Source organism: Pituophis catenifer, unplaced genomic scaffold (genome assembly GCF_029215685.1).
Source record: "Pituophis catenifer annectens isolate HBS135680 unplaced genomic scaffold, rPitCat1.0.hap2 SCAF_2, whole genome shotgun sequence".
Taxonomy (NCBI): Eukaryota; Metazoa; Chordata; class Lepidosauria; order Squamata; family Colubridae; genus Pituophis; species Pituophis catenifer.
This window is the reverse complement of record NW_027256882.1, coordinates 175,041,104-175,113,192: the sequence shown is the minus strand read 5'-3', so window position 1 is coordinate 175,113,192 and position 72,089 is coordinate 175,041,104. Positions and strand designations below refer to the sequence as shown.

The 72,089-nt window shown below is 40.3% G+C and overlaps 1 protein-coding gene and 1 long non-coding RNA gene across 2 annotated transcripts; both read right to left on the bottom strand.

The window, feature by feature from the left end:
• Positions 1-40,193: 40,193 nt before the first annotated feature.
• LOC139310898 (uncharacterized) lies at positions 40,194-42,983 on the bottom strand. The gene is made up of 3 exons (XR_011599903.1): positions 42,935-42,983; positions 41,388-41,516; positions 40,194-40,826 (listed from the first exon to the last, which is right to left on the bottom strand). It is a non-coding gene; the product is annotated as an uncharacterized lncRNA (long non-coding RNA).
• A 5,911-nt stretch (positions 42,984-48,894) lies between these two features.
• UBL4A (ubiquitin like 4A) lies at positions 48,895-57,628 on the bottom strand. The gene is made up of 4 exons (XM_070935146.1): positions 57,466-57,628; positions 54,292-54,397; positions 52,088-52,293; positions 48,895-50,477 (listed from the first exon to the last, which is right to left on the bottom strand). Exons 1-4 carry the CDS (start codon positions 57,511-57,513, stop codon positions 50,367-50,369), a joined length of 471 nt encoding a protein of 156 aa, XP_070791247.1. The 5' UTR covers positions 57,514-57,628; the 3' UTR covers positions 48,895-50,366.
• Between the last annotated feature and the right edge of the window lie 14,461 nt (positions 57,629-72,089).

Genomic DNA, 72,089 nt, shown 5'->3' with positions numbered 1-72,089 from the left:
GGCCTGCGGGGTGCTTAAATGTGGCCCACGAGGCTGGCCTGGAAATAGTAAAGGATTGGCCCACAATGCCTCTGGCAGCCGAAACAGGGTGCGGGCCGTGCATGGACAGCCCCCTGCAGCACTCTGCTGGCCAAAACATCCTCCCTTCTCCTCCCTCCCTGGCCGACCCACGGAGGAGAACTACAGTGATCCAGCCCTCAAAGAAATCTAGTTTGACACCCCTGGTGAAGAGTTATAGATACTTCAGCAGGCCATGGAGAAGCCACCAAGAGATACATGTAGCTGGGTAAGCCATTCCTCTGGTTGAAGTCAAGGAAGAAATTTTTCAGGGCTATTCCAAGTTTCACACATCATGTCAAAATCCATAATCTGTGTGAGCTGGCCACAGCCTATAATTCTGGGGAGAAGGGAGTTTGAGTTCTAAAATGCCTTCCAATTTCTTTTACAGCAGATAGAAATGAAACTTAAGTTCAACTCTTAACTCTAAAATTACAAGATTAACATCCATTTTATCATCTCTGAAAATTGCTAGTCATCAAATCCATATGTCATAATTTCATTTTTTATACTTTCTGCAAAAAGTCCAAAAGAGGATTCCAATTGGTTCTAAATTTAGTCATTGTCTTTTCTCTAATCAAAGCAGTCGGTTTCACCATTCCAGCCAACTCCCATCAGCTTTAACAGCTACTTTTTCATTGCAGGTATCAAATCTTTCCAACATTGGGCATATATAGGCCTTTCTGCCATTATAATAATAGGAAGGTACCATGCAATTTTTCCAAGTTTTTGTCCATCCTAACAAAAATGGGTCTGAATTGCATATTGGCCTCAATGTTTTCTTAAAGTTAATATACTGTATATATTTTAGTCCAGTAGTTTTTAGCTTTTTTACAAGTTCACCAAAGATGAACTTGTCCCTCCTTGCTGTTTATACTTCCAGCTTATCTTTGAGGTCCCTTTATACATTTTTAATATTTCCTATTACATTTCCAGTGATAAATACCATTTATACATCATTTTATGAAATTCTCTTTTAGATTGTACATACAATAAATTTCAATTCCTTTGTCCACATTTTTCCCATTACTGCAATTGTATCTTACTTCCAAAATTTTTAGTCCATTTTATCATGCAGTTTTTAACTTGTTCATCTTCAATGGAACTTTTGTTTCAAAAAAAGTTTATACATTTTATCAATGTTTATCATTACTCTATAATTCCATTTCAAATGTTTTATCAATTTCAAAGCCATATTCTTTTATCAATTTTAAATCTTTCTGAGAGTTGCATATATGAAATCACTGAAATTTATATTTTTCTGATGCCAAATCTCTTGATTTTATTTTAAATACATCTTGAAAGTATTCTAGCAGTATACCATACCTTCACCATTTCTTTCTACTGTAGTTGCCATTTCTTTTCTATAAAACGCTTCTTTAGAGGCAGAAATAGTTTTGTTTAATCTCAAGTGGCACTTTTTGTTTAAACTAATAGAAATTATAGACTTTGGTAAGAACTGTGCGATAAAATCATGGATAAAATTGATATATACATCACAGAAAGCAAATGGAGACTTAAGAACACCCTGTGAGATTCAAAAAGAAATGAGATAAGGTTGCCCATTATTTCCACTTTTGTTTACACTGGTCTTGGAAGTGTTGAATACAGACATAAAGGAAGATGAGGGAATAATGGGTAAAGATTAAGAGACACATAAATTGAGAACATTTGCAGATAATGTTGTGTTAATGTTGGAAGATCTGTTGAAAGGAACAGAAGTGTTCAAGAGAAAAGAATTTTGTATGTTAGCTGACTTTAAGATTAATAAAATACAAAGATGTTAACACAAAAGAAAACATGGGATCAAGTAGAATTGATTAATAGAATGGGCTCAAGACTGAGAAAAAAGTAAAATATTTGGATGTTACCTTGACTAACATGAACTATATGTTGCTTAAGAATAAGAGTTAAGATAGGGAATGAAGTTTTTAAAAGGTATTTTAAGATTGGAAAAATTATAGTTGCCATTATAGGGAAGAATCTTTATGATAAAAATGAATGTTTTACCCAGAATGTTATTTTTTTTCAAACAAGGCCTATTTTGACTACAGATTTACAATTTGAACAACAGCAGAAAGAGATACCTAAATTTATTTGTCAAGGTAAAAAAAAAAAAAAAGAAGTAGGTATAAGTTCCTGCATTTCTCTAAAAGACAGAGAAGGGCTAGCCGTACTGGATTTTAAAACGTACCTTATAACTTGTTGCTTAATTTGGTTGAAAGAATGGGTTATGCTAAGAGACAGAAGATTATGGGACTTAGAAGGGCACAATTTGACACACCTGTTTATGATATAATAAGATTAAGTTTGAATGTAGATTTCAGAAATCATTTTATGAGATGTGCCATTCTGAGAATTTGGAATAAATATAAACCTAGAATATATCCAAAAGTATCTGCAAGTCTTAAGATTCTGTTCCTTAAAATCTGCACAAGAAAGGTGCCACCGCCTTATCTGTGTATAAATGTGTGTTCCCCCATTTTTTAATCTGTAAGGTAATTATATAAAACACAGGTAGTCCTCAAATTATGACCACAATTGACCCCAAAATTTATGTTGCTAAGTGAAACATTAGTTAAGTGAGTTTTGCCCCACCATACAACCTTTCTTGGCACAGTAGTTCAGTGAATTATTGTGATTGTTAATAACGGTGTTATTAAGTGAATCTGGCTTCCCCATTGACTGCTTGTCACAAGATCATCACAAAACCCCATGACCCCAGAACACTGCAGCCTTCATATATATGAACCAGTTGCCAAGTATCTGAATTCTGATCATGCAAATGTAAGTGTGAAAACACTTTTTTCAGTGCCGTTGTAACTTTGAACGGTCACTAAATGAACTGTTGTAAGTCAAGGACTTTCTGTACTTCGTTCAAAACGAGAAGTGTTTTAGTTTTGATTTGCAAAGGCTGCAAAGGGAAGAGATGGTTGATTGTTGAGATAAAACCCTGTGGTTATGTTTGTGGGAGGGAACAACTCTATTCTATAAACATGTATGTTTATCCTTTCTTTACCCCTATCTCTTCTAACAACTAGCAACTCCCCTGCTAATTCCATCCTTCCGGATTCTCTTCCCTTCCTGTCTGCCAATCTCAGGATCAACATTAAGTATGCAGATTTCTGAAACCCCCAGCTCTGTTGGACTTCCCTATAAGGGAACCTGACTGGGAAGGCTGAAGGAAGGGATAACCAACACCTAGAGCAGTGGTGGCTAACCTTTTTGCCATCGTGTGCCAAAAGCGTGGGGAGCATGTGGGGGTCACGCACGTGCGTGCCCACACCCATAATTCTATGCGCCCCGCCCCATGCATGTGTGCGCAACCCTCCCGCGCTTCCCCTGCTTTTGGCACGCAATGGCACGGTGGGCCCAGTAGGCCCGTTTTTTTGCCCTCCCCAGGCTCCAGAGCCGTTCTAGGAGCCTGGGGAGGGCAAAAACGGCCTTCCCCACCCCCCGGAGGCCCTCCGGAGGCCCAGAAGGCCCGAAAATCAGCTGGCCGGTGCGCACATGTGCGCCAGAGCTGAGCTCGCATGCCCACCAATATGCCTCCATGTGCCACCTGTGGCACACGTGCCATAGGTTCACCATCATGGACCTAGAGCATTGGGTACAGATGGTGATACTCCCCTTAACCCTGGAAATGATTTGTTATTAGGAAACAGACTTTGTTAAGATTGCTGGATTGTCTTCCACTCGCAGTGCTATGAAAAGGACTGCAAAGGAACATTGTGAAAAGGAACAGCGGTAGCTATCTACCTGCCCTGTTTAAAAAAAAAAAGAAGGAGGTCCATGGATGTGTGCCATTTCTTACCCTGGGGCTTTAAAGGAGAAGACGGGGAGCCGTAAACACCACACTGCACCACCCATCCTCAGCTAATTCAATCTGGCTCCATCAGCTTTGACAGCGCAGCCCACAAAGGGCCACTCAGGGAAATGAAATGTTCAGTCCCATTAAACTTGCTCTGCTGACAGGCTGCAGCTGAATCCAGCTACTGCATGGCTCATGCCCTCCCCACTTCAGACCTCTCCCCGGTTATGCCTCTCCGGTTATGCATGCATGCAGCTCCTCCTCGGCTCCTGCTTGCTGCTTCCTTCAAGGCCTCTTTCTCTTCCCCCTTTGCTTCCTGCCACCCAATCATCCGTAAAATAATCCTTGGAGCCGAGAGAATTTAAATCTTCTATGTTCTTTCTCATCTCCAGCCCATCAGTGACAACCCTTCCCCCTTTCTGCTTCTCCCTGGCATTTTCCCCCCTTCACAAGATTATCCCTTATTAAGGGGAAGCAGCAGTTGTGCCTTTAATCCTGCAGGAGCTGTCTGAATCCAGCCTCTTTGAAGTTATTTTCTGTGTAGCCAGTGAAACCTTTTGCCTTGTGGCAAAGGGAAGACCCCCATTAGCTAAAGATAGGGCTGAGCTCCAGAGACTTGTTTCTGGTGCCACCAAGGGAAAGGCAACATTGCGCAAGGGTGAGTCAAGTCCTCTTCCTTTTTATGCAGGAACTTCTGTTTTGAAAGGGAGCCGAGATGTTAAATAACTGCAGTCCCGTTTGGAATTGCATTTGGGGTGAAGAAATGAGGTCAGATCAGAGGTGGATTTCAGCAGGTTCTGACCAGTTCTGGAGAACTGGTAGCGGAAATTTTGAGCAGTTCGGAAAACCGGTAGTAAAAATTCTGACTGGCCCCGCCCCCATCTCTTCTCTGCCTCCCAAGTCCCAGCTGATCGGGAGGAAATGGGGATTTTGCAGTATCCTTCCCCTGCCATGCCCACCAAGTCACACCCACAGAACCGGTAATAAAAAAATTTGAAACCTACCACTGGGCCAGACTATAAAGGGTTAAGACATAACACTTTGGAATTATGATTGTTATAAAACTCCTGGATTCTCATCTGTAAAATGAGCATGTCTGATTTCTTCTCACTACAGTAGAAGAATCCAACATGGCTCCACATGGGCACAAGATTGCTCAGTCTCTTCTTGGCCTATTTGAAGGTATACTAACCATAGCTATTTACTTTTTAAAAAGTCAATGGCATCATTAATCCCATCAGAGATGCCTCTAGATCACAGGTGTCAAACTCAAGGCCTGTGGGCCGGATTTGGCCCTTGGGGTGCTTAGATCTGGCTCGTGGAGCCATTCCTGGAAACAGCAAAGGACAGGCCCGCGGTGCCTCTGCTAGTGAAAACAGAGCTCAAGGGTGTCGCGCGTGGCACCCTCTAGCTCTGTTTTTGGCCATGATGGCCTCCTGCAGCTCCGTTTTCGCTGGCAGAGGGCTGCAGGAGGCCATCGCAACATGAGTGACATTGAGGTGGCCACACCCCCAGCCACACACCCCAAGGTAAAACACAACCCTGATGCAGCCCTCATGAAATCGAGTTTGACACCCCTGCTCTAGATAAATGTAATTTCAAATACACTCAGCAGCATTTACAGGTGGTCCTCAACTTACGATCACAGTGGAGCCCATAATTTCTGCTGCTAAGTGAGACATTGTTTAAGGGAGTTTTGCCCCCATTTTATGACTTTTCTTGCCACAGTTGTTAAGTGAATCTGGCTTCCTCAATGACTTTGAAGGTCGCAAAAGGGGATCACATGACCCTGGACCACTGCAATCATCATAAATATGAGTCAATGGCCAAACATCTGAATTTTGATCACATGGGGATGCTGCAATGGACGTAAGTGTGAAAAACGGACGCAAGTGTGAAAAATGGCCGAAAGTCACTTTTTTCAGTGCCATTGTAACTTTGAACAGTCACTAAACAAAATGTTGTAAATCGAGGACTATATGTACTGGTTTGGTTCTCCAAGAGGTCCACCAACCAGAGGAAGCCCTATTGGTCTATAAAAATGATGACATTCAAGGATAGGTAAGCATGAAAGAAGGGAAGCCATGCACTTATGTTGGGAATCTGTGCCCATGTGTTTACATTCCTGTACAGCTGGGATCCATCTTCCCAGCAAAGCCGCTCCCAACTTACCTTCTAAAGTTCAAGATTTCATTCAAGTCTTTGCCAGGAAAATGGTCCCAGAAATCTGAGACTATCTCTAGTGTTGACACGTCAAGAGTTGTAAGATTATATGGGAAATGTCACCTTCACATCAGGCTTATAATGATTTGCCCTGGGCATCCCTGCATGTTTTCACTTAAGATTTACAGGGATTCATCTATAATCTGACAACAAAGAGCATAGAGCTATGCAAGGAACGGTTCAGTAACACAGATTTTCCATCTGACAGGGCAGCCTCCTCTCTCGCTCCCCCAAGTGTTTCCTATCAACATTCAGGTCTCCCCACACTTTAAGCAATAGCTTATGTGGAGAGGAAGACCTGGGAATCCCATTGCTGACTTCATCCATTAACCTTGTGTCAGCTGTTTACCCGAGGAGGGGATGAATAATTAATTATCAACGGAAGCAGACAGTGACGGGTTAGGAGCTGAGGGAGGGTGCAGTGCTGGCTCCATCTGCTAGGGTCGCACAAGGATTGGGGAGACAGAAGGAGCTGAACATAGACCTCAAAGAGCCAAGCATTATTCAATGATTACTAAGCAGGCTCCATTTTCATTGGTCTGCATCTCAAGTATTTTTCCCCCCTGAACTGTATATAGTTGTGTTTCTCTGTGTGTGTGTGTGATGCTATTACCCTTTTCTTCATGGGTGATACTGCTTTGGCTATTTAAGTTTCCACATTCTGAGAAGGTTACTTCTGGAAGAAGATAATGAACCCCTATTGGCATCTAGGAGTCTGTAGAGATTCCCAGTCATCCAGGTCATGGTTGTCCCAAAGGTGCTTTTTCAGGAGGCAACTGGATTTTCTTGTTTTTTTCATTTGAAGATGTTTCACTTCTCATCCAAGAAGCTTCTTCAGCTCTGACAGGAAAGTGGTCCTTCCATTCCCCACTGTCCTGTCAGAGCTGAAGAAGCTTCTTGGATGAGAAGTGAAATGTCTTCAACAGAAAAAAAAGGAAGTCCAGTTGCCTCCTGAAAAAGCACCTTTGGGACTATTGGCATTTAGTTGACCACAGTGAGACACTTTCCAGCAAAGCCCTTCTTATGGTCTTACACCATTTTTACTTTTGCTTGATAGAAAGGCTAAGGACATCATTAAATTTGGATGCAAAAACCAAAATGTAAGAGAACGAAGGTATTGTGCTGTATTTAATGGGGCATTAGCTGTGCCTTTGGTTGCCCAATTGAGAGTTTTAAAAGCATACCTGAGCTAATATTAGATAGAAAAAAGGGGGATTCCTAGGAAATACAACCCAGTGGCTAAACCGGTTATGTTTAGGAAATGCCAGCATGAAGGCAACAGGATGATTTTAGGGCCTTCATTCTCTTGTATAATAATACATGCTAATTGCCAAACGCCCAAATTTTGATCATGTGACCATTGGGGATGCTACAACAGTCGTACATGTGCAAACTGGTCATGAGTCATTTTTTTTCAGTGCCATTGTAACTTTGAACAATCACTAAATGAATGGTTGTTAAATTGAGAATTACCTGTATTGTATTTCTTCTGAATCGTGTACTGGGCAATGATGTGTGGGCTGAATGGCAATTAAAAGGATGCACAGCTCATTGAAAAGTCACACTCAGAGGATTCTCATAAAACTTTAGCAAGGATCTAGCAGTGGGCTGCAAGATTTAGTCCTTGGCCAGTGATTTGGATAAGTAGGGGAAGGGGATGCTGATCAAACTGGATGGCATAAAGATGCCTGGAATAGAGTAAAGTATCAAATGGTCTTGCTAGGTTGGAGAAATGGACTAAAAATAAAGACATGGAATTTAACAAAGACACATGCAGATTTCTTTACTTAGGGAAGCAAAGTAGTTCCAGTTGGACTACTGCAATGTGCTCTACAAGGGGCTGACCTTCAAAGCCGCCTGGAAATTACAACTGGTCTAGAATGTGGCAGGACCAGTGGTGGGTTCCTCCCGGTTCCGCTGAGCCGGTAGCGGTGACGATATGACATCACCGAACCGGTTCTGGGCCCCCCCGCATTATTCTTACCTTTTATTTGGCCCCACCCCCAATCTATTGCTGCCTCCTGAGTCCCAGCTGATGGCTAGAGGGAAAAAAACTGTTTAAACTCTTGCCGCAGGGCTTCAAAGGGCCGCCCTACAGCTGATCAGTGTTAAAAGAAAACAAATGAGTAGACCGGTGCCTGCAAAAATAAATGGGTAGACCGGTGCCTGCAAAAATAAATGGGTAGATCGGTACAGCTCTGCAAGCAGTTAAAAGCCTGGTAGACCAGTACCTCTGCTAAAGGATTCTGGGTAGACTGAACGCGACCACTTGTTTATTGGACCCGTGTCCCTCCTGGTTAGTGCTGGCTTCTCGGGAGGTGACACGAGGCTGGTTCCAGGGGATTATAAATGCTTCGCTGAGTGAGGGTGTCTTTCCTGCCGCCTTGAAAGAGGCGGTGGTGAGGCCTCTCCTCAAGAAGCCTTCCCTGGACCCGGCAATGTTGGTAAATTATCATCCGGTCTCCAACCTTCGTTTTGTGGTGAAGGTTGTTGAGAGTGTGGTTGCGCAACAGCTTCCCCAGCACCTGGATGAAACGACGTATCTGGATCCGTTCCAGTCGGACTTCAGGCCCGGGTACAGCACGGAAACGGCATTGGTCGCGTTGGTTGATGATCTCTGGAGGGCTCGGGACAGGGGGTGCTCCTCTGTCCTGGTCCTGTTAGATCTCTCAGCGGCTTTTGATACCATCGACCATGGTATCATGCTGCACCGGTTGGAAGAGTTAGGGGTGGGAGGCACTGTGTTGCGGTGGTTCTCCTCCTTTCTCTCTGACCGGTCGCAGTCTGTGTTGACAGGGGGACAGAGGTCGACCCCGAGGCCCCTCATATGTGGGGTGCCGCAAGGGTCGGTCCTCTCACCTCTCCTGTTCAACATTTATGTGAAGCCGCTGGGCGAGATCATCCGTGGTTTCGGGGTGGAGTACCATCAGTACGCTGATGACACCCAGCTGTACATCTCCACCCCGGATCACCCCAACGATGCCCTTGAAGTGATGTCCCGGTGCCTGGAGGCCGTACGGATCTGGATGGGGAGGAACAGGCTCAGGCTCAACCCATCCAAGACCGAGTGGCTGTGGTTTCCGACGTCCCGATATAGCCAGTTGACGCCATCACTGACTATTGGGGGCGAATCATTGGCCCCCATGGAGAGGGCTCGCAACTTGGGCGTCCTCCTGGATTCACGGCTGTCTTTAGAAGAGCACTTGACGGCTGTGGCCAGGGAGGATTTTTTATCAGGTCCGCCTGATTCGCCAGTTGCGTCCCTTTCTGGATCAGGACTCGTTACGCACGGTCACTCATGCCCTCGTCACCTCCCGCCTGGACTATTGTAATGCTCTCTACATGGGGCTCCCCTTGAGGAGCACCCGGAGGCTCCAACTGGCACAGAGTGTGGCCGCGCGGGTGGTAATGGGAGCGACATGGCGCTCCCATGTAACACCTCTCCTCCGCGAGCTGCACTGGCTCCCGGTGGTCTTCCGGGTGCGCTTCAAGGTTTTGGTTACCACCTTTAAAGCGCTCCATGGCTTAGGGCCTGGTTATTTACGGGACCGCCTACTACCACCAATAGCCTCCCACCGGCCAGTACGCTCTCATAGAGAGGGACTCCTCCGGGTGCCGTCAGCCAAACAGTGTCGACTGGCGGCCCCTAGGGGGAGAGCCTTCTCTGTGGGGGCACCTACTATCTGGAATGAGCTCCCCCCGGAGATACGGAGGATCCCGTATCTGCGCTCCTTCCGCCGTGCTGTGAAGACCTTTTTATTCCATCAAGCGGGCTTGGCCTGATCTCTTCCCTTTTTAAATATGTAAATTTTAATCTGTTTTTAAATTATTGGGGTATTTTAATTTGTCTGGGCCAAAAAGTTTAATTTGATTTTATCGGGTTTTTAAATTTTGTGTATTTATGTATTTTATAGTTGGCTGTTCACCGCCCTGAGTCCTTCGGGAGTAGGGCGGTATACAAATCAAATAAATAAAATAAATAAATAAAGAACTTCCGGCGGTGACGTAGAGTCGTGGCGGCACAGAAGAGAAGAGCTCTCTCTCTGTTGCCGATTTTCCGAGCTTTGGCGCCTGCTTTTGGCGGAGACCGGTCCCGAAGAGACCGGGAATAAAGAGGGGAAGCTTTGGGGGAGGCAAGGAGAGGTGCGATCTCCCGCCGTACCGTAAAGAGCCCTCAATCCAGGTTCGGGAAGAAGTCGGCTGGCGCGGTGAGCACAGTCGGCCCAGAGACCCGAACGAGCCGATTGAGATCATCGGGAGCAAAGGAGGGAGCACAGTGCAAAATTGCGGAGGTTGAACAGAAACGGAACTAATTTGGATTACTAATTTCAGCGCAAAACAGAGGAGAAAGTTTCTTTTCTTTCCGGAGGGACAGCGTGAAGAAGGAAGATCTCAAAGTGTAACCGGGCGGCAACTGAAAAGGCGAGCAAAAAGGAAGGGGCAAAATACGGAGCAGTGAAGAAAGTCTAAAAAACTTTACAATAGACAAAACGAAGGTGAGGAGAAATAACTTAAATAGAGGAGATTAAAAGAAGAATGGACTCTCTTTTACCCCCGTCTTTAGCTGCCTGAGCGGAAGGAGTGAGAAAGTCTTGGCAAAGTAAGGATTATATACAGTGACTGTGCAGAATAGAGGCCGCCATACTGTAACTGGAAAAGACTTCAAGAGTTGTAAAAGAACTGGTTTTTTTCTTTTTTCTTTATTGAAAACATATCGAGCCCAACAAAAACATTGAAAAGCACTGCTCCAGCTTATCATCATTTTCTTTACTTAAGTATAGATGAATTATTATTAATGCTATTTATTGGAATTAATTAATTAAGAAATATAGAGTGTATTTAATCAATTTAGAAAATATTTACAATACATAGAGATTTAGAAGTACTATTATTAGAATATCATATTACTATTAATTAATTAATTATTATATATTAACCAGTAGATATTATTAGAATATTTTCTGTTTGTGGATTTTATTGAATAATTAATTATTAGATATTAAGATACTAAGAATTGATCAATTGTATAGTTTTTAACTAGATAAGATATTTATTTATATATATATTTATATTTGTAGCTATATTTATATTCATATTTATATTTAGATTTATATTTATATTCTCATCACATTCTCAATTGATTTATATATAATTTCATATAGAGAGAATTAATTATTTAAAAGAATTTATTCATTTAAAGAAGGGTTAGTGGATTGATCTTTTATAAGGAGGGGGGAAAAAGAGAAAAGAAAAGAAAAGAATTATAGAAATTATAGAATTTGGATGGTGATTTGGGAGAAAGTTGATAAAATACTGGGAGAACAATACAAGATTTTGAAAGAAATGACTAGCACCACCACAACCACGTTGAAAACAGCTAAGAAGCCAACACCATTTTTAACAGGAACAGGGGCCTCCCCAGTGACACAGAAAACCTTGGAGGGAATGTTTGCATCAGACAAGCAACCCAGTACACCTAATATGCCAACAATGCAGGCCACGCTTATAACAATTCAGGAAACTATGGTCAAAATGCAAGAGTGTATGACAAGAAACCATGAACAATCTAGAAAAGACATGGACGAGGTAAAGAGAGAAGTTAAGAATGACATTCAAAAGATTGATGGAAAAATGGACTTAATACAAGAAATCATCCAAAAAAATGACCAAAGGATAAAAGAAATAGAACAAAAAACTGAATTGACGGAAGAAAAATTAGAAGCATTAGATACAAAAATGACAGGATTAAATAAGGAACTTGAGAACACTGTGGCCCAATTAGAAATGGAGAAGGCAGCATTCTATTTGCGTTTCCAGAACGTAGCGGAAGACCGGGAGGAAGATTTGACGATGGTAATGGCTGAGATGATAGCAGAGGCACTCCAGAGAGAAAAAGACGAGATAATTAATGAACTAGATGAAGTCTACCGAGTCCACACTAACTACGCCCGACAAAACAAACTCCCTCGGGAGGTACACATAAGATTTGTAAGAAGGAAGGTGAGGGATATTGTATATAAGATAACAAAGGACGAACCGATGTATTATAGAAATAAAGAAATAATCACCCTAAAGCAAGTACCTAAAAGAATACGAGATTTGCGAAGAGATTATTGGTTCCTGGCCACGTTACTAAACAGAAGATATATACCATTCAAATGGATAACCCCGGAAGGAATGTTAGTATCGTGGCAGGGAAAGAAAATCAAGGTGGATTCGCACAGCAAAGCAAAAGAATTATATGACCAAATGATGGGGGCTGAAGTAACAAATGGTAATAAAGAAGAGGAAGGACGATATATCAAAGGAAAACAGAAGAGAGATCGGGAAAGAACACCACAACAAGGAGGGAAAGCAGATGAAGGAGAGACCCAGGAAGAGGAAGGAGTACAGACAAGAGGCAAAAAAAAGGAACAGGAAGAAATAAAGAAGAAACAACAGGAAAGTTAATAAAAAAAAAAAAAAAAAAAATGGAACGGACTTTAAAAATACTATCTGTAAATGTTAATGGACTCAATTCACCATCCAAACGACACCAAATTTACAAAAAAAATTTGAAACAAAAATCAGACATTGTGTGCCTCCAGGAGGTACATATAAGAAAACAGGATATTAAATATATACAATATAAAAAATTAGGTAAAGAATACGTTTCATTGGCAGAAGAAAAAAAAAGAGGAGTGGCGGTATATATCAAAGAAGGAATAGACAGTAATATGAGGTATGTAGATACAGAAGGTAGGATAGTCATGGTAGAACTAAATCTTGAGCTCAAAAAGATATTATTGGTAGTAATATACGCCCCAAATAGTCAACAATTAGAATTCTACAAAAAAGTGCATGAGAAAATTATAGAACAAAAAATGGAGAATGTCTGTCTGATTGGGGATTTTAATGCTATATTAGATGTAAGAAAAGATTATGAATGTGGTCAACAAAACAAAAATAAAAAAAATGTATTACCTAAAACCTTTATGGATATGGTGGAAGAGTTAGATATGGTAGATAGCTGGAGATATCTTAATCCCGAAGCAAGAAATTATACATATTATTCGAATCCGCATAAATCATGGTCAAGGTTGGATATGATTTGGGTAACTAAGATGTTAATAATGGAGATAGAAGAAGTAGAGATTTTACCAAATAATTGGGCTGACCACAACCTGATAATGATGAAGTGGAGAGGTCAGCAGAGAAAGAAGAATAGATGGACTATGAACACACAGGTTCTGCAAGAAAAAGAATATAAGAATTATATAGAAAAGGAGTTAGAATGGTTTTATAAGGAAAACACAAAGCAACACACTTCCCTACAAAACCTATGGGATACAACCAAAGCATATATAAGAGGCCTCACGATATCATATAATGTAAAACGGAGAAAAGAGAGAGAGAAAGAATATAACAAATTATTAGAAGAAATTCAAAATTGGGAATGTAAATTGCAAAGAAACCCAGGGGATGAAAAAATAAGGTTAAATTGGTTAACAGCAAAACATAACCTAAACATATTAGAGCAGGGGAAATATGTAACAGCATTGAAATATACAAGACAAAATTACTTTGAAAACGCAAACAAACCAGGGAGATGGCTGGCGTATAGGCTGAGGAAGGAAAGAGAAAAAAGAACAATTCAGAAATTACGAGATGATGAGGGAAGGATTCAATGGGCCCTAGAGGAAAAAAAGGACATAATAGTCCAATATTATCAAAAACTGTATGAAAAGGATATAGTAACAGAGGAGGAAATTGAATACTATTTAAAAGGGGAGGGATTGCAAATACTAACAGAGGAAGAAAGAGAATTATTAGATAAGGAGATTACGATGGGGGAGCTAAAAGAGGCACTGAAGAGGCAAAAAAATAATAAAACCCCGGGGACAGACGGTTTACCAATAGAATTCTATAAGACATTTGGAGACTCATTAAATGGAATACTGTTAGAAATATACAATGAGGCCCTAATGGAGGCAAAGCTACCCAACACATGGAAAGAAGCATATATTTCCTTAATATCTAAAGAGGGGACAGATACCACACTAATAAAAAATTATAGGCCGATTTCTTTGTTGAACACTGATTATAAAGCTTTCATGAGTATAATTGCCAATAGGATGAAAATAATATTACAAAATAAAATACACCAGGATCAAAATGGTTTTCTGCCTACAAGGCAGATAAAAAACAATTTAAGAATAGTATTGGATGTTCTAGAATATTATGAGGTGCATCCAGAGAGACAGGTAGCACTGATCTTTCTGGATGCACAAAAAGCCTTTGACCAAGTTAACTGGCAATTTATGAAGCAACAAATTAAAAGTATGAATTTTGGAGAAAAATTCACTAAAATGATAACATCGATATATCAGAATCAGAAAGCATGTGTTTTGGTGAATGGTGACCCAACAAAATTCTTTGGAATAGATAAAGGAGTAAGGCAGGGATGTCCACTTTCCCCTTTACTATTCATTTTAACATTGGAAAATTTATTAATCAGAATTAGAGCAAATAAAGAAATTCAAGGATTAAAGATCAAGAGAGAGGATTATAAGGTCCAAGCATTTGCAGACGACCTTGTTTTTTTCGTAGAAAACCCATTAGAAATAACCCCAAAATTAATAAAAGAGATTGAAAAATTTGGAAAGGTAGCAGGTTTAAAAATTAATAAAGAAAAGACAAAAATGATAACAAAAAACATGACAATAAAACAAGTAGAGAAATTAGTAAAAGAATCCGGTCTGCAGACAGTAAAAAAAATTAAATACTTAGGGATAAATTTGACGGCCAAAACGACAACAATAAAAGAAGACAATTATGATACTTTAGTCCAGAAAATAAAGGAAGATTTAGAAAAATGGGGGAAACTAAAACTGTCTTTATTGGGGAAAATAGCAGCAATAAAATCAAACATACTGCCAAGACTCCTTTATCTATTCCAAACAATTCCAATAAAATTAGATAAGAAATTCTTTGATAATTTGGATAAAATAACTAAAAAATTTGTGTGGGAAGGGAAGAAATCAAGAATAAAATTGAATATACTACAAGATGATAAAAGTAGAGGTGGATTTGGACTCCCGGCATGGGATAAATATTACAAGGCTGCCAGTTTATTATGGATTAAAGATTGGATAACCTTAGATAATCAAAGATTGCTAAATTTAGAAGGGCATGATTTAATGAAAGGATGGCACGCCTTTATATGGAGTTCAGGAAATAAAATATATAAACATTTTAACAACCATACAATCAGGAGATCCTTAATTAACACATGGCTACAAATTAAACAAAAACACTACATGAAAATTCCTGGCTGGCTATCGTCTATAGAAGCAATAACTCACCCCAACATATTATCAAAACAAAAGATTCTAAAATATAGGGAAATAGTAGACGTTCAGGGGAATTTGAAAACTAGGGAAGAGCCTAAAGAACAAGGAATGGAAATAGACTGGTGGCCCTACTCGCAAATAAAAGTAAGATACAGAAAAGACCAAGAGAAAGAAGGAATAGATTTAAAACAAAATCAATTAGACAAACTATTAGAATCAAAAGAAGGGAAGCTAATCTCAAAAATTTACAAATATTTACTCGAATTCGATCTGGCAGAAGAGTTGGTCAAAGGGCAGATGGTAGCCTGGGCGAGGAACATAGGGCATAATATACAATTAGAAGATTGGGAAAGAGCTTGGGAAGATAATTATAGAATGACAAAATCGGTACCATACAAAGAAAATCATTATAAAATGTGGTACCGATGGTATCTGCCACCCGCAAGGTTAGCAAAAATGTATCCAAATGTGAACCCGGTTTGCTGGAAATGTAAAAAAGCACAGGGAACTTTTTACCATGCTTGGTGGCTTTGCCCAAAAATCAAAAAATATTGGAACAAAATAAAAACATGGATAATAGAAATAACAAATCACGAAACTGAATTAACACCTGAAGTCTTTTTACTCGGCATGATCAATAAAAATATTAGGAAGGACATAAAATACCTAATACTCCATATTATAACAGCGGCAAGATTAGCATTGGCACAACTCTGGAAAATTGACCGTCTGCCAACTGATCAGGAAGTAATACAGAAAATCTATGTATGCGCAGAGATGGATAAATTAACCCTAAAATTACAGGATAAGGAAGATTCAAATTATTTTAAAATATGGAATAGCTGGTACCAGTGGATAAGTCAGAGAGAGGGAATGCTTAGAGATGAAAGTTAGGAGAAATCAATGTAAATAAACAACTGCACTGTCAGAGAGATATAGAAGGAAATATAGTCACTGTGTGTATATATATATATGTATATATAACATTAGAAAGTAGTTGATAGATGAAATTGAGCACTATATATGTATAGTATATGTACTTGTAATTTGTGTGTTTGATTAAGAAAAACTTGTTCAGTTTTTCTTATAATTGTTTTAAATGTCTTTTTTTTAAATATGAATAAAGTTTGACTTTGTAAAAATAAAATAAAATAAAATAAAATAAAATAAATAAAATAAATAATAATAAAATAAATAATAAATCTTAAATAATTGTCACATGACCATCAAGCCATGCCCACAAAATAAGCCATGCCCACAGAACCGGCAGTAAAAAAATTTAGAACCCACCCCTGGGCAGGACACACAGTGTTGGGTGCTGCTAGATTCACCCATGTCACATTTCTGTTGAATGAACGGCACTGACTCCCAGTTTTCTTCCAGGTGCAATTCCAGTTGGTAATTATCACTTTTAAAGCCCTACATGGCACAGGGCCAGATTATTTGCAGAATTACCTATTATTGAGAATAGAATCTGGCCATTCCACCAGATCTCATAGAGTAGGCACACTCCAGGGGCCTTCCTTTAAATACTGCCACCTAGTGGGGCCTAAGAAATATGCCTTTTCAGTGGTAGCCCCCTACCGAACACCTTTCGCCTGAGATCCAGCAGCCCTCCCTTCTCTTAACTTTCCAGAAAGCTGTGAAGAGGTGGCTCTTCCCCCAATCACTGGAACTGAATGATTGAGAGTTGGATGATATTGCTGCTGGTTGCATCAAGGAAGATTGGTTGTGGTGCCAGGTTCCTCTTGTTTTTATTGGCTTTTGATTCTTTTTTAAATTTATTTTTGTATGATATCTGGTTTTATATAATTATGTGTGGTTCTAAGATGGTTGGCCATACGTCTTAAGCAATTAAAATGCAAATGCCCAGCTATAGAATGAAGGATACTTGGCACTGGTGAAAAAAAGTGCAATAGTTATTGATTGCAAGCTAAATTTGAATCGTCAGCGTGATTTGTTGCTAACAAATACTATTCATCATCAATGTAAAAAAAAAAGTAATAGTTTCTAATCATGAGAAGTAGCACTTCCATTATATTCTGCATTGGTTAGACTCCCTGATCTTGAATGTTGTGTCCAGATATGGGCACCAGTCTAGATTCGGACAGATTGGTACAGATTTATAGAGGAAAGCAGCAGGAATATCAAGGTACTACAATTAAAAACTGTGAAGATAGATTGAACAGCTTGAAAAGTTTAAATCTTAAGGAGATGTGAGGGAAGTAGGCGGCAGATATGGTAACACTCTTTAAAAACTGAAGGAGTGCCACAAAGAAGGAATTCTGGACTTGTTCTCTCATTCCAGAAGGTACAACACAGAATCATGGCTATAAAATATAAGGAGACAGATTCTGGAAGTTTGTTAGAAAAAATATTATGAACAGTTTGAGAGTGCAACCATTTGCCCAAAATGATGGTGAGCTTCTCTAGATTGAATATATTCAATGGAAAACTAGGCAGGTATCTGTCGGTGATGCTTTAATTTAATTTAATTTCTGCACTGAATATAAGGTTAGATTCTGTGGCCTGAATTTTTCCTTCTAATGCTGATTATGTAGAATTGCCCTGTCCCTTTGGAAAAGTAAGCAAAATGCAAAAAGAAGGCATAATTAAGAGTTGCCTTGATTTGCCCAACTAATGGACAAATTGTATTTACTTCTTGTATGTTTTAACCATCTCAGCTCCAATGAATGGAGCTGTGCTGCACATATTCGGTAACATTCAGAAGGAAAAATTACTGTTTAACAATTATTTATTGATGGGGAAGAATGATGTTATTTTAAATATTTAGAAATATGGTGTTTCAATCTTTCTGCCAATTTGGCTAAACATTGGATTAAATCAAGATAAGAAGGAAAATAGAGAAAAAAAGACAAGCAGTCAAAATAGCACGGCTAGCCTTTTTATAGCTGACCCTACCCTACAGATCTTCCTGCCTGCATACTCATGTGCTAAGATGGATACAATTCTGAAGACTTCCCTATCTCTCCTAGATCCAGCAGGAATTTTGCAACGGATCAGTTGGGTAGCTGTAGAAAAGAGGACAACAGTAGTAAACAGGGTGTTACCATAGTTTAGGAGTAGACTAAATGTAGCAGGAGAAGAAAATCCTAGGTTCATCTCATCACAGCATCAGCTAAGGCTGGCTACTCTCTGAAGCTGATCATGTGTTACATTTTAAATATATATACAGGTAGTCCTCGATTTACAACAGTTAATTTAGTGACCATTACAACACTGAAAAAGTGACTTATGACTGTTTTTCACACTTAGGACCGTTGCAGCATCCCCATGGTCACGTGATCAAAATTCAGCCACTTGGCAACTGACTCATATTTATGACCGTTACGGTGTCCTGGGGTCACGACGTGATCAGCTTTTGCAACCTTCTGACAAACAAAGTCAACAGGAAAGACAGGTTCACTTAACAACCATGTTACTAAGTTAACAAATGCAATGATTCACTTAACTATGGCAAAAAAAGTCACAAAATGGGGCAAAACTCACTTAATTTAATTTAATTTAATTTCCAATTTATATACCGCCCTTCTCCATTTCTTAACAAATGTTAAACATGTTAATGTTTCACTTAGCAATGTAAATTTTGGGCTCAATTGTGGTAGTAACTCGAGGACTACCTGTATTACAAATGTTTCCATGCCGCTTCAAAATGAATTTTGAAGTGGCTTAGAAAAGTAATAAAACATAATCATCAAAAATAATTCAAGTGGATAACAATAGCCATCAACAGGTGAGTCTCAAGTACGTTGCATCATCATCAAAATTTCGATGCCCAACTACCTGCCTAAACAGCCAAGGAATCTTTGTCTTTCCAATTATTAAAAATTCAACTTGTTCAGAATGTTTGTTCCCCCAGTCTCTTCCCACCACACCTCATGGGAGATAGCTTGGTGTCTTCAGCCACAACCTTGGTCAGGCAGATTCTACTTGGAGCAAGCAACTTACAAATCTCACAGGCCCTGGACTGTAGGGAGGTTTATAAGTTACTATTCACACATCGAACTGCATCCAGAAACAAAGTGGCAGGTTTATTTACTTACTTATTAAATCGATATGCTGTAATACTGGAGGTATACGACAATATAGTGCCATCAGAATGTTCCACTTGGCCTCCAGGGCTAGTCCAAAGCAGAACAAATTACAGTAGTCCATTTTGATATTAATGCGGATACAGAAGTTGTCACTACCATGCCTAAACATGAATTAAGGGAGTGTATATACTGTTGGTTATATATAGTTGATGTAGTAGGCATGTGTGCATTGGGAACGTTTGAGCTGTCTTGAATGCTTAGATTCAGTAGTTAAGCAGGATATAAATCACACAGCTGAAGAATAAAGAAAGACAGATGTTTGGTTAGCTGAATCCTACTTCAGTTGGTAAATTGAAGTGGAAGAGAAATTAAATTTTGAGGAAGAAAGTGCACAAAAATAATAGCATAACCTCCACAATAGGGTTACACATTTTAAAAAAAAAAACATTTTTTTTATTGTTGCTACTTTTCTTCTATAAGGCAGGGGTCTCCAACCTTGGCAACTTTAAGCCTGGCGGACTTCAACTCCCAGAATTCCCCAGCCAGCTTTGCTTTGCTGGCTAGGGAATTCTGGGAATTGAAGTCCACCAGGCTTAAAGTTGCCAAGGTTAGAGACCCCTGTTCTAAGGCATATCCTTATTATTTCCTGGGTAAGTGAAGAACATTCAGCTTTGTCAATCCCACTATTCTCTCTGAGGACTGCGCTTGTTGAAGGACGTTTCTTAATCACGGGGTTGGGCGAAAAAACTGTTTCGAATGCAGTCCAGATCTTTGACAAGGTTTTTGAGTCTGGCTGTTCTGTCTCTCAGACTTTCCGAGTTTGAACTGATTTAGAAAGTGTTCTCTGGAATTCGGAGCGGCCTGCGCTTCTCTGATTTATATAGTACTCCCTTTATGAGCCAGGCCTTGCCAGAGAAGATTGCAGAAGATGTTGTGGAAGAGCACACTGCCTCCGTCATCTGGGTCAGCCTTTCCGTAAGCACTTTCCCTAAACTCACATCTGCCTTTCTACTTCATCCAAGGGAGTTGGGGGCGGGAAGGGGGAAGGTAAGGAGAGAAGAGAGTTGCTGTGTAGTTACATTTCCCGAATTGCCACGATGTGTGATTCATGCCGTCACCAGTTGCTGGTGTCCATTAGTGGCTGGCAGCACCACACATAACATTTTATCAAGAGCAGAAAGCAGGGTGGCTGGGGGGGGGGGGCATCAATCCTACCCAAGGCCTGTCATAGCCCTCTTTGCCTCTCCCCTCACCCCAGTGGTGATTTCACCCACCAGCCATCGCTAATGGCCTCGTAAATGAAATTTTATTGTTTCTGTCTCAAAAAAAAAAAAAAAAAAAATCCAGAGAGAAAAAGAGCCAAGATATAAATCCTGCAAAGGGGTGGGTGGAGAGGGGAGGGGGGGGCAATGATCTCAGAATGAGGAGAGGGAAGGAAGAATTGAATTTACTCTCCTGCTCTTCAGTTACAACTCATTTGAGGAGAGGGCGTTATGGATTGCCACGCTCCCTGCCTGCTCCCAACTTTATTGAGACAGAATCCCAAACTGGGCCAAGGCTTAACTTAATCTGGATCTGGAGGACGATCTCGCTGTCTTTTGTGCAAAGCATCCAGGGCTCCAAGTGGAAACAGACCGCCTTGCAACATCTTTGCTCCTTGGCCTGTAATAATCTCCAAACAATGCAGTAGCAATCCAAATCCTGGTGAAGCTCAGATTTCTAGAGCTATAATTCAGCGTTCTCCCTCCCAACCCCAGTCCTGGCAGTCTAGTGGGAAATGCAAATCTTAAGTCAGCAAGACGCATGATTATTATAGCGGATCCTAGTCTGAAATGACCAAATCCTTCACTGCACTGAGACTGGCTAAATAAAAGTAAATTCTCTTGCAGGAAGCGGGGACCATGAGCACAGAGGTAGGGAAGTGAGATGGAATTCTTTTCCATCTGCCAAAGGAAGCAAAAATGTTGCACAAGAGGATTTTTGACCTGGAGGTAGCAGCCAAAGGAATGATGGGGCTTGGGGGCTGAACCCTTTTTCCTGCCCATCCCTACCTCAGTTTCTCTGCCTGTTCTGTTGCTCTTTCCTCAACAGTTAATATGTTTCACAACCACAATCTACCAAAACTCAACTGCTCCTGACTTAGGAAATATTGTTAATTGTTGTTACTGTTGCCTTCTCGCCATCCAAACCAAAGGGCCAAGACTAGGTACACTGTATGCATTTGCTCTGCAAAATTATATCACCCGTTGTCCAAATTGGGTTGAGCATTTCGTGCCTCTCATCTCCTCAGATGTCAGTAAAATGGTGGTGGAAAGTAGTCTTGAGAAAATGAGACAAAAAGAGGCTTGAGAAAAGTAGGTCTGTTTACAGCAAGATGGTCAGGACTGACCCAGCAGGTAGCAACACAAAAGCAGACAGAGAATTTAAGCATTGCATTTATCTTCCAGTGGACTCTCCTTCTCCCCACCCCAGTTTGGGCATAGTTGCCTCCACTTTTTGTGCAGTGGCTCTTTTGATAGTTGCTCAAATGATGCTAATATGGCCCCAGGCCTATTCACAGTGGGGCACCCCATTGGGGGAAGTGAGACATTAGTAAGTCACTGGCTTCTATTTCAGGGATGCAATAGTTTGCACAGTGGTGGAAGTATTCTGGAAGAAGTGAGGGGAGGGAAGGGCAAGGGAAGGGAATGAGGAGAGGAGAGGAGAGGAGAGGAGAGGAAAGGAGAGGAAAGGAAAGGAAAGGAAAGGAAAGGAAAGGAAAGGAAAGGAAAGGAAAGGAAAGGAAAGGAAAGGAAAGGAAAGGAAAGGAAAGGAAAGGAAAGGAGGAAAGGAAAGGAAAGTTCTACTTACACAAAAGGAAGAAAAAAGCAAGAAAAGAAGGGCCTCACTATAAAAAAATTGAGGATATAATTCTTCACTGAGAAAGGACGCAAATAAGGTACTACTAATGAAAATGCCATTAGAAAAAAGAAATAACCCTTTGATACCAAAACACCAAGGAAAAGAATACCAACTGCTGGTAAACTTGATGTTCCCTGTCCTTTCTCCAGCAAGGAAAAATTGCCTTGTCTAATTTATCTAGAAAAACACCGGTAGTCCTCGACTTATCACAATTGAGCCCAAAATTTCTGTTGTTAAGTGAGACATTTGTTAAGTGAGCTTTGCCCCATTTTACAACCTTCCTTGCCACAATTGTTAAGTAAATCATTGTACTTGTTAATAATTCGGTTAAGTGAATCTGGTTTTCCCATGGACTTTGCTTGTCAGAAGATCTCAAATCGTGATGGCATGACCCCGGGACACTGCAGCCGTCATAAATATGAACCAGCCGCCAAGCTTCTGAATTTTGATCACATGACCATGGGGAGGCTGCAATGGTTGTAAGTGTGAAAAACAGTCATAGGTCACATTTTTCAGTGTCGTAACTTTGAACAGTCACTAAACAAACTGTTGTAAGTCAAGGACCACCTGTATGTCTCCCTGCTGTGGAAAAGCCTGATGAAGTATCAGTGTGCTTTCCAGGGGCTGCTGCTTGTTCGATATTTCCAAGATTCCTCCCTCCTACTCTTACGATTCTTGATCTTTAGCTTAGACTTGGAACTGGTGCCTTCAGATAAACACGTCTTCTCACAAGACCTCTGGTCAGTGGTGAAACGCAAATTTTTTTGCTACCGGTTCTGTAGGCGTTGCTTGGTGGGTGTGGCTTGGTGAGGTCATGTGACTGGGTGGGCATGGCCAACCTTTTTTTTTACTTTTCAAAGCATTTTTTACTACCTATTCGCCCGAACCAGTAGTAAAAAATCGTTTTGAAAAAGTAAAAAAAAAAAAAAAGGTTCCGATGATCACGTGGCACAGCTGTGATTGTCGGAACCTTTTTTTTTTTTTTTTAAACTTTTTAAAGCATTTTTTTACTACCGGTTCGCCCAAACCGGTAATTTTCTTCATCACCGATTCGCCCAAACCGGAGCGAACCGGTAGCATTTCACCCCTGCCTTTAGTTTTTGAGGGGATTAATTTGGCAGAGGAAGCCTTGGTGGAAAATTGAAAATCCAGGATGGAAAGGGGAGTAGAATTGTGAGAACAACTGCAGATAACTAAGATTGCACTGGTGACAGGAAGGGCACATCTACATGCTGATTTGAAAGAGTAAGTCAAATTTTCAACTCCAAACCTCTAGGGCAGTATTTCTCAAACTTGGCAATTTTAAGATATGTTGACTTCCAACTCCCAGAATTCCCCAGCCACAGCATTTTCTCCAACCCCAGCCTGAATTGGAGTCAGGTTTATCTTAAAAGTTGCCAAGGTTGAGAAATGCTGGTTTAGGGCATGCTGTAACTTAAGATCTAACTGTAAAGAAATAAATTAGCTATTGGAACAACAAGTTCTTTCAAAAGGTATGTTTGCAAGTCTTTTAAAAGTAGTAAGAACATCCCAGAGACTTTTTAGCTGCCTTGGAACAGATTGAAACACTAAAACGTGGTTTTCGACTACATTTGGTCTCATTTTACATGGAGAAATAAGACGCCTTTTATTCTTCTTTGGGACCCCAAGGAGATTCCTTGAGTAGCACAAGCTGGAATACAAAACAAAGCAATAAAGTCCAAACTGCAAACCCACTGCATCAACATCAGCTATGTATATTCAAAATATTGTTAAATAAACATAGGAGAGATAAAATGCGGGTGCTGAAGCAATAAATTGAGCTGTCATAACTGCGTGCTCACATATGTTTCTGCCGGAAAAGGCCAGAGGTGGGCTATGCTTTCTGTCTGCACTTTCCTATCAATGAATTTCCAGGCAAAATGGCACGTGACTTTTACCTACTTACCGGATTTGAAACATATGTGAGTGTACTTGCCCCGAAACATATGTCCCCCTTGATTAAGTGACTGCCATCTAACGTATGCCTTGTCAAAAGCACAATTCCCAAGATTGGCACTGTTTCACAATGCTGCCTTCTGAGCTATTGCAGAAATATGCCGTAATGTTTTGCATTGCAAAGGTAGAGACCACTATTAATCTGCCCCAGGTCTTTGACCCTGGATTGGTGCAGGATGGTAGCATTCAGCAGATCATGGAGAAATTAGGAAACATTTTTTCACATGCTCCTGCTTCCATAACTCCTCCAGCCCTCTACTGCTGCGCTCATTAACTTTGTAGTCCTTCCCACAGCGGCATTTCCATAAAGGAACATAAATAAAATCTCTCAATTAGAGAGTTTGTTGCAGGTTTACTATATATTACTTTAATGCCTGCCCCTCTTCCTTAACGAAGTAGCTACTGTATATTAACAGGTCAGCCTCTACAGTAACAGCAGAAGGAAGGAAGGAGCTTATCTGCATTGGCAGGGTAATATTTTTAAAGGCTCACAAGCTCAAGCAAATCCTTGCATTCTGACTTTTGCTTTAGATGTATCCTGTAAGATCCCTGATCTCTTCAGCTATATTTTATGGGACAGCAAGTATGGTTCTTCAAAGGTTGGCCTTCTGCTCTATCAAAATCAATAAAAACCTTAAAATGAGATAAAACCAAATAGTTCTTTTCTTCTGGACTATACGTGTCAGCCTTTGCAAATTATTATTTGACTAATTTAAAAATGGGAGTTTTATCCTAGGGTGGGATACAGCCTTTATTTTATAATCTGGAGAGCCTCAGATGGGATCAAAACTAAAGACTTTTTTTAAAAAAAAGTGAATTAGGGAAATGCGGAGTTTATGGTTCATCTTGGGTGGGGGATTATACGTTTATATTTTTAGCTTAGAATAATTCAAAGAATTTAAAATAATTTCATCCATGAACAGGCATCACTTCCTTCTTCAAAGATGGCAAGGTGATAGAAATACATAATTTGTGAGGATATTTGAATTTTAAGGGCTCATACAAATGAGCTCCTCTCAAGTAATAAGACAGTCGTTATAAATTAACCAGTTTTCAGGGTTTGGTTTATTCAGTCTTCCTTTGCCCCAGGTATGTTTGACCCACCAACATATTTGTCCATAAGTCCATAATTTTCAGGGTGAAGAATTAAAATTGACCTTAGTGGGATTCATCATGTGTGGGACTTTGTTGAACTACAGTCCCAACAGCCCCTGCTAGCTTACCCTGTTGAATTTAAAACTCAGGCACCCGAGTTTGGCATGGAACTAATTAAAACTTAATCTCTGAATTTGGGAGAGAGACTAACTTTGCAAAGTTAGTCACCCCTCCCAACAGCGTGAATCATAACTACTTCAGATAAAAAAAGAAAAGTTTTTTCTTCATCTACTGTATATAAAGGTTAAGTCTTGATGTAGGGTATAGACACAGATGATACATACATCCTATATCTGTGATGCGTCAGAAAGAAACAACTCAAATAATAAGGTACATTAGTGAGAACAGGGGTCCCCAACCCACAGTCCATGGACCAGCACCAGTCTGCGGCATGCCAGCTACCAGTCCATACAAACAAGCCCCATCTGCAGGATGTAGGCAGCATGCAAAACCACGCCCCCTCTGGTCCGCGGAAAAAGCTCTCTGTATGGAACTTGTCCCTGGTGCCCAAAAGGTTGGGAGCCACTGAGTTAGACCCTAAGAATTAGACCAAGTGTCTCCAACCTTGGCAACTTTAAGACTTGGGGAATTCTGGGAGTTGAAGTCCACAAGTCTTAAAGTTGCCAAGGTTGGAGACCCCTGAATTAGAAAACACTGATTTTACATAACGTCCCACTAGTGACAAATTTATGTTTTACATCACCCTTTCCCACTTAAGTTCGTATCTTGCTTAATACTTGCAAATATATTCAAGGACTTCCAGAATAGGCTAGTTTTTACACATTAAAGATATGGCTTTTGCTGAAAAGAAAATATAGTCTCTCAAACTTCAAAAGGAAGCAAGGATGCCATGCTAAAATGCTATTATCACCTTTATCAAAAAGCTAAAGAAAAAATTCCAGGTTAACAACCCGACGGTGAAAGAAGCTGGGAGCTGGAGTCTGACCATATTTGGAGTCTCAAGCATTTCACCCATGGCATCTATGCTCTAATGTACATTGACACTGGAGCAGGAAGCCCCAGGTGCAAGAAAGCTGACTTTGGATCAGACACCATTACTGAAATTGTTTTTACTGCACTGAATTGTTTAATGTAAACCAAGAGACAGAAGCTTGGACTTGTAAGAGGGAGTGCTCACAAAACAGGCCTACTCATGGCTAATTTGAACTAAAGGCACCGGGGGGGGGGGGTGTTGCACAATGCTTAGGATTGCAATGTGGTTAGCTAACCTGTGGTTTAGGGTCATGCAAATACAGCCTGTGCCCATTGCCCATACTTGAATGACTTTGTATTTTCTGAGCTAAGGAGTCTGACTTGCAGATGAATCCTGCCACTGCCCTCCATTTGCCACAGACGCCAAACCACACATACTGCAACTATACTTGCCTGCTTCATTAGGCCTCACCTTGTGGGCTCCTGGAAGCATTAATAAATGCTTTAACATGGTTAATTGCTTCCCTGCCTGAGAAGAGGCTTGGGGGCAGCGGCTAGAATGAAAAGGGTAGCTATTAACAATCCAGCCTGAGCTTCTGTTATAACAGAATAAAGATTTCTGTGCTTTTTAAAAAGCTGGGAGGGATAGAGTGAACTGCGGTAATCTAAACCAGGAGAATGGTGCTCTGGGACAGGATGTGTAGGTTTGAGCTCCAGCCGCAAACAACCTCACAGTCAAACATATGTGGTATTAAGCCATACTGGCCTTGCAACACCCTTGAATGACATTATGCTGGCTTGGAAGGGAAACAAAGACGGAAATGAAAATGATCATAAAACCGTATTTCAAATTCATGCACTACTTTGTCAATTCAGCTGGATTAACTATGGGTAGTCCTCATTTGGTGACCACAATTGGGACTGGCAACTCAGCCGTTAAGCAAAGCAGCCGCTAAGTGAAATGAGGACTGTGTTTATGAACTTTCTTCAGATTTCATTTGCTTTACAGAAGGTTGCAGATGCAAGGATTTGTCATAAAGTTACTTTTTTTATCATCACCATAGCTGCGAACCATCATCACTAAACGAGGCAGTCGTTAAACAAGGACTATTTGTATTCCCTTTTGAGAAATATGGGATTGGGTTACTGATATTTTTAGCACTCCATTCTGAAATAGCTGTCTGCTTCTCACAACAGTATTTCCTCCCTATGAAGGAGAATTATATAGTAGACTGGGTCTGAATTTTGATCACTTGGGTCTAAAATGGAAAATTATTTTAATCCCCTTCCTTCTCTCCTGCAAAGGGGGGAAAAAAGGAGGAATTGCAAATAAGAAAAAAGTTCCAGTTCTTCAGTTATTTAGGCAGCCTTTTGTAAATGAACTTCTTCTCCACTTATTAGAAAGAATCCACATCATCCATTGCCTCTGTTTCAACTTGCAATGCAGCCCCGGAATAGCAATAGCACTTAGACTTATATACCGCTTCACAGTGCTTTACAGCCCTCTCTAAGCGGTTTACAGAGTCAGCATATTGCCCCCCACAATCTGATCCTCATTTTATCAACCTCGGAAGGATGGAAAACTGAATCAACTTTTCAGCCGATGAGACTCAAACTGCCAATCTGCAGGCAGCCGGCAGTCAGCAGAAGTAGCTTGCAGTACTGCATTCTAACCACTGCACCACCAAGGCTCGTAAGGGTTGATTTAGAGTTGTCCGCAACTATACATAGGTGTCACAACATACCTACACTGCAAAGGGATTGATAGGTAAACGTAGATTGCAGATGGCTGCAGAGGGGTCAATGCACACACCTCCCAAATCCCAATTATGCGCAAAGGTGCACGTCCTCAGTTGATTGGTTGATCTGATTTCCTATTCTTGCTTTGCTGTTTGAATACCACCGCTATCTCTCAGCCCAATTCACCAAGTTGTTGTGGGAAAAATAGGAGGAGGAGGAAGTACAATGGTACCTTGGTACTCATTGTTCACTGGCTCTGGGAGGCGCAATAAGTACCAAAAACGATGAGTGCTAAATAGATTTTTCCCATAGGGAATAATGTAGTAAGTCACAAGGCAGCCAACATTGATAGGTTCTAGCTTGTGCGTTAAGTATCAAACAAATGATGAGTACAGAACAAAATGTTCATGTCAAAATGCATTGAGTACCAAATTCAATTGGTTACCACTGTACTAGGTATGTTGGTCGCCTTGATTTATTTTTCAAAATAATAATGCTGGGAAACAAACAAACAAGCATATGTCATTGACTACCACTGCTGGCCATTTACTGTTTCTGGATCAGAAGCATCCTATCTCTGAATATCAATCCCCCAGGACTGGAAGCAAGGAAGTGGTTCCTTTGAGGCATATAGCTGGGCTGGGCAGACTGTTACATTCATCCAACACAACATTCCTTATTGGAGAGGGTTTTTCTGAACAAGGGGACCTGTGGTTTGAACAAAGAGAGCCACTCTAGTCATGTGGAGGCCCCAGCCCCACTGGCCATTGCACAGGCCACAAGAGAGCTTTTAAGATGAAGCAAATGAAAACAAACTTTAAGTAGCAAAAGATGTAGTAAGCAACACCCCTAGCCTAAGCCCCACAGTTCTGCAGTGTGTTTTGCCACAAATAGCAGACAGGGAGGGGTAGGGTGGGGAATAAACTCCTTAGTAGTTTCCCTACATTATTTGGAAGGAATCTTGAAACCCAAGCCTGTCCCTAATAGGACCAGCCCTGTAATCTTTCTGTATTCTGGCATCATGAGAATGGCAATTCCATATCTCTGGAAGACCCCCATTTGACAAAGCCCACCCACCCACCCACTTGCTTTCTCATCAGTAACCAGGGTGTGGTCCCAAAGAAGAAGAAAAAACCCAAATGGCCTTAAACACTTCTCTCTAATTTAAAAACAGTCTAGCACTAGGCCACAGACTGTTGTGTGCCTGTAAAAATCTCCATCCCCAACATCTCCCACTTCTCTCTCCCTCACACGTCCCCCCCCCCCTCCATTTCTGCCTCTGGGTAGAGAGAAGCAAAAGATTATAATGTGAATCGGCTAGAAGTTCAGAGCAGCCTCATAAAGATTAATTACAATCAGGGGCCTTTTAGAACATTAATTGCGTACTGCGCTGGCATTGTGTGCCAATTGTGTCTTCAGCCAAGGAGAGGTGGGAATGGAAGAGACTCCCCTGCCATGCACCTCAGATTCAGAAACAAGGACAGGGGGGAGTGGGAGAGAGGAATACAGCATCCCAAAGCTGCAGTCAGGGGTTCAAGGGCTTGATTTGGGAGAGCCAGGAAAAATCCATCTGCTTCAGTCAGAGGGAGCCCAGGATGAAAGCTGATCAACAAATCAGCATTTCAAGCCGGCAGAGAGGCAGTGCTGAATCCTTTCCCTGCTCTCCTCTTCCCACAATTAAGCCCCAATCTGGTTCCCACAGGAATAGCTGTTCTAGTAGGACAGACCTTGAAGAATAACAGCTGATTATAAATCCAGAGATGGGAAGCCCCCGGCCCAGATGAGGGAACTATGATCCCCTTTCTTGTTTCTTTTGTCTTCGGTTATTATTTATTGCTATTAGTAAGGGCAAGGTGAGAGACAAGTAAGCATCAATAATAAGAATCCGAGACAAAAGGCACATTTTGGGATGCAGGATGATGTCAGTCTCTGTGGCCTCAGCAGCCAGTTCTGACTTCTTCTATCTAGGGCGTTTCGGGGTAGGTGAAGATACCAGGCAGGGAGGGAGGTGGTGGGATCTGAAGAAGGAAAAAGATCTGGGAGGTAAATGCTTTCTTTTCCCCTCTTGCTATGTGTGATATTGGAGACCTCCGCCTGAGGAAATGGGTTGCAGATGAAGGCTGGAACCCTCGCCTTGCTTCCAGAGAGGCACGTGCTCCTCGACCCTCTGCCCGGGCCTTGCGGTCAACACCCCCCCCCCAACTCAGGGGGAGGGTTCTAGAGCCGGGAAGTCATGATTCCTCCCTTTCGAGAAAGCAAAAACAAAAAAACGGAGGGAGGCTCAGAAAAAACCACCCAAAACAAGAAAGACATTTCATGGCTCCCTGGGAGGCAGCATTTCAGCAGCTGGGGATGATGGGATGGGGTGCAAAAGGTCTTGGGCTGGTCGGGTTCCCCGCTCTCCCGATACTGAACTGCAGCTTCCCTCGACGAGGAAAGAGATCCTGCGAGTTAACCGCGGCGGCGCAGCGATCGTGGGGGGGGGGGTTGGTCGTCAGAAAGGGGCGCCAACACACGCGGGTCGATTCCTGCGTCTGAAACCCTAAATCGGGGCTTCGGAGAGCCAAGGTGACGCCAGTGTAATTCGGCGAGGCAATGGCGCCATCTGGTGGCCATCGATCCATTTTGAGCAACAAGCAAGGGAGCGCCTGGAGCTAATTTTGCACGCCGCCCCTCCCCGGCACAAAAAGATGTTCCACACCCTTTCATCTGTCGCCGAACCATCTAGCAACCTTCTTCGCCCTCCCCTCTTCCAACGCGCTCCTTTTATAGTAAGAAAGCGTCTGCATCCCCAGCCTATTCTGATCCCTTTTCTGGAGCATCAGATCATCCATTTCGCACACCCACATTTCCAAGGAACTAGGAATCGGATTCAGGAATCTGCCCCCTCCTCTTTTGGTCCTCCCCCCGCCCCCCCCCGGATAATCTCTATCAATAGAGGTGCAAAAGTGGTGGGAGGCTAAACAGGGCATTTCGTTTATCCTTTCACCACCCCCACCACCCCCTCAACGCAGGCATCCAAAAGGAGTAAACAAGGGAAAGGGAGGAACTCCCATTGGTGCAGCCCAAGCGGGAGAAGCGGGAGGATTAAAACAAAAAACAAAAAACGGGCGAGCTATAATTGGCACCACCGAGAGACCTGGTGTGGGATGATTCACAGGGCTGGAATTCTGAGATCCTGCCATAAACCCTTTTTAGGAACGGGCAAATTTTGTTTTGTATGCAAAGGGGAAGCAAAGGGAGGGTGAAACAGACGGGTCAGGGGAGCATCCTCTCTGAGTGACTGTGGGCAAGAAAGCCCTATTTTCCTCACAGCTAAATGCCATCATTGGCCTCTTTCTGAGGGACAGTACAATACATGAGGCAGCAGGGCCGGATTTAGATGAAAAGAGGCCCTAGGCTATTCCACTTATGAGGCCCTTTCACCTATAGTGAAAATGTAATTTAAATTTTGCTAACAATTTGAATGTAGGCCCCTCTTGATCTTGAGGCCCTAGGCTGAAGCCTAGTTAGCCCATAGGAAAATCCGGCCCTGTGAGGCAGCATGAAACTTATTTTTTTTTTTACATTGCACTTTTGCAAAGAGACTGTTACTACAGGCAATTATTTCACATTTCCCCTGAAGTAATCATAATTTTGCCTATCCATACATTTAAGGAAAAGCTGAAAACTTGTGTGGATTTGGAATGCTCTGCTTGCTGCTCAAATGGGTTGACAAATGTGGCTCGCAGATCATTGTGGAAACCACGTTCGAGACAGCAGCCGCTTTTAAGGTGACCACAACCTGAGCCTGCTTATTCAGGCCTGAAGCTGTGACCGAGATTTACACAAGAGCAGACAATCTTAGGCAGATGGGAGGCTTCCCACAACTGGAGCCAGAAACAGCTATCTTTATTCTCCCTGAGTCTTTATTCTTGATCACCTTCCTGGGTCCACTCAGTCAGGAGCGTGGCTGTTCATGGCTGCCCTCAGTTCACCACAACGCTTATTAGTTTAATGAAATGTTAGATGGCTAAATTAACCTCTTTGATTAGAGAAAAAAACAATATCTGCATTTATGGCTGACTGGAAACCCCTACAGACTTTTTTTTTGCATGAAATGAAAATAAAAATGCGCTCATGAGGTGTGGTTTTGACTGGATAATAAGAAAAAATGAGCTTTTTTTTTTAAAATCATAGATAATTTTGCAATTGTACTTATATTTGCTGGAAAGGAAATTGGAAACTTCTATTTTTTCTATTCTTTCTTTTTGTACTTTTTTTCCTTCTTTATCGTTCTTATTCTCTATTAGTTGATTTTATGATCTTCATAAAACTTTGTAAAAATTATTTATTTAAAATTAATTAAATGTAGAGGTCCAAACCTTTGAACAGCTTCAGAAGATGATGCAGTTCAGTCAAGGAATCTTTTCCTAAAATACAAAAGCCATGATATCTGGCAAAAGCAGGGTACCGGCTTTGGGAAACCTTACTCAGGGCCCCCTAACCTTGGTGATATCATTAAGGCAAGCCAGTAAAAGTTGGTGCTTGCAAGCTTGGTTACTCTTTTCCCTCTTCAGCTTTTCTTCCTTTCATATCATGTCTATTAGACTGACTGTAAGCCTCTGGGCGGAAACTATAGACTTATAGACTTTTCAATCTATAAAGTCTTTCTGAAGTCAGACTCGGTTTCTGGAGATTTCATGTCCATGTCCATGCAGCTTTCTTGACAAGAATACAAAGTGGTTTGCCGTTCTTGCAGGATGTTTTTTAGCCTTCTCAGTCTTGTCTACTCCCTTGGTGCTTCCTCATGGTCTCCCCTCCAAGTATCAACCCGGTTTGATCCTGCTTACTTTTTGCCAGGATCAGATAGGTGCTATCACCAAGTATGAGTTTTAATCTGTATTCTGCACATAGCACACCTTAAAGCACTTTATAAATAATTACCCTAATAAATACCAAAGAAGAATGCTTTAGTTTGGATCTCAGGAGATGGGCCTTAATAATTCAGCGCAATCAATGGGTTGACCTGCTCCTCCCAGTGCCCCCAACAAATTGATTTTATAAGGTGGTTGCAAGGCACTGACATTGTTTCCTTATTTTTTCAAGAGGTGGCTCTTTTGAAGGAGAAGAGGTAGAAGAATCCAGCAGAAAGAGGAGATGGTGGAAAGATGGAATGCACAGGAGTGGGTGGAGCAGAAAGGTTGGGCAGCAGAAAATATTCAAGACACAACAAAGAAAATGTGGCCGGTGTATTGCTTGACTTGGCACAATCTTGACCCAGTCTAGACTCTCCCCCCTCTTCACACGCACACTTATCCACATTCCACCCTGGAAAGAGATAATCACACATCTATTTTTCTGGGCCTGATCCAACAAAAAGGCTCCCCGTGCACCAAAAGATACTTTCAGCCAGCAGACCGTTTCATCCAGCTTTTCCACTAGCTGAGCAAAAGAGGAACATTTTCTCAGATTTCCCCTCCCACTGTAGATTCCTGAAATCACCACAGTAAGGGGAAATGGAGGGAAATGGCTGGAGCCTGCCAAGGAAGAGAGAAATTGGGAGAAGGATCCGTGGTTTCTTTTCCACCAGCAAGAGAGTTCCAAACATCTGCTTGGGTTGACTTCTGGCAAAATAAAGATGCAGATTTTAGGCCAGTAATTGCCTTGAACTAAAAACACCAAAGGGAAGAAAAATTACTGTAGAGGTCAATACTGACAGGCTTCCCTTATGCAGAAATCAATTCTGACAGGCTTCTCATATTCTCTTAGTTCCTCATTGCAATTTCCTTTAGTCACAAAGGCTTGATGGCCAACCTGTGTCAGGTCTGTAGTTCTTTGACCAGGTGATCCCTCACCTGTTGTTTGAACATTCCACTAGACCCGGGTGATGAACATTGTCTAGATCAATGATGGCTAACCTTTTCTGGACTGAGTGCCCAAAGCGCGTGCGTGTGCACACAAATGCATGCATGCGTGCCCGAACCCCCAAAATACAATGCACGCATGGCCCCCTGCATGCACCTCATCCCGCCGTGCATGCATGTGTGCTCCCCGCACATGCCCCACCTCCCCCCACATGTGTGCACATCCCCCCCACATGCACCCCACCCCCACGCATGCACACGCACCCCCTGCATGCACTCTGCCCCCTCGCATGCATGCAGAGCCCCCCACATGTGCCCCACCCCTGCACATCCGCACACACCCCTTACACATGTCCTGCCCCCCCTATGCATGCACAGCTGGTACCCGAAGAACAGCTGGCTGGTGGGAGGCACATGCACAGCGGAGGTGAGCTGAAGCGATGGCTCGTGTGCCATCAGAGACGGCGCTGTGTGCCACCTGTGGCACGCATGCCATAGGTTCGCCATCACGGCAGGGGTGAAATCTACTTACCTTCCCTACTGGTTCAGAAGTGCACACTCTTCGTCACATCTGATTTTTGACTCTCTGCACATGCGCAGAGGGTCAAAAACAGGTTACTTCCTCGTTAAAACCAGGAAGTAATGACATCCGGGTGGGTGGGCGGAGCCTCGCACTGCCACCCCTACCGATTCACTGAACCACGCGCCACCGCTACTAGTTCGGGCGAACCAGATAGAATCGGCAGGATTTCACCACTGCATCACGGATCTACATCTAGTTCAGACTGAGCTCTCAAAAAGCCAGTACTGAATGGCCAATGCTATCACACTTAGAGGTTGATAATTCTAACTCTGTATCAACAGCATAAAAAGAGCTAGGAGGCCTGGAGATTAAATTATATGATGATTGGCTAAGGAAACTAGATATGTTTAATCTAACGAAAAGAAGGCTTAGTGGAAAGATGATAGCAATCTTCCAATACTTGAAGGGCTGTCACAGAGAAGAGGGCTCTCCATAGCACCTGAGGGCAGGACAAGAAACTGGCTGGAAGCTTATCGGAGGGAGATTGGACCTGGAAATAAGGAGAAATTAATTAATGAAAGTAGCTTGCCTCCCAGAGTTGTGGGTGCTTCATCACTGGAGGTTTTCAAGAAAAGATTGCACAACCATTTGTGCAGGATGGCATAAGAACCCCCTGCTTTGGGCAGAAGATTGGACTAGAGCAGAGGTGGGCAAATGTGGCTCTTTTACAATCTGTCGACTTCAACTCCCAGAATTCCTGAGACAGCTGTCTCAGGAATTCTGGGAGTTGAAGTCCACAGGTTGTAAAAGAGCCACATTTGCCCACCCCTGGAGTAGAGGATCTCCAAGATCTCTTCCAGCCCTATGATTGTAGGCCTGGAATGTCACAAAAGACCTTTTATACTTCACATATTTCTATTATTAAAATTTGTTTTATGTTATGGAACAAATGTTCAATTACAGGAAATCTAAGACTTACAAAGCTGACCATCTTACGAATACAAGGTTAAAGCCTGCAGGATCACAACAATTTAGGAATAATTTAAAAGTACAATCACAGAATTTCAAAGCACGCTGATTAAAAATGAGAAGGCTTAGTCAACTTTGAAGTCTAATAATGCACCACTCCAAGGATTACTGTTAGTCGCGTATATGTAAATGAACATGCAGCCCATAGTAATAAATCGTGCAATAAGACAGTTGGTCTTGCACAAATCACTCTCTCTCTGCTAAAAATAAGATAAATGCTTATGCTAAGAATGAGATGTTGGAGAAATTTCAGTACATCTTAACTACATGAATACATTCTGAAGCATTACCGCTACTGTGCACAAACAGTTCCTGTAGGAATTTAACCATCAAGAAATGAATTTAGATTGTGGCCACATGATAGAAACTGGTAGACCTTTTCCTTATTGAAAGTCACATATATGCAGAAACAATCTATTTTGAGCTTCATGGGGAAACAGATTCAGGTAGTCAAGTGCTCTTCAGGGCCAACATTATTGTGTTTTTTTTTTAATTTTCTAATCTTTAGAGTAGATGCAGAAGCTCAAGGATGGTATTTATTTATTTATTTATTTATTTATTTATTTATTTATTTATTTATTTATTTATCAAATTTCTATACCGCCCTACTCCCGGAGGACTCAGGGTGGTGAACAGCCAAGATAAAATACAGATAATACAAACATTAAAAGTCCATTAAAATTATTAAATATTTTGGCCGATATGAATATGGAGTAGAGTGGGAGTGGGAGCAGACTGGTGGATCTGCAGCTTCCATTGAATTATCCATATGAATCAGCGACCAATTTCATTTATCATGTTGGACCTTGTTTAACATAAACTTTAAGATTCTGTTACTCTTTAAATATAAAGAGTTGATGTTATAAAGAATGCAGGAAAGAGCAACAAAAATGATTAGGGGGCTGGAGGCTAAAACATACAAAGAATGGTTACAGGAATTGGGTATATCTAGTCCAATGAAAAGAAGGACTAGGGGAGACATGATAAGAATGTTCCAATATTCAAGGGGTTCCTACAAAGACGAGAGCATCGAACTCTTTTCCAAAGCACCAAAAGACAAGACAAGAAACAATGGATGGAAGCTAACCAAGGAGAGAAGCAACCTAGACCTAAGTAGAAATTTCCTAATGGTGAGAACAATTAACCAATGGAACAACTCACCTTCGGAAGTTGTGGGTGCTCCATTACTGGAAGCTTTCAAAAAGAGACAGGACAGTCATTTCTCTGAAATGATATAAATGATATAGGGCCTCCTGCTCGAGCAGGGGGTTGGACTAGATGACTTCCAAGTCCCTTCCAACTCTATTATTCTATGCTCTAAAGCTCTAAACTCCTTGACTATTGAGCTTTAGATTGGAAGGTTTTGGGGAGATATTGATGTTGGGCGAGTGTTGACTCAGGTGGCACCTTTAATTTCCCAGTTAAAAGATGGAAACCTAGGTGTGTGATATGGGCCAACTTATCTTGTTAGATTTTTACCTCCATCCCCACTCCCTGCTATCTTAATAAGAACCAGGTAATTAGTAGATAGGGCGTGGAGTGCATAGATTGGAGCAGGGGTGAAATCCAGCAGGTTCTGACAGGTTCTGGAGAACCGGTAGTGGAAATTTTGAGTAGTTCAGAGAACCAGCAAATGCCACCTCTGGCTGGTCCCAGAGTGGAGTGGGAATGGAGATTTTGCAATATGCTTCCCCTGCCACGCCCACCAAGCCACACCACGCCCACCAAGCCACGCCCACAGAAACAGTAGTTTAAAAATTTGAATTTCAACCACTGGATTGGAGGCAGCTAGAAAGATAATGGGGAGGCTGGTTAACTGGTATTGCTGATTAAGGGGATACTGAGTGCTCATAAGGAGTATCCCTGAACTTAGCACCATGTCTGGAAGTTCAAGAGGTTGGACAGCCCCACCCCACCCCCCAAAAAAACCCTGAGGCTGGAAGGGAAACAAATGGAGTTAGAGGGCGTGAAATTAATGGGGAGAAGAGGATAAAAAAACTATAGTGATGGTGTAACCATTATCACTTCATCAAACTTTTTTAAAAAACTTTCAACTAGGTTTGTATGTTACCAAGCAGCCTTTATTCAGATGCCAGCCACATCTGTCAGCTACATTTGCAAAAAAAAAAAGTTTTAAATGGATTGGCAGACCACAGAGATTTGGAATATTAGTTTGGCTGTAAGATTTGAAAAATTACATGGTTAAATAATATATTCGTGAGAAATGACTTGAAACTGAACTAAATCCATATTAGTAACTGAGGCTTGATGAAGGTTGCAAATGAACGCTAGAGGGAGCTAAAGGGCCAGGCAGAAAAGAGCTAAAATGGCTAAACCAGCTACAATAGACTTTTTTCTTATCTTAAAGAGGTTTTTTTTTACATGGATTAATAATTAGCATCTCAGAACCGATACATATTTCAATGGATAAACTTTTAGAAGATAGTGAGAAAATTAAAAAAAAAAACTCTTTAACCTGACATAAACATAGAGTTTGAAGGCATGGAAAATAATAAAATTGAGATTACTAAAATGAGATTACAGAAGCCAAATCAAGAAAAGGTTCTGGACATGAAAAAGCTGCAACAAGAAACTATGGGTGATACCTCTGTGGGATTTACAAAGAAAGGTGGTGAAGGCTTCTTTAAATACCAGAAAGTGATGAAAAATGAAATCTTGTGATGCCATATGAATGATTTAAAGGTCAAGATTCTGTAGGGTAAGAAGCAATACTGTACAGTTGGACTGTTTGACCAGGGATTACACAATTTGTTTGATATTCCTGGACCTATTCCTAATGAACTTTTTGCTGAACTAGGATTGGAAAGATAATTTTTGGACTGCTTATACAGTAAATAAGAATTAAGCTATGTGGAGAAGAGTGAATTTTTCTATTTGTAACTTTAAAAGGGGGTGAAAAAGTATATTAGCTTACGCTGAATATGGTGGAATTTGGAAGTCACTTCTTTATTATTTTTCCCCTTCTTTCCACACTTTTTTCTTTTAATTTAAATTGGTTTTTTACTATTTAAAGACCTCAATTTTTTTTTCAAAAAAGGTAGATCTTTCTGCTGTGAATGTATTCAATCCAGAGGTGGGTTTCAGGAGGTTCTGACCAGTTCTGGAGAACCGGTAGCAGAAACTTTGACTAGTTTGGAGAACCGGTAGTAAAAATTCTGACTAGACCCGTTCCCATCTATTTTCTGCCTCCCAAGTCCCAGTTGATCGGGAGGAAATTGGGATTTTGCAGTATCCTTTCCCCGGAGTGGGGTGGGAATGGAGATTTTACAGTATCCTTCCCCTGACATGCCCACCAAGCCAAACTCACCAAGCCACAACCACAGAACCGATAGTAAAATATTTTGAAACCCACCACTGATTCAACCCACCTTTAAAACTGAGCGGGCAACCCATTGGTTAGTTCTCCCCTTTGTCCTTTCTAAATGTCCTTCCACACAGCAAATTGTCATTATCATTCTGAATGGCAGAGTTTTGGAATTAAGACTATGGGCCAGCCAAGTGTGACTCAAATTCAAGCCATGTATGTTCCCCATTGTGTAAACCAGGGGTCCCCAACCCCCAATCTGTGGACCAGTACCGGGCCTGGCATGCCAAAAACTGGGCCGTGCAAACAAGCAAAACCCCATCTGCAGGATGCAGGCAACACATGAAACGTGTTGGTCTGAGGAAAAACTTCTCACCATGGAGCCAGTCCCTAGTGCCCAAAAGGTTGGGGGAGGGGCTCTGGTGTAAGCAACCAGAGCAAAGCAGAGCCACACTTGTCTGCATCCTTGGTGATTTATCAGCTTCCAGGTACTATATTGGAAGGCTACATACCTGTCAAAGGGGGTACCTGACACCCAAATAAGCTCTCTGTATTAAGTAGCTTGATTTGCGGAGGATGAAAGGATGTGTTATAAGAGCAATCATATCTATGTATTGTTGCCGTGAGCCCCTGTTGAGAAAGTAAACTGCCCAAAGCATTTTCCCAATATTTCTGGCAATGGCTGCCATTCATATCAATGTCAGTTCATATTTTTGTTACTGTGTTACCCATATTCTCTGCTCAGTTTTGTACTGTCTCACATTGACTTTGGGGGAAAATTGATTTATTCACTTAAGAGTTACACAAAGTGCTTGGTGCTTTCAGCAGAAATGCAGACAAATTGTGCAGTGTCAGTTATAACTGTGCAAATTTACATGGGTTTTAACTCCATTAAATTCAACCGGGATTACTCCTAGATAAATGGGATTAGGAATTGATGGATTTCCTCGTGTTAAAAACTACCAATCGCATATTGTTGCATAACCTTCAAGGGAAAAAATATTGTAGCAAGGGAACAACAGAAAACTAATGTTTGCAACATATTTTGGCTTTGATTTGGAAAAAAACTACTCAGATGTCCAATTTCCTGTTTACATTTCAAAACAGCCCTATCAAACCAGCTGGATGGAAAAACCAATCATAGATCTGTCCATTTCATTTACTGGAGAAATCACCAGTCATAAACTCATAAGCCTTGCAGGACTTCCCGCTTGACATATTTAATAAAAAGAATAGATGATGTTTCCTGTTTCTATTTTTAGATCACAGATGGCATCCTCTTCTGAATACTGCATCAGCATCCCCTGATGTTTGCATCATGTTTATAAACCTTTTAATTCAGGCCACCCCCAAAAACATATTACTTAAGATTTTGTTATGACCATGTCATTGGTCCAGCAGTTTTCTCCCATAGTCAAAAATATTTTATTAGTAAACACATGCGTAAGATGAATGGGATGTCATAAAAATACATATCATATAAACATAACTTTCATTAAAATTTATCTTCCCAATCTAGAATCTTAGCCAGACTGCTTATAGCTTGTAGAAGTTGAAGTCTAACATATCTGGAGAACATCAGGTTTGGGGGGGGGGGGGGAGAGGCCAAGACAGTTCTAAGCTTGCCTACTTCTTGGTGCACAATGGTTTATCAGATTCTTGAGCACCATAGTGCAAATACACATCTTTTTTCCCATCCTGGCTCCAAGAAAGGGCTGTCCAATGCCTCCTCTGAAATCAGCAGTGAATGGCCAAGTCCAGTATCCAACAAAATCCACAATCTTTCATGATCTGGTGTAACAGTTTATCAAGCCACGGGTGGTCCAAATAGATCCATAGTTTCCACCACCAAGGAGAGATGCTCCAAGAAGGAGTTAATGGAAACACGCAGGATCCTAGCTTCCTCTGCTCTCCATTGCCTAGAAATTAATAGTAACAAAAATAATGAATGAATAATGAATTGTACAAGACTGGTCTCACATCGACTCTGTACTTTCTACAATACCATATATTAAGTTTTATTGTCTGAATGTGCAGTTCTGACTGATTTCTCTTACTTTTTGCACTTATAATTCACCTTCCTTTAGGAATTTAACGTGGCATATGTAATAATCTCTCTCAAATTTTACCCTCCCAACAACTATAAAATAAGTAAAGCTGACCAACCTTGGCTCAGAGAGCTTTATGCCTGATCAAGAATATGATGAGTCCCAATCCACTACTTTAAACCATACAGCATGCTGGGTCTTTCATCAAACTAGCCCTGGCCACTAAACTCTGTTGCTTTCAAGTCTCCAAGGATGAGCTCTGTCAACCCAATATCTCAATGGCAAACTCAACATCACACATGAAATTGCACTAGCAAGCAGAAACCCGCAGACCCCTCCTTCTGGTTCCTCTAAGGCTGTATCTCTTGATAGATCATGCTTCCTGCCTCTTCTAGAGTTTATGCTATAGATGGAGGCCTGAGTCACACTCACACATGTAAAATGTTGTCTGTCACATTCAGTTCTTTGGTGATCCCTCCTTTGCGAGGCTCAGGATCTGGAGCCAGGGAACCCAAGGCAATCTTGGCCAATGTTGACGATGGAAAAGGAATTTTCAGTTCACTGATGTTGAGATAATCATAAGGAACATAAAATATAGAAAAAGAGTATATAGGGCAACTCCCCACTTCCTCACCCTATCTTCTCACATCATACATTCTCCCTATCTTTAAAAAGGAAATATATTAATCTCTGTTTAATCAATGTTTTTCAAGCTCAGTTCAAGAGATAGACAGGCCTCTTCACAGCTTGTGATCTCAGTATCCACCATTTCACCAAGCCTTTCATCCTGAACCTCAAGCAGTGGAGACCAGAGACAGGACTTGTTTAATTATAGCTTTCTGTCTGCATCATTTCCTTGGGGAAATTCACCTGGCGCCAACCTGATTTCCTTTCTCTTGTTTTTCTTCCCCTACACCTGAATTTCTCAGAATCTTTTAATTATTGCTATCTTAATGCCCTCATATGTTGGGGAATTGTTTTTAGCTTATTTTTAACATTTTTATTATTTTATTTTTATTTATAACATTGCATTCATTTCTTCTGTTGTTTTAAATTTTTATGCTGTATTATTAAGATATACCTCTTAGTAAATAAATGTTATCTTTGTACTACATAGACAAATAAATAAGCGGTTAGAGCTTCTAATACCTTCCAGTATATGTATTTAATAATGCCCATTTTGATAGCTGAGTTTATAAAAACTTAAGCATATTTGGACTAGTATGAGGATTGGCAAACATCTGAAGACAAGTGTGGGAAGATAAAAAAACATTGTAAAATAAGGTAAAAGAAACTATTTTCATATTGTGGCTAAGGAAATTACATATCCATGTAGTCACCAGGAACTGAAGTTGACTCAAGGGAGCATTTTTCTCCCTTTTTTTAATGGATGGAAAACGCCAGGACACTAGGGGCCCTCTTGTTTGACCTCAGCTCCACTTATTGCTTTTAAAAGGTTGTAGGGTTGATTTAAACTTTAAGAAATTATTAAATATTTTCATTAGCGTCCCCATCTTTTAGGTGGGACATTGCTCCGCCCATAGCTTCGGAAAGCGTCACGAATAGTCGCCCCCTAGACGTTTCTCTCTCTTCCCGCCAAACTTTTTAAAATTGCAATCTAGGTTTTATTTTAAAGTTGTTATTTCAGCACAGATCTCAACAGCAAACACGCGGGGACTTGGACACACCGTAATTACACGCGTTTTGACCCCCATCGCCCTTGCCTTTTCCGCCTCTTTATTTCCCCGCAAGCAATAGCTTCTAGCCACGCTCACCCGCGAAGGGATGGCATCGGCAGGCTTATGAGAACGAGGGGATCGTCCCTGCTGAGTAAAGGAAGCTTTCCCTAACCGCTCCTGGGAAATTAACCCCAGCGCCACCCCCGCCCATCTCCTTTCACGGCTGCATCCCGCTCTCGCCCGCCCAGCCCAGCCTCGGATCGGGTCTTTCTCACGATCCCGTGTCCCCTTTCTGGATACAAGGCAAGGCCGGACCCCGGAACAGCCATGCCTCGGCGTCGCTCCTCCCAGCCACGTGGGTGGAAAGGGAAGGCTCCGGAGATGCCGGCTGTCAGGGGCGGAGAGAGAAAGATTTTTTTTTTTGTACCGCTTTAATTCAGATGTATTTAATTCATATTTATATCCAGGTTGTCATAGTCAAATAACCGCGGTTTTTCATCTGCTCAGTAGCGGAGCGTATGTTCGTGTGTGTGGAGAGTTAGATCTTTAAAATATAAAATAAAATATAAATAATAAAATAAAATAAGACTTCAGAGGATAATTAGAACTGCAGAAAAAAACAATTGCTACCAACCTGCCTTCCATTGAGGACCTGTATACTGCACGAGCCAAAAAGAGGGCTGTGAAAATATTTACAGACCCCTCGAATCCTGGACATAAACTGTTTCAACTCCTACCCTCAAAATGACGCTATAGAGCACTGCACACCAGAACAACAAGACACAAGGACAGTTTTTTTCCTGAACGCCATCACTCTGCTAAACAAATAATTCCCTCAACACTGTCAAACTAGTTACTAAACCTGCATTATTATTAATCTCATCATTCCTATCACCCATCTCCTCCCACTTATGACTGTATGACTGTAACCTTGTTGCTGGTATCCTTACGATTTATATTGACTGTTTCCTAATATGATTTGATTGCTTATTTGTTCCCTATGACTATCATTAAGTGTTGTACCCTATGATTCTTGACAAATGTATCTTTTCTTTTTACGTACACAGCATATGCACCAAGACAAACTCCTTGTGTGTCCAATCACACTTGGCCAAAAAAAATTCTATTCTATTCTATTCTATTCTATTCTATTCTATTCTATTCTATTCTATTCTATTCTATTCTATTCTATTCTATTCTATTCTAATTACTTTTAGATTCATTTGAATTTTTTTTTAAAAAAATTACAATGTTTTTATCCTGCTTCTCCACTAGGGAGCAAATTGGCTAACCAACTGGCTAAAAGCATTACAAATAACCTTCTACTTTAATATTTACAAAATGCAATATGTAAATTAAAATATAGAGATTAAATTTTAAAAAATAGGCAGGTTAAAAAAGGAGAGCCAGAAGGGTGCAGTGGTAAAGATGCCGGCCTAGAAACGAAGAGAGTTGAGTTCTAGTTTTGCCTTTGGGATGAAAGCCAGATCAGTTCCTTTCTTTCAACCCAGCCCACCTCACAAGGTTGTTGTGGAGAAAATAGGAGGCAGGCATATCAGATACGTTTGCTGCCTTGCGTTATATAAAGGTGGGATTTAAAAAACTCTAATAATAAAAATACTAGAAACAGCAGTCCAGAAGATTAGCTGCTTTCTGAAATGTTAACACCATACCCAACCTCATCAGTTTCAACAGTTATTCTCTGCTATGTCTAACTCAGCTAAATCTTTACAGTTGTTTTGGGCAACAAACCCGTTCTCTTTCATGTAGGACCTATTTTTATTTATTTAGATTAATTGTAACTGTCAAGCTCACAACAGGGACTCTGGACAGCAAACAAAGATCAAACAGCATCAACAATGGCATGTAACCCGTGGCACGCAAGATAAAAATGGTAAACCCCAAATCATAAAACCTTTCCCTCCACATTTCTTAAGGCTATAATCCGGAAGGCAGAATTTCTATCATGTTTTGCATTTTGTTACTAGTCCATCAAGTCACCTTGACTCCCAGTGACCACAAAAACAAATATCTGCAGTTTTCTTGCCAAGATTTCAGAAGTGGTTTGTCCTTGGCTGCTTCCTAGGGTTGAGAGAGTGACCAGCCCAAGGTCACTCATATCTATAAGGCAGGATTAGACTCACCGTCTCCTCGATTCTAATCTAGCATTTTAACCGCTAAACCAAACAGGCTTTCATTTTATATTTTTGTGCGGCATTTTAAATGTGGCACACCATAAACATCTAACCAATTTAAGTTTTCCCTAGACTGCTGTCTTCTTCATGATCATGCTATCAATTGCTTGAGTTTTCTGACAACTTGTCTCTTGAATATGCAAACCGATTCCTTTGGAAATAAAATACTGTACTGAAGGCAATTATGATAATTCAATCCATCTTGGCCATGATTTCTATACCCTTGTCAACTAGCCCCAGAGATGCTGGGATCATGTACTAAGAAATTAAACAGTAGATACGTCTGTGTGAACCAAGACAGTGTCGATGAATGAATGAGTGAGGAGAGATAAATAAGGCACCAAACAGACTTGGGACCAACCTACGTTTTTCAAACAGTAGCTGTTGTAGTTTACATTTTCATGTTCCAAAATAAATCTGCCTTGATACCTAGGGATAAAGCAGAATATAAATGGGAGTTTTATCTCTTGGCATCAATGTGTGTTATTTTTAACAGGAAAGCACCTTCAAAAGGCATGTATCACTTCCCATTTTGAGATCAAAGTATCTCTGACTCTGTAACTTGAATCTTTGCCATTAAAAAAAAACAAAACAGCATTTTAGGAACTATGCCAAACCATTTCTCATCATCTGATTTTTTGAGCTAGTTGGGATGATGACAGAATCAACCCTGCTTAATGCTATGTGATTTGAGGCCAAGGATTCTAATGGATTCCCCACCCAAACACAATGTTCTAAGGTATCAGTTTTCTGATTTTTGTATCTCTGTTTACCCATTCCCATAATTCAGGTAACAAGCATCCATGTATGAATCCCCTTCTGAGGAAACAGAATATATGAATAGGAAATGCTGGAAAAGTTTGCCTTTGAATCATTGTGAGGCATTGTGCAAGTTCCATTTGTGGTAATACATCTATGATGGCCATTCACATACACAAGTTATTCATAGATATTACAGTTAAAAATCAGTTCTTTCTTATTATGGAATGTGTGAATTGTTAGAAAATATTAGGCCTGACAGGAAGTGAGTTGATACAAACATTCTGTCTGCAGAGTTAGACCTGTGTAGATCTACAGTATTCACATTTTCAAGTCCTTACTGGAAACACAAACACATGTTTGTATAAAAATGAATATGTAGGTTCCATGGACTTGACTTTGAAGTGACTTAAAAAGTGACTACCTCACTGAGTAAGTGATTTGACATCAAAGTAAAATTGTTAAAATCTGGGCCATATTGGTATAACAACCTGCATTTGCTGGATTTTTCCCGTTAATTTTTCTCTGTGAGCATATAAGCATTTAGGATACAATCAAGGTTCTTTTTGTGACTCCCGTCCCACCCAAAGGCTGAGGCAAAATTACAGTTTCAAAGTTAGTTTAGAAAAATAGCTACCAAGGTTGCCCAAAATCCAGGAAAAGCTACTACAGCTTATGTAACTGAAGATGCAGCTGCTTATAATTATCCCATCCACTTCATATTTCAACTATTTTTAAGCCACTTTTTTTGATCCCAGGGCAAAATTGTCTCTGATTTCGTGAACCCAGTACCCGCAGGAATACAGTTCTTATACAACTATATCATGGCACAATGAAAGGTCTGAACAAAAAGTGTAGTTTCCATTCAGAGTATTATTTTAAATGCTTCTACTTTTAATCAAGACATGAAACAAATGCTGCATCTCCAGACATTTGCAGCCATGTCTTCCCTTCCTACTGTGTGGGTGCACCAGAAACTGTGAGTTCTAGTCTTGTTTTAGCCATGCAAGCCAGCTGGGTGTCCTTGGACCAGTCATTCTCTCTCAGCCCAATTCACCTCTCAGGGCTGCCGTTATAGGGAAAATATAAGGAGGATATGTTTGCTGCCTTAAGTTATATGTAAAAATAATAAAGGCAGGATAAAAATAAATAAATAACCCATTAGTACAGATCTGATCTGAAAATGCAATCACAACACTGACACACTACAGAGTAGGTTGTTCTGTTCCAGGAGATAAACACTGAGGGTCATATATTAAATTAACCATTGTACAGGAAAGTTATCCGGTAATCCAGAGGCCAAAACCTGGTCCCTTGAGGAGGGAGAGCACTCCAAGTTTATTATGTGCATCACCTGCCTTCTACCCAGTGGTGAAATCCAAATTTTTTACTACCAGTTCTGTGGGCATGGCTTGGTGGGCGTGGTGTGGCTTGGTGGGCGTGGCTTGGTGGGCATAGCAGGGGAAGGATACTGCAAAATCTCCATTCCCACCCCACTCTGGGGCCAGCCAGAGGTGGTATTTTCCAGTTCTCTGAACTACTCAAAATTTCTGCTACCGGTTCTCTGAACTGCTCAAAATTTCCGCTACTGGTTCTCCAGAACCTGTCAGAACCTGCTGGATTTCACCCCTGCTTCTACCCAGTCTCTAGCAAAGGACTCTTTATCGCTTCCACCCAGTGAAATACCTCAAGATCTGTAACCCTGGCAGCTTTGATAATGTTTCCCTTTGCACACCTCAGCTGCTCACTCCTGTACCAAAAGCAAAACAATATGAATTGGGCTCTGCGGCTAAAGTGCATAAGGGAAAAACGTTGCTACAATTAAACTGAAGCTGATTATTGGGGAGAAAGGTATTAAAGAGCCATCTGCTTGAATCTCATTCTCTGGAGAGTCACTTAGTGAACAGATACAACCTTGCTTCCTCTAGTTCCTATTTAATCAAACTATACCTTTTCCTTAAAAAAAAAAACCCTCAAAGAACCAAAAAATAAACAGTAGAGTCATGAAAAATTCCACACGTGAAAGGCTTAATATGTAGCACCAAGATCCCAATACATTCTTTGATATTGGTTATACGAGCTGGGCTACTGGAAGCCAAAGTTCAAATATTTGGGTATATCAAGCTGTTGACCCTTTTCATACACCATTCTTTTTTTCCCTATGGTTCTCCTGTATTTCAATGCTACCCTAATGTTCTCATCCGGGCTCCATTTCCCCCTCTGTGTCTGACTCACACCACATACTAAACCCATGCAAACACATATACCATACATTACACCATATACTCAAACAAATGAATATTTGGCTTAATGCAATAACCTGGGTCAGGCAACACCGTCATCAATTGATTTTTTTCTCTCCCAATTTAGGTCTCTCCAAATGCTGGGTGGGAATTTTTAAAGTTTCAGACCCAATCCATTCAAAGGTCTAAACTCTAAAGGAAAAAAGCTACACTGGTCTAGTTACTATTGAACCTGAGACCATAATTAATACTATTATAATGCTACTACTTTTGACCCTGGAAACCTAAGGTGAAGACATTTTGCTGATTATTCTGAATTGCCATTGCCACATAAGCTACTGTATAAACTTTACTATATAGCTTATGCATGTGAATGTGGATGCAATCCTGCAATTGAAACATATGATGTAGGAGATCTGGGAAAGTGCCTCCAGAGGTGGAATACTAAGTGTTACTATTTCCCTTTACCACATATGCACAAATCAAGAGTTCTTACTACTCCTGAATTTCTTAATATTTACACACATATGTGCACACACACAAACACACAACTGCAATACAGCACTTTTAGTAATTTCCTAAATTAGGCATTCATAGCGTCGTATTTGGTGGAGGAAACACTGATCACATAATGGCATTAAGTATTGTGGCAGGAAGCAGCCGCAGAGAATTTTCCACCTCCCAGTGCCATTGCTCTAATCAAAAGCAGAGCTTAGTTCTTGCTGTACAGTATCCATTTCAACTTGTGGTATTGAATACTGTTGAGATTACAGCATTGTGGAAAACACCCAGCTCTGCTTTTTATTCCATTCTAAAAATATGGCTCCGGGTGACCAAGCCTGTATTATTCCACCACCAGTAGGAAAACTTATGAGAAGCTCCCATTTTTGTTAGAAAGTAAAAAATAATTACATTCACCATTTTCTGTAAGGGCTGTGGTTTGAGCCCTTAAAAGCTAATCTCAGAGACACAGTTGATAGCTCAATAAAGACGCTGATTCAGTGTGAGTTATGCAGAAATATGCAAGAAGCACATTCCGGATTATGGATTGTTGCAAAAAAGATCAAAGTAAAACTGCCAAAACTTTAATACCCTTGCATCCACATCTGTAATATTCCAGACAATTCTGATAACCATGTTTGAATTTTTTTTTAATAGGCTACAGCATTTGGGATCCTATCTTAAAAAACAAGAGACATTGGAGGAACCTGATTGAGACATGTAAAATCAAGCATGGCATGGACAGATTACTAAAACATAATTCTAAAAGTGAGGTTCATTTATCAATGATTTAAAGAGCAATCATAAGTCACATTTTCATGGAAGGCTGGATATACCATACTTTTGTCTGCTTCATTTAAATCATCTCTGTAAGGATAAGAAAACATCACAGAGAAATTTGGTAAGAGGTCTTTTGTTTTTCTTCTTTCATTGGAGTCAATAATTACGTAACCAAATCCTGTTCTTGTATAACTCAGGAATATGGATACATCAATAAAAATAAGGGGTCATAGACACAATCCTTCTCTGTGTGGCTCATAATCAACTTGTAACTCTACCCCATTTTCAGGATCTGCAATAAAAAATACTACCAAGTGAAAGGGGAGGGCTTAGGTAGAGAGGCCTGGCTTTTAGCCAAGGCAGTAGATCTGCTTTTCTAGGGACATCTGCTGCCTTATTCTAACAATTCCTGAGCCCAGCCTTCCCAAATTAGGTGCTCACCAGATGTTGATTGGGAATTCTGGAAGTTGAAAAAACCCCACCACACATCTGGATTGCACTTAATTTGGGGAAGGGTGTTTTGGGCAGTGAACCAGCAAATTTAGGTGTGCTCTGGATTGCAGCTGAATGCATTGCTACAAGGGCTCAATTGATCTACCTAAGAAATATTAAACATACCGAATATATGCAGAACTCTGCCAGTAAACACTGCTTAGCCATCTGATTAACATTCAGTTATCTTGTTTCTTGAAACATTTAACAATCTAAAATATCTGACAAATGTTTTCCTATCTAACAATGCTAATTAAACAGGGGACTCAGAATAAGTCCCTTACATTGTCAAAGCTTGCGTAGTCATTTTGGAGAGCATCAATGCTAGTTTTGAAAAGTCATAATTCAAATTTGTATTATTCAGATTTGATTTTCTGCCTGGAAGCTTCAGTGAACTTTTATGGTCAGAAAAGCCTTTGAGTAAAACAATAAAAAAGGAGTGTATTAGATGCAACCAGGCTTTGGGGTTAAACAAGAAATTCAAATATAAACAAAGCCACCCTCAACTGCAAAGGTAACTGCGTCTCTCAAGAAAAGGCAAACAATTTCTCTAAAGAATGCCATTCTCCCACTTCTGTTGAACATACTAGACAGAACAGATTAATCTCACCTATCACCACTTTTAATTGATTGGGAGAAGTTACATATGCTCCATGACCCTTTAACAGCAGTCCAGAGAAATCACTCGCATTAGGCCCCAAACTGGGCCCTGCCCAGGGGTTTACTGTCCAAAGTGATGAATAGGGCTCAATTCTCCAGCAGCTAATCCAAAAAACCCATTTCCACAGCCTCCGCTACTTCAGGATGAAGCAAGCGGGTGGCTAAACGCTCTATGTCATCTAGGCTCAGCAATCGAAGGCTCCGCTCATAATCCTAGAGAAGGGAAGGAGAGGAAGAGAAAGGACTGAATAAAATTGTTGGGCAATGGCCAAAACATTTCCAAATAAAAACAGAGAGACAGACAGACACTGGTGTATGCATTAATGCAAATACATTTAAAGCCACTGAGGCTGCAATCCTAAAATTCCTGGGAAGATGGTCCAGGAAAGATTCTTTGCATTTCCTCCCCTGAGAACAACTAGGTGGCAGCATCTAGCTGATTTTGGCTGACTTTAGAAAGCAAAACAAGACTGAACTTGGTTAACACTGAAATGGGAAATCACCAAGAAATACAATGGTCGAGTTACAACCATTTGTTTAGAGATCACTTGAAGACACAATGGCACTGAAAAAAGCAACTTGTGAACCGTCCTCGGTCTTCACACTTACGATCATTGCTGTATCACCACAGTTGTGCAATCACAATTTGGGTGCCTGGTAACCAGCACGTACTTACAAAACATACCGTAAGCTTTGTTCATTCCCACACAGCAAAACCTGGATATTGTGGAATGCTCTGGTGTTGGAACCTGAAAGTAGCTTTGCTCTGCCATTATATGAGCTATCTCATGCTCTACAATTACCTCATTATTATTACCTCATCCCTGGATAAAAAGAGGAAGCAGATTCATGAGCAACTGGGCAGACTCTAGTACAGAGGTGTCAACTCAATTTCATTGAGGGCCACATCAGGGCTATGGTTGACCTCAGGGGGGAGGGGGGGCTGGGTTGGTGTGGCCGACTGGCTGGGTGTGGCTAACTTGATGCCACTCCCCAAACTGCTGGCATGTTTCCTCTTTGCATTGGGTAGACTGGGCCGAAGCCATGCTGGCCCGATGTTTCCTCTTTGCATTGAGTAGACAGGGCTGAAGCGATGCAGGTAGACCAGACCGAAGCAACGTGGGCTGGCCCCTTACATTTTCCAGGATGGCCCCGCAGGCCAGATCTGACCACATTGTGGGCCACATCCAACCACATCGCAGGCCACATCCAGCCCGCGGGCCTTGAGTTTAACACCCCTGCTCTAGAAGGTTAAAAAGAACCCAGGTTTCTAAAGGCTGAATAAAGAGGGAAACAGATTACTTTCCTGCTCTGTAGCACTACTTCTAATATTTAATAGCGAGGTGGGTATATGGCCTCTTTCTATATTATGTAGAAAGCTACAAAAAGTAAACATAATGCTATTCTTTAAATAGAGTGATAGATTTTAACTCGGGAGACCTCAATTAAAATATGTCTGTTCTGCTACTTTAATCTTCTCAGGCCAGACATTATGGCTTAGTGCAAACATGCAAGATAAAATTCAATAATAAGTTCTATGTATGAATGAACTTATTTTTATTTACAATTCTCTCCCTGCCCCCAAATAATACCCCATCTGATTCTTTTTTTCCTACTTTCTAGTGGACTCTTGGGACCGATCCCTCTCTTCTTAAGAGGCCTAAATTTGCTGAGCCCTTTCAAAACTATTCTAATACCCATGTAACCTTCTACTACTGCTACATTGCGGTTATGTTGGCATGCCTACAAACAGAGTCGCACAATGCTATCAGAGTTAGAGATCTCCCCACTATACTTCCATTCATATAGAAAGGAAAATTTACCTTCTGTACCTGCTCCAGCACTTTCTCAGTATCAGCCACAGTGTAATGCCTGCTCAGGATTTGGGCCAGCATGTGCCAGATGGTTGAACTCTGTGGGAGGCCAGCTCTGCTGGTAGGATCCTCAGGTGATGCCTTCTCCAAAGGCTTGATCACAAGGTTGAGCTTTGACTCAGGTCCAATAGAGTAATCAGACAAACGATGTTCATCTAGGAAAAAAGGAAGGGGCTGCTGAGTGGACAAGAGCATAAAGCAATCAATTCAAAGTAGATCTAATAGAGGACATCTTGCACTGAATAAACAAAACTTTATTTCCAAAAGCTTGGCTGCGTTACTATGTTGGTGGTGAAAAACAACCAACAGCTTAAGAACAAACACATACTTAATAATTGTAGATTTTGAGGACCAGAGGCTATTATCACCCCATCTGCTTTCTATAATAGTAGATAAGACTTCAAGTCTGAACAAGTGAACTTTCATTCTCCAAATCCAAATAATATTCTCTTCAGAGTGCAGTACTGCAGGCCACTTCAGCTGACTGCTAGCTGCAGTTCGGCAGTTCAAATCTTACCGGCTCAAGGTTGACTCAGCCTTCCAAGGTGGGTAAAATGAGGATCCAGATTGTTGGGGGAAATACGCGGACTCTGTACACCGCTTAGAGAGGGCTGGTAAAGCACTGTAAAGTGGTATGTAAGTCTAACTGCTATCGCTATTGCTACTTAGTGAGATTTAGCCCAGTTTCTAAAAAGAGCAGATATTTGCTATTATTCCATTTTAAAAAGCATATAAACTTCCAAAGGTGAGGCTCCTTAGTTCTTAATGGGCATTATGAAGTAAATATTTAATGAAAGAATATTTTCCATACTGTCACAAATCTCCAGCCAGATAATGACACAGCAGAGTATCATTTGCAACTGGCTAATCAGAGGAGCCTCTATCTTTCTCTGAAATATGCTGCCAGCCCATAAAACTACTTTAATTACAGATAAAAGCTTTGTACAGAAAATATTATAAACACTACTTCTCTTACACATACAGTACCTCAACACAAATGGTATTTAATATTTTTTATAAATACAGAAAACTATGTACACATCAAATGTTTGCACAGATTGCTACAAACTACAATATAAGCCAGGGATCAGCAAGATAAACCTATATTCTTGCTACGATACTATAGTATTGTAGAATCAAGGGGTGTTTACAGCACATAGTTAAAGTACTGCAAGTCAAGAGGGCAGGTGTGATAGTGACATTCAAACTCTGCCTGGTTTTTATGGCCATCATTGATGCAACACAAAAAGACAGGCAGAGCTTCAATTGCACTACCACAGCCATCATTTGATCTCTTTGGCTACACTCAATTTATAGGAATAATAATAATAATAATAATTTTATTGTCATTGTACGTGTATACACAGTATACATATACAACGAAATTCACTTAACACCCAAAGACCAGGTCCAACACACATAACAATCCCCAAACACACTCCCACCCACCACAAATTCCCCACCCCTAAACCACCCAAACATCCAGACAACAGACCAAGTAATGCTGTCCAACAGCTCACTGATGGTGGCCCTTTAGTTCATTGTTGAGTGCAATTATAGCTCTGGGATAAAAACTATTCAGAAAACATGTGATCCGAGTTTTAATTGTTCTGTATAATAATAAAAATATAATTTTTTAATATAAATATATAAAAATATATATTTATTTTGTATAAAATTTATAAAAATATTTTATTATATATATATATGCCTTGAGTATATATATATATATATACTCAAGGCAGAAATAGCTATTTGAGTCTCCCAAAGAGCAGCACAGAGTTGCTGTTTGTCAGCAAGAAACAGAAAGCCCAGAAACTTGTGAATGAGATTTCACAGAACCAGGGCTGTAGAACATCTTAGCTTACGTAGGTAAAACCTGGCTAGAAAGAATATGCATATACACACACACACACACACACACACACACACACACACACACACATATGTATATACATGTATACATATAGTTTCTCTCATATCTCTGTCAAACTGGATGTCACAGAAACTATTGGTCTCATTCCTCTTAATGAATCCACCCACCTTTCTTTTTGAGACATCTTTTTGAGATGTCTTATACTTGCTACCTTGGATGAACCTGATTGCCCTCTCTGTATCACCAACTGCCTTATGATTAACCATTCGGCACCCACCTGCCAGAGCTTTGCCTTTGAAAAGTAAGCGCTGTTGAGAGATTGGGACATTCAGCTTTTCTGAGACAAGACGCTTGAGAGAGGAGATGCGCTCATCAGGGGAGACCTGAGAAGGGAGAATGTTGTCTGGTGAGACTTACAAAGAGTGTGTCTCAATTTTATATTTGAAAGAATACAAGACCAAGAAACTGAGAAAGGGACTTGAGTAACGCTTTTTCAACTCCTGCTAGACGCCCTAGCAATACATACATCCCTAAGGATACCTATCTTTCAGCAGCTGGTCTGGTAAGTTTTCCCCATTAGCAAACTACTTGAAAAGGAATAATTTTACTTTGTATTGAATTTATGGCTGCAAACTTTCCCCCCACTCATGGAGTTGAGGTTGGTGCACAGAAAATTAGCAAATGCAATTTTTTTCAGTATAGACATTTTCTGCAGAGTATTAACATCTATTAAATATTATTGGTGCTTTTTGACTTAAGCACTCCTTTCTGTGGGAGAAAAATGCAAACTATGATTTGGAAATTTATGGATAAAACTTCATAGCTCATTAAATATCGCAAACACTACTGCATTTAACCTCTGGCTTCCCCCCTGCCCCCGCCAAATCTCTTAATTTATTGACGGTAACAAACCTTTCCTTTAACAACTGGAGCAAGAACCTCAGAGAATATAGACATGAAATTCTTAAAGAATAGTACAAAAATTAATATTTGAATACTTCAATATGAAATACTTTGTGCTCAAGGTTGGTTAAAACTGTGAAGGTGAAAACTGTATCTGCCTTGGTCAAAGTAAGCAAATTTGAACTTGACCAAGTATTAGGTTACATAAATTCCCTTAATGGTTTCAGTAAGCATGACAGGAAAGAAAGTGCTTTTCCTCTGTTTCAAACTATGACAGAACCTAAAGTCCTCTACTTGTTAAGAGTGGAGTTTACAAGAGATTCAGAACCTAGTAGTTCATGGAAAAACTATGGCTACAGATCTCTGAGTTGAAATAATATACAGGTAGTCCTCCACTTATGACCACAATTGAGCCCAAAATTTATATTGTTAAGTGAGACATTTGTTAAGTGAGTTTTGCCCCACTTTACAACCTTTCTTGCCACAGTTGTTAAGTGAATCACTGCAGTTGGTAAGCTAGTAACCCAGTCGTTAAGTGAATCTGGCTTCTCCATTGACTTTGCTTGTCAGAAGGTCGCAAAAGGGGATCACCTGATCTTGGGACACAGCAACGGTCATTAACTAGTTGCCAAGCATCTGAATTTTGATCACATGATCATGGGTGGGATGCTGCAAATGTGAAAAGCGGTCATGAGTCACATTTTTCAATGCCGTTGTAACTTTGAACGGTCACTAAAAGAAATGGTTGTCAAGGTCTACCTGTATGTAAATATGATTTCAAACTCCTGGAGTATGTGTGTGTGTATAATATTGTGTTATTCTATTTTTAATTGCTGTAAGCTCTCAAGTCATGTATTTGAGATGACCAGCTATATAAATTGAAATAATCTATCTATCAATCACTGGCTCTATGTATGTATGTATCTATCTATCTATCATCTATCTATCTATCTATCTATCTATCTATCTATCTATCTAAATATCTATCTATCACTGGATCTATGTATCTATCTATGTATTTATCTATCTATCTAATCTATCTATCTAATCTATCTATCACTGGATCTATGTATCTATGTATTTATGTATCTATCTATCTATCTATCTATCTATCTATCTATCTATCTATCACTGGATCTATGTATCTATCTATGTATTTATCTATCTATCTATCTATCTAATCTATCTATCTATCTAAATATCTATCTATCACTGGATCTATGTATCTATGTATCTATGTATTTATGTATGTATCTATCTATCTATCACTGGATCTATGTATCTATCTCTATCTATCTCTATCTATCTATCTATCATCTATCTATCTATCTATCTATCTATCTATCATCTATCTATCATCTATCTATCTAAATATCTATCACTGGATCTATGTATCTATCTATGTATTTATCTATCTATCTAAATATCTATCACTGTAACTATCTATCTATCACTGTATGTATGTATGTATGTATGTATGTATGTATCTATCTATCTATCTATCTATCTATCTATCTATCACTGGATCTATGTATATCTATGTATCTATCTAAATATCTATCTATCTATCACTGGATCTATGTCTCTATCTATGTATTTATCTATCTAAATATCTATCTATCTATCTAAATATCTATCTATCTATCACTGGATCTATGTATCTATCTATGTGTTTATCTATCTATCTAAATATCTATCTATCTAAATATCTATCTATCACTGTAACTATCTATCTATCACTGTATCTATGTATGTATGTATGTATGTATGTATGTATGTATGTATGTATGTATCTATCCATCTATCTATCTATCACTGGATCTATCTATCTATCTATCTATCTATCTATCTATCTATCTATCTATGTATCTATCTAAATATCTATCTATCTATCACTGGGTGCTAGTCCTAATGGCTGCCTACCACCTTTAGAGACATTTGCCTTTCGAAAACCTCCTTCTGGGCCACACAAAGCAGAGGGTGGATTTACCAGCGTACCTAGTTGACAACGGTGGGAATAGGGATGTGGGGCCTTTGCCTGCCTCTTTTTAAGGCCTGTGATGCAGGGTGTAAGTATTACATTAATGTCAGCCATCCTGCAAATCCAGGCCAGCCTCAATCTCTTGGGTGTCTCGAGTGGGTCCTGTTTTTTTTTTTTTTTTAATTAAAAAAAGATTCTTAATCCGCCAAGTGCAGCTCTGGCACCAGCTCGGGCCAAAGTGCTGTGAGTCAAGCAGGGGCTGCCGGGCCTTGGGAAGGAAAGGCTCCCGAAGGAGGGCCAGGGAGGGTCTTCTCTGCTCTCCTTCCAGGAAGCACCCAAGGAACCCACGGTCAAAGGAGGAGCGGAGAAAAGGATTGAGGCCCAGAAGGACCCGCTGCCCCGGGAACAGCGGAAGCGCCGCCTGCCTCGATCGCCCTGCCTGCCCGGCACAAGGCCCAAGGGGAGGCCGGGCCCTCCAGGAAGCCCCCTCCCTCTGCCTTCGGGAGAATCCTAAGCCCCCAGCGCCGATCCGCTGCGATCCCCGCCCCGGCAAGAAAGAAGGGCTACCTGGAGGCTGCATTCCCGGCCCTGGAGCGCCTTCACCGTAAGTAACATCTCGGGACCCCGCAGCTCTGGAAGCCAAGCGGCCCCTTTAAGAGAATCATAGACAGCTAGACGGACAACCCAAAACAGAGCGGTCCAGTAGGAGGGTCAAAACAACGCATTCCCTACTAACTTAGGCGGAAAAAAAAGAAAAGAAAAAAAAAGACCCGGCCTCCTATCTCTACGTCAGGGTATCATAGAGAGACAGGAAGGAGAGGACACGCGGAGTCTCTAATGGTCGGAAATAGAACTTCGGAGAGCGTTAAGCCGACCGGAAGGCGGAAAAGCCAACTAAAGGAGAGTATGTCACATGCTCCGAAGTGATTAACTATAGAGAGGAAGTCATAGTGTTAAGAGTTTGTTCAAGTTTGAGGATTGCTTGTATAGTGAGAATACTTGCAAGGTAGAGAGTAGAACAGAGGTCTTCAAACTTGGCAGCTTTAAGACTTGTGGACTTCAATTCCCAGCATAGCTGGCTGGAGAATTCTGGGAGTTGAAGTCCACAAGTCTTAAAGCTGCCAAGTTTGAAGATTTCTGGAGTAGAACATCAAGATAAGAGAATCTCCTTTATATTAAGCCTCAGGTAGCGTTCCGAAGTTGTTAATTAAATTTGGGATTTTAGTTTGGACAATTTAAAAAATCTGCCACATGTGGAGCAATCTGAGAACTAGTACGATATATAGGAGTTAATGGAAAAATGCAAAGAAAAGGGTTAGCAAAATTGTTAGTCTCCTTTCAGTTAAGTGTCTAAGCTACTTAGATTTCCTTTATCCAAGAAACTTAAGAAAAGAAGCAAATACATAATTTGGTCGTCTATTTTCCAAAATAATACTATCCACCTTCTATGCAGAGAAAAGAAAGAGCATAATGACATACAGCAGTGTTATGGGGCTATCTCCAGGAACCCTCTTCATTTTTAGAGCTTGAGCTAAAAATGATTCAATGCTTGAGAAGTTTTGAGATGTAAATTACTACCTGAGACCCTGTTTGTCTAGTAGTTACGGCCCTAGGCTAGAAATCATAGTCGCATATCTGTAGTATCTCACTTGATTCTGATGACAAAATAGGATTCAAATGTCATCAGCACATTGGTAGCACGCAACCCCAAACCTCTTGATATTCTTATCTAGTGTTTTACCAAGATGCTGAACAGCATGGGTGTTAAATCAGAACTTTCTGGGATCCCCCTTGTAGTCAAAGGGCCTGGTAAAAGTACTCTAAAGCCACCCTCTGGAGCTGACTTATTGTCCAGGTGGACAATAATTGAAGAACACTTCTTCGACTCCAGCTCTAAACTCCACAGGATTCCATAATTGATGCTATCAAAAGCCACAGGAAGTCCAGTAGGATGGACAGAGTTACAGTCCCCATCTTTCCCCAGAGTAGGTCATCTGTCCGAACACTTAAGGCAGTTTTAATGCCAAAACACAACTTGAAAATTGACTAAAATGAGTCTGGATAATGCATACCTTTCAAGAACAAATGATCTGCCACTGTCCTTTTAAATACCTTATAAGAGGATATTTTCAACTGAGCAATAGTTCTCTACTTCCTGATCCACAATTACTTTTATCTATTATATTGTAGAATAGGTCATACGTTTGTTACAAAGTTATTAATTTGGGTCAGTGCCTTTTCTCCTTTGTATTGTATTGTATATAATATATTACGTTGCTAGTAATTGGAGCTACTTTTGATTTTCCAGATTCCCCATTACATTAATAGAACAAAATCACCAGAATGGATTTATGCTGACTGACTTCAATGTCACTTAAAAATAGCTAACTTTTTCTGCATTGGAATTGTTTGAAGTTTCTTTCCCCTGATTGTCTAATGTAATTCAGTGAGTCATAGACTATTATGTACAAATCATACCATGCAGAAAAATACAGTGTCTATATTGGTAAAACAATTAACTCCTATATTCATTGAGCCAAGGACAGAAGGGTGAAAACACATAATTTTGAATAACACATCATAGAGAAGCAATAACATCGAACTGCAGAATCCATGCAACATTGTCTTCATTATAGAAAGCCAGATTATCCCCCTCAATGGATTAGCTTCTTACTTCATTACATATATAACAATTCTCTCTCCCTTATACAGCAGCAGCCATCAAAAATATTGGTGGATAAAGACTGGTGCTATGAGTTAGCTTCCATCACAACATGCTGTAATGTTTTCAAAAAGGAAAAGTCACAGTCTCCAACCAACCTTTTATTCTGGAGGCAAGGATTCAAAATCTGTTTTTACTTCCCTGCCAAAGGAAGAATGAGGATTTACACTAATACATTGATAGCAGCAGTGGTGGGTTGCCCCTGGTTTGGACCGGTTTGCAAGAACCGGTAGTAAAACCGGCGGGAGGCTCCGACCACTGACCCAGACATCATCATAGGTGATCTGCACATGCGCAGAAGAGTGCGAGCGAGCAAAGCAAGCGTGTGCACATGCGCACGGGTGTGATGTGAACTGGTAGTAAAGGTAAGTAGAACCCACTCCTGGATAGCAGCAACATCACATGGAGAAGGAGCTGAAGTAATAAATATGGCTCCATTTAACATTTGATTGTTCAGTCAGCCCCAGTCTTCTTTCACAGTCTTTTTGAGAAAGTATTTTTCACAGGTACACAATATTTATTGCCACATTAAAAAAAAAAATCTCTTATCCATTAAATCCCAGCAAAGAGAAGCAACAAGGACCTCCCAGCTATATGAATCAGAAGATTAACATGATGAAACAGTTCAGATTTTATGTAGAGGAGATACTCTGAATCTAAGGTATATAGATATGCTTTATTTCAATTTGGGTCATCTTTCCATTTTTTGCAACTCAACGTAACAAGCTGAAGCCTTTTTTTCTTTTTCTAAGCATACATTCTGTGGGACAAAAAAAGAGGAGAAACCCCTACCTTCTTTCTTAAAGTGATTGTATTTCTCAGGAAATATGGAGAGTGGCTAATTCCTCTACATAATTTCTCAGGAAATTATGGCATAGGCCAATTGCCATGGGTAGTTCTTACCCAACTCCCTGGTCACCTGTGAGGCTCACTCATAACAACCTTTCTTTGTTTGCCCAACCAGTCCAGTGCTATTAGGCATCATCCAGGGAGGTTTCATCAACCTCCTTCCTCTAACAGCCTCTTTTTCCAAGACATCAACTTTACCACCTATTGTGTACCCTCTGAGGTTTCTCCTCAAAACCAAACTCGGCGGAAAGTAGAGGAGCTCTTTACCCTATTAAGAATGAGCAACTTGTTTCATGTGGCAAGATGAATTTGGAATTTGCTGAATGAGAAACACTGAGTTTTAAGAATCCTGTTCTGTCCCCCTTGGTATTACAGGCAAATGTAATACCAAGCACGCCTGCCAATATTTTATTAGGTAAACAGATTAGAATTCCTGGCAGACCAAGGTTTTGGCAGCAAACTGCCGAATGCCTGCCAAGACCGTTTTCACTCCCATAAAGCAGAAGAGGACTTATCTTCAGTCCGTTCCAGGAGCAACAAATTATCCATGAGACAAGAGTTAGGCAATGTTCAGTCCAAAATATATCCAAGCCGAATTTCAGAGATCACGATGTGACTTTCACGGTTTAACTTTGTCCGTCACAAAGCCTGAAGAGCAATCCCACCCACTTTTATTCCTGGTGGGGCGTGGCTCCGTGACTCAGCTCAATCTCTGGCCCTCCCATGCCTCTTCAGTTGCTGCGCACACTTCTTCCTCCGATGCTGCCTGGGATCAAGCCAGGATTCATCATCCTCGCTCCCTATCAATTGGTGCTCCGATATGCCTTCCTCCTGGCACATCCCAGGCTGTTCCTCCTGGCCTTCGGATGGAACCTGAGGCATTGCCAGAAAGGAGGGTCCTGGAGAGGGAGGCCTTGTCAGTTCCTCCCCATCACCTTCTGAGTCCTCCTCCTCTGTTAGGACAGGCTCGGGAGTCGGGGTCATAACAAATCCTATTTTTTTTATTGTAAAGATAAAAGATGGAGGGGATCCTGAAAGTGACCTGCGAGTAGCTTCCTCCAATCATCCCTAAGCCTCCTGTAGGCAATCTATATCCAGTAGGATTTCTGCCCAGCTGATTTTTTTTATTGTTAAAATGTTTATTGTAATTAGAAATGCATGAGAAATGTGCCAGTCTTCTAGCATCATTTTGAGGACTAGTGTCATTCCCATATAAATTTCACTCCCAAGTGTGCTTGCCTGCCCAGAAAAAGATCAGAAGATAATTAGGGTAGCAGAGGGCATCCAAGAAGGTAGGAGAGGGCGTTAAGATCATTAATTTTTCTGCTAAATGAGAATTTTATAACAGGATAGGCATGGGAACCATGGCAGCCATTTTGTGAGAGTACCTACAACATGGTCTCAAAGTTACAAATGTACCATCTGGCCTCAAATGTTGCCAATGCTACCTTATGCAGTTGCTTAATAGGCTTCGGAAAAAACATCCTTAGTGTGCCCCAGATGACTTTCTACTAGGGACATCTGCTATGTAAATATTCTGCTGCAGAGCTTGTTAGCATTGCCTGGAACATGTACAGCTGGAGGCTGATCACTGTAGCTAGTTGTGATTTTTGTATACGCTCTCAAGTTCTTTTCACACTGAATATTCCAAGTGCTGCTGATCGTATTGAAGAGGTGAATATTTAGGGAATGTTTAGCTGGCAACACATTCTCTTTTCCTTTTTTGGGGAAAAATCCAGCAATAAGGAACTTTGTCAACAAAGTTATTGGCATAAATCCCATGTCAATTTCTAGTAAATATTCTACTAAGGGACCTAAGAATCTCACACATCTATTTTTTTCCAGCTGGTTGGTCTCTAAAGGGACCAGATGTAATAAGCAAACTCGCATCTTACCACCCAGACCTATTGCTCCATCGAGCTAATTATCATATGGATTAAATAAGAAGGAGGAGGTTGGGACAGACTCAGCTGAATTCTTATTAGTGCAATTAGCCATATCCCCAAGGATTTTTTCACAGATGTTTGTGAAAAGAAAGCAGAAGGTGAAGAACACTAGTATTTACTGCTGGAAAAAGGTTACTCTAGTCCAAACCACCAACTTTTGTTTTATTTTTTCTTTTTATTTTTTTTATTATAAAATACAAACAAACAACAACAAAACATACAAATAAACAAAAATCCATCTATACATCTTCTTTTCAACTTGTCGCATCGGTAATCTATATTCATATTTATACCTTTTCTCGTTCTTATTTTAACCATCTCTTATATCTATATTCCTAATACATCGTCTCTATATATTCTCTTAATCAACATTTTTAATTTACTATTAATCTAAATTGGTACTTGATTTCCTATCTATACTTTATATCTTCTCATTTATTTCCATATCTTTTTTTTTTATTCTCCAACCAATTATACCATTTCTCCCATACTAACTAATAATCCTTTTCCTCTTTTTCTTGTATTTCCTTTGTAAGTTTGTCCATTTCTGCACATTCCATAATTTTACTAATTACTCTATCCTCTGTTGGCATATCATTATTCTTCCAATTTTGGGTCAAGACTATTTGTGCTGCTGTTAATATGTGGATGATTAAATATTTTATTTCTTTTTCATATTGTCCTGTAATTATTCCTAATAAAAAAATTTCTGGCCTCATTTCTATTTTTTGGTGTATAATTTCTTCTATCTGCATTCTAATTATTTGCCAATATTGTTTTGCTTTCTGACAGGACCATCACATATGGTAATAGGTTCCTTTTTGGAATTGCATTTCCAGCATATTGGGGAGGTATTTGGGAACATCCTTGCCAGTCTGGTCAGTGGGAGGTGCCACCTATAGAACATTTTGTACATGCTTTCTTTATAGAGTATAGACATTGTTAGTTTATAATTTGTGTTCCATAATTTTTCCCATTTTTCCAATTCAATGTTATATCTGAAATTTTTCGCCCAAATTATCATATTTTCTTTAACCACTACTTCTTCTAATTTGTATCTTAGTAGGTAATTGTAGGTTTTTTTAATCAATTTATCATCAGTCCCTTGTAAAATTTTATCTAATTCATATGGTCCTTTTTGAAATCCAAATATATAAGACATATATATATGTCTTATATATAGATTTTATTTGCAAGTATGGCCACCAATCAATGTACCTATTTCTTTCAGTTCTTGTCTCGATCTTAGTTCCCCTTGGTTATTTAGCAGGTCTTTTTAGGTTTTCATTTTGGCAATGTCCATAGCATTAGGATAGATTTGTGCCTCCATAATCGATAGCCATTCCAGAATTTTATTTCCTGCCATGTCTGGAACAATGCTTGTCTGATAATGTGTCTTTGGAAATATCCATGTTGCTTATCTTTTCCCTCCCACAGAAATGCATGCCATTCTTTTTGTAGATCAAATCCTTCTAGCGTCAGTATTCTTTTATTTTTGAGTTCTATCCAGTCTTTAATCCAAATCAGTGATGATGCTTTATAGTATGTTTCTGAGTCCGGTAGTGCCAGTCCTCCCCTCTCCCTTGTATCTTGCAGGTGTTTTATTTTGATCCTTGTTTCCTTCCCCTGCCAGATGTAAGTTGCAATTAATTTGTTGAAATCTTTAAAGAAGTTCTTTCCCGGTTTTATCGGAATCACTTGAAATAGATATAGGATTCTGGGTAGCACGTTCATTTTAATCGAGGCAATCTTTCCAAGGAATGATAATTATAATTTACTCCAAATTTCTAAATCTTTTTTTATTTGTTTTGTCAATTTATTGTAGTTATCTTCTCTAATCGATGATCCTTTATTAGTGAGCCATATTCCTAAATATTTTACCTTTTTTGTCATTTGTATATCCATTTTATCCTCTAATTCCTTCTCTTGTTGGTTTGTAAGGTTTTTCGTTAATGCCTTTGTTTTTTGCTTGTTAATTTTAAGTACGGCTACCCTTCCATATTCTTCTATTCTTGCTAATAGTTTAGTTCCTGTTAATATTGGCTGTTCTATAATAAAAACCATGTCGTCGGCGAAAGCTTGAAGTTTGTACTCCTCTTTTTTGACTTTCAATCCTTTTATTTCTTTGTCTCTTCTAATTTCATTTAGTAATGTTTCTAGGGATAGTATGAATAACAGGGGGGATAGAGGGCACCCCTGTCTCACTCCTTTTGATATTGAGAATTGTTCCGTCATGTCTCCATTTATTGTTATTTTTGCGGTTTGGGAGGAGTAAATTTTCTTTATCATGTTTATAAATTTATCACCGAATTTCATGTTTTCCAATTGTAGTATGAGAAATTTCCAATTTACATTGTCAAAGGCTTTCTGTGCGTCCAAAAAAATTAATGCCAATTGTTTATCCGAATTTATTTCGTAGTATTCCAGTACATCAATTATTAATCTCATATTGTTTTTTATTTGTCTTTTTGGAAGAAAGCCGTTCTGATCCGGGTGAATGCATTCATTTATTACTTTTTTAAGTCTTTCTGTAATAATCAGTGTAAATAATTTATAATCTACATTTAATAATGATATCGGTCTGTAATTTTTGATTTGTGTTTGATCTGTCTCTTCTTTTGGAATAAGTGTAATAATGGCTTCAGTCCAGGATTTAGGGATTGTGGCTTCCAAAAGTGCATCGTTAAAGATTCCAAGTAATATTTCATCCATTGGGTGCTGACATGTCTTGTAGAATTCTGACGGTATATCATCTGGTCCTGGGGTTTTATTATTTTTCTGCTTTTTTCTTCCCTCTATTAATTCTGTCATAGTGATTGGCCTGTTCAGTAATTCTCTATGTGTTTCTTCTAATCCTTTGACATCTGTTTTATTTAAATATTGTTTAATATCCTCTTCCAAAAGCTCTTCTTGCTCATATAGTTTTTGGAAAAATGTTTTTGCTATATTCTTTTTGTCCTCATTTCTATGGTATATCTCTCCTGTATCATCTTGTAGTTGGTGTATTGTTCTTTTCTCTTTTTCTTTTTTCTATTTATACGCCAGCCAATGTCCTGTTTTATTTGCATGTTCAAAATGGTTTTGTTTTGCTAATTTAATTTTCCTTGCTATTTCTGTTTGTGTGATCAAATTAATTTTGTGTTTTGTCAAATTTATTTTTCCTTTAATCGTTTGGTTTTGGGGTTCCTTCTGTAACTCAGATTCGTATTTTTTAAGTTCCTTTAACAAATTATCTCTTATTTGTTGTTTATCTTTGTTTTTCTTCGCCATTTATGAAATTATCAGGCCTCTTATATAGGCTTTTGCCGTATCCCAAAGTTTTTGAAGAGAGGTTTGCTCTTTTGTGTTTATCTTAAAGAATATATTCATTTCTTTTTCCATCATCTGTGTATAGTCTTTATCTTTTAGTATTTCCTTATTCATCACCCACCTTTTCTTTCTCCGATATCCTTTCCATATTATTTTTACCAGATTGTGGTCTGCCCAAGTATTTGCCATTATTTCTACCTCCTCTACGTCTTTCCTGAGTTTTGTCGTCATCCAAACCATGCCTATTCTAGACCATGATTGGTGTGAGCTGGAATAGAATGTGTACTGTTTTTTCTCTCTATTTACCTCCCTCCATGCGTCTTGAAGACATAATTCCTGTATCATCTCCTTGAAGGTATCTGGAAGTGTCTTTGTCTTGGTTTTATTTTTCTTATTACTCTAGTAATCTTTTTCTGTGTCCGTAATTGCATTAAAACCACCTACAATACAAATATTCTCATATTCCAAATCTTTTACTTTATCATGTATATTTTTGAAAAATTCATTTTGATTCCCATTTGGTGCATAGATCGAAATCAGTAATATTGTTTTTAGTTCTGTTTGTATCTCGATCATCAAAACCCTTTCATCTTCGTCTGTGTATATTTGTTTTGTTTTCAGGTGTTTTTTTGATGTAAACTGCGACACCTCTCTTTTTGTGTTCTGCTAATGAAGTATATAGATTCCCTAGTCTTGGATTCTCTAACATCTTTTGGTGTTGTTTTTTAATATGGACTTCCTGTAGATTTATAATATTCATCTCCAATTTTTGTAACTTTGTAAATATCTGGGTTCTTTTGGCTGGCGCATTTAATCCGTTTATATTAATTGGAATCATTTTTATTTCCTGTTCCATTTTTATTCTTATCTATTTGTTGTCCTTAGTCTTCTTGTGTTTCTTGCTACTATTTGCTCCCTCTCTCTCCATTTTTTCTCTTTCCAATCTTCTCCTTTCCTCTTGTTCTCTTTCTGTTTCTTCTGTGGAGTGTTCTTCTTGGCTTTTATTTTCCAGTTCTTCTCTGGTTTCTTGATCTTCCTCTAGTACGAAATGTTGTTCGAAAAACTCCTGGGCTTTTTCCAAACTGTCTATCCTAAATTTCTTCTCTTGCCAAGATATTAGAATGCCCTCCGGGATTAGCCAACGAAACATCATTTTATATTTGTTTAATTGTGAGAAAATTGTAATTTTTCCTCTGGTCCCTTACTCCTCTTGGAATCTGTTTGAGTGTTATTATCTCCTTCCCTTTATACAAAATTGCCTTGTCTCTCATTTTTTTGTAGATTTCTTCCTTTATCATTTTTTTGGTGAATCTAATATGCACTTCCTTTGGCAATTTATGCCTGCGCGCATAATTTGTATGCACTCTATACACCTCGTCAATGTCCCTTCGTATATCCTCTTTATCCCTCTGTGTTGTTTCTGCCAGGATCTCCGCCATTATCTCTCGTAGATCTTCCTCTTTACTTTCCGCTATGTTCTGGAACCTAAGATAAAAGGATGCCTTCTCCATTTCCAGATATGTGATCGATTCTTCTAGTTCTCTGTTAGTTGACATCTGTTTTTGTTCCAACATTTCTATCTTCTTGTCAGTTTGTTCCATTTTTGATTCCACCATTTGGATCCTTTGTTCATTTGTAGCAATATTCTGTTGTATCTTTTCTATTTTGTCATCCATTTTCTTTATATTGTCTTTTATTTCTCCCACATCAGATTTCAGATCCTCATGGTTTCTTCTTGTTTCCTCGTGGTTGTTTGCGATAGATTCTTGTGTCTTATTCATTGCTTCCTGGATCATTGCCAATACTGATTAAATATTTTGTATACTGGAAGTGGAGCCTGCCTTTTCTTTATCTGCTCCTAGCATGGTTTCTATCGATCTTTGCTGTTCAGGGGATACTGTGAGAGATGCTTGGTTCGAGGTTATTTTCTTATTTATTTTGATTATCATTGTTGTGCCTGTGCTTGTCATTTTTACTCTTTGTTGTAGATTCTCCCAAAATTTCATACACTAGCTTACTTTTGATATCTTAAATTTGTTGTCTATAACAGTATTTAACTTCTATGTCATATGAATCTTTAAATGGCAATCTATATTTATAGTGTTGTAAATTTATCTATATAAATATTCTTATCACTCTAATAAGTACTTAACCACTTAACCACTCTATCAGGCAATATATAGTACTATATATCTTTCTATATACTTGTTCAAGATTTGTAAATTCTAATTTACATATACACTTATGTTAAAGGAGAAGGAAAGTAAGAGGAGGGAAGTGAGGGAAAAAATTTAAGATTCTAACAATTCATTAATTTGTTCTTGATATAGTTAACACAATATATATAATCAATCTATAACAATAAATAAATAAAACTAGGCGTTATTAAAATTAATATCAATAAGCACTAATTACCAATCAATAGTCAGCAGTCAACAATTATTGATAAGTAGTATATAATTCTACTCAAATTAATCAATTATATATATGATTCGTTATTCTCCTGTCATCAACAATCCTCTTTCACTCTTGCATCATTTTCTGCTCAGTCATCTGTACAGTTGTTTTTCCAAACTCTCTTGAAGTATAAATTTTAATGTCTCTCACCAGAAACGTTCAAATATCCAAATATCCAAATTCAACACTTTTGGGTAGCAAGTTCAAAATTCGTTATTTTCCACGTCAAATCTGTCTATCACTCTTTTAAAGTCACCACTTCTCCAGTCACCGTTCTGTTTCCACCGCTCGCTCTCTTTCTCCGATTCTTAATGGCTTCCGTCAGTCTCACAGTCCTTAATCCTAAACGCCATCTTCCTGCAAATCTATTTGTTTTGTAATCCACACCTCTCTCAAGTCAATGTCCAAATATATCTGTTAGAATTTCCTTCCTCGTCTCCGCCGCTCTCTCGCCTTTCACACACTCACCACCTGTCAAAGTTCCTTCTTTCTCCCATCGCTCGTTATCTCCTCCGATCTCTAGATGTTTTCGTCCAGTTTACAGTTCAAGTCCAAATCACCTTCCTCTATTCAATTTATTTGTTTTGTAATCCACACCTCTTTCCAGTCAAAGTTAGAGTAAATCCGTTGGAGTTTCCTTGTTCCCACCGCTCTTTCTCTTTCGCAGTCACTACCTGTCAAAGTTTCTTCTTCTGCTCCTCTCAGCTTTTTGTCACCACTTTATCTGGCTGCCGTTCTGCTGCTTGTCTTGGAGTCCCGATCTCTCTGCTCCCTTTTTCCACTGTATAACTGTACCTCACTCAATATACTTTTTTTCCCCTCGTTTCTCGTACCATTGTGATCTATTGTTTCAATTTTCGCTTCCTACTTTTTGGCTGTCAGCGCTTCGGGCCAGCCAAAATGGCTGGTTTTTTCCACTCTGGAATTAAGAGGTTTCTCCTGAACCTTCGGGACGATTGCTTTCCCCCCGAGGTCCTTGAAGATTCCTCTTTTTTCTATTGATCTCTCCGGGATCAATAGTGCCTAAAACGGCTTCCTGGTTGGGAATATTGGAATTTCAAGAACGGAGCTCCGTTCTCTTGTTCCAAACACATTGACGTCACCACCGGAAGTCAACTTTTGTTTTCTATTTAGCATATCAGGTTATAATATTTAGCCGTCAATAAAGTTTCATCATAATTAACTGGTATGAACCTACTGTTCATACAGAGAAAATTGAGAAACAATAGCTGTATTGGATCCCATGGTAATATTTCAATGAGAATAGAGCTGGAAGGAATCTTGGAAGTCTTCTAGTCCAAGCCCCTGCTCAAGTAGGAGACTCTATACCATTTCAGATAGGTAGGTGGCTGCCCAGGCTTTTCTTTAAAACCTCCAGTGATGAAGCTACAACTTCTGAAGGCAAGCTGTTCCACTGGTTAATTGTCCTCACAGTTAGGAAGTTTCTCCTTAATTCCAGGTTGCTTCTATCCTTGATTAGTTTCCATCCATTAGTTTCTTGTCTTTTAGTGCTTTGGAAAATAAGTCGACCCCCTCTTTTTGTGGCAGCCTCTCAAATACTGGAATAGTGCTATCACGTCTCCCCTAGTCCTTTTCTCTAGACCAGTGGTTGGCAAACCACAGCTCACAAGCCACATGCGGCTCTTTGGCCCCTTGAGTGTGGCTCTTCCACACTCGTGATGCCCTGGCCGGCTGTGGCTGAGCCAGGAGCGTGCGCATGCGCAGGGAGACCCTCCTCAAGCGAGCGCTGAAGCTCAGGAAAGGTGTGCGCAGGGTGGGCAGCAGCTTGCTTAAGGAGGGTCTCCCCACGTGTGCGCATGCTTCCGGCTCAGCCACAGCCGGCCAGGGCATCACGAGAGTGGAAGGAGGAGGAGAGTGCAGGAGAGAAGCTGCCCTGTACCTACCTTTGCGTCACATTTGCACGTAAGGCAGCCTTTGCTTCCTGCCGCTTCAGGCTGGAGTTCGCACCCTCTGCACTCAGCCGAAGAGCTGCTGGGGATGGGGGATGAAACAGCAAGGCGATGGCCAGAGCCTTAGTGCAGGAAAGAAGCCCCATCCTGTTAAGACCCTCCTAATCGAGCAGCCGCTCACCCCACGGGTGCCTTTGCTGTGCTTTGGTGCTCGTTTGGGGAGGGTCTCCCCGCCCATGCACACGCTCCTGGCTCAGCCACAGCCGTCCAGGACATCACAAGAGGAGGGGGAGGAGGAGAACGGTCACCCAAAGGGAGCGGGAGAGACACAGAGAGAGAGAGATGGGGGGAGAGAGAGAGAGACATAGAGACACATACAGAGTGATACATAGAGAGGGGTGAGAGAGGGGAAGAGAGGGAGAGATACAGAGAGAGAGAGGGGGGGAGATAGGAAGAGGGGGAGAGAGAATGGTTTTGTGGCTGGGTAGGCATGGCTGGGGGGGGTCATGTGACTGGGTGAGTGAGTGACATCGAGTTGGCCATGCCCACCCAGGTTTTGTGGCTCCGGTGTGTTTTTTTTCTGTGGGAAACCGGTCCAAATGCCTCTTTGAGTGTTTAAGTTTGCTGACCCCTGCTCTAGACTAACCAAACTCAATTCCTGCAATCGTCCTTCATATGTTTTTGTCTCCAGCCGTTTAATCATCTTAGCTGCTCTTCTTTGCACTTTTTCCAAAGTCTCAACAATTTTGTAATATAGTGACCAAAACTGGATGCAGAATTCCAGGTGTGGCCTTACTAAAGCTTTGTAACAAGGTATTGGTTTAGAGTGGGATGGCTAAACATCTGCTTTACTATTTGTTTTTACATCATTTACTAAGAAATGCTTGTTGAATATAAGATACAACAAACATTTGTTACAAGTTCTAAGTAAACCAGAGAGAAAGCCTTTTGTGGGCTCCGTGGCATCCTGTCTTCAAATGGGATGAGTTTATATGGCATGTTTTAACTTCCCTGGTGTTGTAGTACAGGAGTGTCAAACTGGCGGCCTGTGGGCTGGTTGCGTCATGCAGACCACACCTACCCCAGATCTGCGAATGGCAAAAACATCATGAAATGTCATGTGACAGCAACATGACAAGGTGAGTTTGACAACCATGTTGTAGTATAATGTTCTAAAGCTAAAATTTATACCTCTCCCATTACACAAAGGGTGTCATATCTTTTGTAAAGTGGAAGTAATTACTCAGCCTGATCTTATCTCATGGAAATTTCCCTACCTACAGAGTCACCACCCAAGGCATATATGAACCCACAGATCTGCTGAGAGGATTACATTCCAGCTGCTTTGTCAGGATAGATTAACCTTGCCCTCCTATTAGATTACACCTTTCCTTTGTGTTCATCATCGACTTTTTGTCTCTGTGTCCTACTCAGAGGAAGAGAACAGGAAGAAAATGATATATACAATACTTAGTTGGCTGGTTTAAATAATTTGTTAGATTGTGGTTTATTTTATTTTATAAATAACTCAAGATGGCTAACATCCACAATATTCCTTCCTCCTTCTATTTTCCCCACAACAATATGAGTTGAGTTGGGCTGAGAGAGAGTGACTAGCTCAAAGTCACCCAGCTGGCTTTCATGCCTAAAGTGGGACTATGACTCACAGTCTTCTGGCTTTTAGCCTGGTACCTTGACCACAAAACCAAACACATATTGTCAATGTTGGCTTACTTGTGCAATGAGTGAAATCATTCCATCTCTAGATTTTGACATATAACTGCCAAATAATTACCTTGTGCTCTGGACAGAAGAACCTATCGGATGTTTTATCTGTTAAATGGAATGCGATTTGCCTGCTGAAATAGAGGAAAGGAGATAGAAAGAATCCTGTTGTTGTTTTTTGCCCAGACAGTAGGAACAAAGTTAGATTAAACTGAAACTGACTGCCACATACCGAATCTACTGCCACCAATGATTAGATTGACATCACCCCAT

Excerpts from the sequence above, each read along its gene's own strand:
- UBL4A (XM_070935146.1), bottom strand. The coding sequence starts at position 57,513 with ATGTTACTTACGGTGAAGGCGCTCCAGGGCCGGGAATGCAGCCTCCAG. Across the intron at positions 52,294-54,291 it reads CAAAGGCAAAGCTCTGGCAG|ATGAACATCGTTTGTCTGAT; the intron begins GTGGGTGCCGAA and ends CTTTTTTCCTAG. Across the intron at positions 50,478-52,087 it reads TGCTGGAGCAGGTACAGAAG|GATTATGAGCGGAGCCTTCG; the intron begins GTAAATTTTCCT and ends TCCCTTCTCTAG.